Raw genomic sequence first — 72089 nt, 5'->3', positions numbered from 1 at the left:
AATATAAATAATACATTTTATATGTTAATGTAATACAAATACAGCATGAACAAAAAAATACATGCTATAGTTTCAACAGCACAAAATACTACTACAGACAGTACAGAGTATTAATACAGACAACACATTGTATATATGTTAATATAACGCAAATACAACACATGAACTAACAACACATGATATAGTCTCATGCGTCACACACAATATACATCACACGTATGACATACTTGTATACAACACACTTGTTATTATTAAAAAACAACACATTTACCAGTGAATAGTAACGTTATACTGAGCTCTGTTGACAACGTTAACCACTAGGGTGTCGCCATTGTTAACTTCAAGGGTGGGGCCAGGATACATCCCGTTCACTGTAATCGCACTCTGCGCTTTGCACAACCTCTTCACCGGCGTTGCTTGCACCTGCAGTACGTTTCACCAAAATACACTTTTATTAATCAAAAGGAACTAATTAATTAATTATTTATTTTATTACAGGAAGGCAGCAGGCAGGCGAGGCCACGTACAACAAAATCGTGGTAATGAACTTTTGCAGTTGCAGTTGCAGTTGTGAACAAAACCAGAAGAAGAAGGCTCATGCACATGCACATGTAAGTTCCCATCTGGAGCTAGCTAGCTAGCTTTAATTTTGTGTGAAAAATATCAATGGATGAAGAGCAGATCTAGTTTGATTTGGTCTTATATACATGGAAATCAGAAATGGAAAGAGGTGGTTCTGATGGTTGGCAGATTAGGTTGTGATAGTCAGATGACTATTAGGGGGAGAACTTAATTAGTTGAGGCCATAGGAGTTGTTGCACCCACTGGATGATCAAAATCAAGAAAATGTTCATCTAATGCTTAGTTAACAAGTCTGTCTGGTTGCTCTTCTTCAGTCGGGAGGGAGGGACTTATAATAATTAATTGTATTTGTGTATAGGTGTGGTTAATTCTCATTTTGGGTGAAGAATAGATATAAAAAAAAAAAAAGAACAACAATTAATAATGTGAATGTTTGATGGAAATTCAAACATATATACTGCACCGCACACATGTATATTTCTTTCTTTACAACACAAAAAAGGTTTATTATATTAAAAGTGAGATAGTATAACCACTTTGAGTCCGAATTTGAATATTAAAAATTTTGAATTATAATAGTGGTACGACAGTGATATAAATAGGTGATGACGTAGTGTTTTAAATGTAAAATTAATTTTCAATATAATATAAAAAAAAAAAATATGCGTTTGATTTGATATTTTTAAAGAAAAAAATTTAAATAAATAGTATGATTTTACCAAAATCCTTCAAGGGAAAGGGATTTAGGAGTAAAGAAAGTTTTTATTATTATTATTATTATTATTATTATTTATGATTTTGAGATAAAATAATTATTGGCATGATGTTTTGTATTAAAAAAATTAGTATTATTATATATAATAGTTTATAAAGAAGAATAAGTATTACTCCCTCCGTCCCACATAATTTGTCCCTATTTTCTATTTTCGTCAGTGCCACGTAACTTGCCATTTCTATTTTTGAAAATATAATTATGCATTTTAATCGCATTTTAAATTTTATAATTTTTTTAATTTTAATTAAACTATTTAATTATCTTAATCTTAATCTATAATTATTTTTACTAAATAATAATTATTTTTACTAATATACTTCTTAATTACTTATTAATTATACTTTACCTAAATTCTCGTGTCTACAGCAATACATCCATATTACATGAGACGAAAGGAGTATATTCTATCAATATATATGCATATATATTTTAGAAATTTCTTTATGCTGATGCTCTAATGCTTATGTTGGCATTATGGAGTGAATGTATTCATATTTAGCTCATGATATTTTCGCCTCAATACAAATATCTTATTCTCTCCGTTCCAAAAGTAACTATGTATTTGTTTTTTTCACGTAGTTTTAAAAATATTAGTATGAATAAAGTAGAAATTATTAAAATAACCTTATTAGTACGTGTAATATAAAGGTAATGACATTTGTGTAATGTATTGTAAATTATAAGGGTATTTGTAATGTTAGGTACACACAGTACAGTTACTAAAAAAAATAAATATTTTGTTAGGAAACGAATTAAAATAAAAAAATAGATACTTTTTGATATGGGAGGGAGAGAGTATTATAATTTAAGTAATGAAAATGTAAAATACTATACGCTCTTGTACAATGAGTTGAGGCCACTGAAGGAAGGCGTAAACTACTACACCACTAATAATACTTTAATGTTTAAAAAAAAAAAAAAAAGTCTTCCATTTAATGTGTAAAATATTATAGCGTTAGATAAAAGACCACACGTCGCTCAAATCATAGCAACTACCTTGAAAAAAGTGTTACAAATATATATAGGAAAAATATATACATATATATATATATTTAATTTTCAGCTAGAACTATTGAAATTAATGAATAATATTATTTTATTAAATCTAATCATATATTTAATGTGTATTATTATAAGGGCTTGGGCTTAATAATAACGTAACAAGATGGATTATGTACTGAAAATTTTATTTCAACACATTGCTGAATTCTTATAAATCTTGCAATGATATGGTTAATCAATCATGCCATAACATTGTGTCATGTCATTAGATATCTAATATAAGCATTCAATCATCTAATCCATACTCATAACATAATTAAGTAATATTAATTACTTTCTTATAAATGAGATTAAATTATTATAAAGTAGTATCTATATTAAAATATTATTTTGTTTTTCATTTGTTACCATTTCTAATTAATCGTCTTTACGCGTTAAACAGACGATGTATTTTATGCCCGAATATGTAAAACAAGAAAATGGCGCACTTGATTTTCGAAGATAGGGGCATCCCGGATTCTTAAAGATAAAGGTTTTCTCAATTTGTTAGAGTTAAGGGCGTCTCGTAATTTAGAAAGTAAGGATGTCCAGACATATCGGATGTATTTTAGACTGATACATCAAGTATAGTATAAACTGGACGTCAGACTCAAAATTAATAAATATGGCAAGTCAAAAGAAATTTGGATGTACCGGGACTAAGATTGACATATACGTATGCGTGTCAAAAAGGAGGCTTAACAATCAGATTTCATGTCGGACTAGACCAGCCGTCGGATTTGCTCAATTGATGGTCTCACGAGTTTGTTTAACAAAATAGTATCTCACAAGTTTAACAAATTATACCCCACAAGTTAAACGATCGTACCTCTCAAATATACAAGACCGTGACTCTCAAGTTTATTAAATTGTGTCTCACAAGTTTACAGGTACGCACCTCACAAGTTTATTTAATTGACAGTCTTTCAAGCTTATCCTAATGGTTTGTCGAATAGATTAATCGAGATTTTAGTTTTCGGCGGCAGATAGTATGGTATAATCTTGATTTTTAGATAGAATATTTGGATTTAAAAATCTTGATTATTATTAATAAATCTTGGATTTGGTTGACAAGATATCAAAATTTATTACCTGATTAAAGATAATCTAAATAGGGTATTTGGATAAAAATTAAAAAAATTAGATGTATTACAAGCTAGAAAATAAATAAATTAATGAGTTTTAATTCCTGTAAATTTTTATTTCTATATCGAATGGTTATATCCTTTCATGTTGTTAGTAGATTAGAAATATTATGTCCATTTGCAGCCACCATTTAGATTCTATAAATACGTTTGATGTAATCGTTATAAATATAGATTCCAACATCTCAATCAAATTTATGATTTTTTTTCTTATTTCCGCAATTTTTTTAATTTTTCCGTATTCCTTCTCCTTTTTTTCTAATTTCATACTATCAAATGTTTGGGCACTGTGTTTGTTACGAATTAAAGATTTAATTACTCTAAATCTTCCAAAACAAAACAATTGGTTATCATCCGATTAGAAAATTTCAACCTATGGTAACATTTTGGCACACCAGAGGGACAATACCTTGTGCCTCATGAAAAATCATTTTGAACTCATCAAATTGCGATCAAGAAGATTTGCACGTCGCATGTGGCTTATTCTGAAACAGTAATGTATTCAGAAGAAACCAATATTGTCCACACGACATCCTCAGGTCTTCTAACGCCCCCAGCATTCATCCCAAAATTATTCACTTTGACCCAAGTGAAAAGGTTGGCGCCATCTAATGGCTAGAAAACATCAACCTAGCCACCCATAGTAGTACAATCGTACTATTGTATACAAACACCGGCAACAAGTGTCTGTACTATTGTATATAGACACCGCAACACTACCCACACTTATGGTGTGCTTCAAAACATGGCACAAGCCCAGAGCTATAATACTCTAGCGCCCATAGGCAATGGCATGCCATATCCGCAGCCAACTCATCAACAACAGATCACTCCGCCATACGACAATATTCTTGGAGCTGTGTCTTACGTTTATCATTCACAAGCACCAGCGGCTCAGAGACCTAATGCAACTCTGGAGCCACCACAGAAAAAGTAACAACCTGTGGTACAACCTACACAAGAGCATTCCGATGTGCAAATTGTGCAAGATACCGTACGCTAACACATTGGCGCCTAAGACCAAGGGCCGCACGAACTTGTATATCGGAAACCTTTTCTGGAATGGGTAGAGCTCAATTATCCAGTGTCTCAACAAGTTAGAATTTTGGAATCCCTTATGTTTTCCAGAGAAGATGGCCAGTCATCAGTTGAACACATTGTAAGATTCACGTACTTATTTGGGAATTGTCTCTAAATGAATTTTATAAGTTGCAATTATTCCATCTAACTTCGACTAGAACAGCCTTTACATGGTATTCGTCCCCCCACACTGACTCCATACAAAATTGGACTAGGATGGAGCGAGAGTTTCATGACAGATTTTATAGTCCTATACCAGAAACTATGCTCACATATCGAAAAACAAGAATTCGGTGAGTCAGCCACTTCTTTTATTGGAAAAATCTGGTGGACTAGGGCTCAGTGTCTGTAATCATCAGTGAATCTAAATTTACTAATATCGTAATTAGAAACATGCAGCCGCATCTTCAAAACCCCCTCACAGCTGATGAACAGGAAGACTTGGAACAATTAACAACCAAGGCCACACGTCTGGAGCGTCTCTTTTGTGAGAAAGAGACCAGAGGTGAACAAAAATACTAGATTGTTGTAACTAATGTAGAAGCTACGATAAATTGGCATAAATTTCCGAATATTATTGAGAAGGCTACAACATAATTGGTATCAGACAAGTTTTACACTTGTTCTAATCTTAAGCCTTCAAATGATAAAGACGTGTCTAAGATACTGAACGAGGATGGTTAATCCGATATCACTCAAGCAGATGCAATTTTTGATGAGTTACTAAAGGACCATTAAATATGGATCCTTAACGGTTAGAAATTAGCTTCTCCCTAGGAAGTCAAATGACGAATATATTAAAAATGACACAATTTATTTTCGACATGCCACTGCAAATTGTTTCCACTTCAGGATGATCATACATAAATACATAAAAAATAAACATCTCAAACTTTTTGGTACGAAAGTAGATAATGAATCTTTCTCTAAGGTTCAAATCGTCACTATAATGGTACAATCGATCTCTCCAAAAAAAGCACCACATCGGGACGATATACTACCTCAAAAATGGTCTTCGTTCTGTCATGCAAGAGCAAAGAAAAAATTGAAAACACCGATGATTTAAATTTACCACAAGGCCAACAAGACAAACTTTATGACAGACGCACAAAAGCACCTTAGCAGTTGGACATCTCCCTAAAAAATATAAAAAATTTCATCAAATGATTTTACTCCATACACTGACCAACCAGTGGTTTCAAGAATCAAAAGCCCGTGTGTTGGTCGATAACACTATGACCAAATGTTTAGCTTGGCACGATGACCTAACACCCAATTGAATGCATCGAACGGATGATATCCAAGGACACAAGAATATAGGTGCACAATCTAAGTTTGGAAATATCATAAATAGTCTACCAAGTTAGAGATTAGATCATTATGCTCATTATATCCATTCACTGCCCTTCAACACTTAATATTTTGGGACGGAAATAAGATGGTAGGAATAGATCGGACATCTTTCTGACACAATACCAAACTGTATGATTTGACACTATGCTTAAAGAACATAGAACCAATTATGAACACAATCTTTATGAAAATTAAGCTTACGGATTCATATCGGTTTACATTTCAAGGATTTTGGATGATATGCACAGCCCCAGATGGGGTTGACTTCAATAACTAAAATCTACATGTCGTATCAATCAAAAATTTGTATAAACGGTTAGGGAATTCTTTTAAGTTTGTATCCTTAGCCGAGACTTGGATTGCTACGTACCAAACCGAGGCCACGACCGAGCAATGGCTTGACGATTATCCCATTGTCAAATCATACCATGTAATGGAGTTTGAAACAAATCTTTTACGACTCTGGGATCAAATAGCTTCAATAGGTTCAACCATTTGACAAGAGGAGGGCTATGTTACCAGTTAAAATTAATCGTCCCAACGCATTAAGCAGTTGAGGCGCTTTGCGATCAAATGTGAGAAAATATTAAAATGGCGCCCTAGATTTTAAAGATAGGGGCGCTCATGATTCTTAAAGATAAAGGTTGTCTCAAATTTTTAGAGCTAAGGGCGTCCCAGAGTTTTAGAAGTAAAGGCTGCCCGGACATGTCGGATGTATTTTAAACTGATACATCAAGTATAATTTAGACTGAACGTCAAGCTCCAAATTAATAAATATAGCAAGTTGAAAGGAATTTGGACATATCGGGATAAAAATTGACATATACTTATGCATATCAAAATGGGGAGATTAGACGATCAGATTTCGTGTCAGACTAGACCGGCCACCTGATTTGCTCGATTAATGGTCTTACGAGTTTGTTTAACAAAGCCCTACCTTACAAATTTAACAACTGTACCTCACAAGTTTAAAAAAGGAGTACCTCACAAGTTTACAAGTCTGCGCCTCTCAACTTTACAAGTCCGCACCTCTCAAATTTATAAAACTGTGTTTCACAAGTTTACAAGTGTACACCTTACAAGTTTATTTGACTGATAGCCTCTCAAGCTTATCCAATGATTTCTCGAATAGATTAATCTTGGATTTTTTATTTTTAAGTTACGAATAATACGACTGGACCTTGATTTATATATACAATATTTAGATTTAAGTATATTGATTATTCATAATAAATCATAGATTTGGTTGACAAGATATAAAAATATATTGCCAAGATTAAAGATTATCTAAACTGGGTATTTTGATAAAAATTCAAAATGAGATATATTTTCAATTAGAAAATAAATTAATTAATTAGTTTTAATTCCCATAAATTTTAATTTCTATATTGAAGGGTTTTATCTCATAATAATGTTAGTAGATCATTAGAAATGTTGTGTCCGTTTGCAGCGAACACCATTTAGATTCTATAAATTGGTCCGATGTAATCATTGTAAAGACATATTCAAATATTTCAATCAAATTTATTATTTCTTTTTATTTCCGCAAGTTATTTAATTTCTCCGTATTCCTTCTCCTTCTTCTCTAATCTCTTACTATCATATGTTCGGGTACTGCATTTTGTATGAGTTAAAGATTTAATTATTCTAAATTATCCAAAAAGAAGAGTTTGATTATCATCCGATTGGAAAATTTTAACCCACGGTAACAATATTATATATGTAGACAAAATTTGTACAAATTATATTTGATTTGAATTTAAAGCGGGTCCTATTCTCTAAATGGGTCCTTTGATTCTCCTTTCGGGTCGATTTATTTTCCAACTTGGTTTTCGATGGCTTTTTTGATCCGAAGAGGTTTGGTCTTCAGTTTGACTTTTCCGGCTTTTGGAGAGCTTTGGTCTCCGTGCGGACGATTTGATCGTCGGCTTTGGATTTGATGTCTTTTTTAGACGATCCGAGGCTTTGATCTTTGATTTGGCTTTGCCGTCTTTTGGAGGACTTTTTGGTCTCCATGTAGGCGATTTGATCACCGGCTTTGGATTTATGTCTTCTTTAGACGATCCGAGGCTTTGATCTTTGATTTGGCTTTGCCGCCTTTTGGAGGACTTTGGTCTCCGTGTTGGCGATTTGATCATCGGCTTTAGATTTGTTGTCTTCTTTAGACGATCCGCGGCTTTGACCTTTGCTTTGGCTTTGCCGCTTTTGGAGGACTTTGGTCTCCGCGTGAACAATTTGATCATCTGTTTTGGATTTGTTGTCTTCTTTGGATGATCCGCAGCTTTGATCTTTGCTTTGCCTTTTCCGCCGTTCGGAGGGCTTTGGTCTCCATGTGGGCGATTTGATCATCGGCTTTGGATTTGATGTCTTTTTTAGACGATCCGAGGCTTTGATCTTTGATTTAGCTTTGCCGCCTTTTGGAGGACTTTGGTCTCCGTGTGGACGATTCGATCGTCGGCTTTGGGCTTGATGTCTTATTTAGACGGTCCGAGGCTTTGATCTTTAATTTGACTTTGCCGCCTTTTGGAGAGCTTCGGTCTTCGTGTGGACGATTTGATCCTAAGCTTTGGATTTGATGTCCTCTTTAAACGATCCGCAACTTTGATCTTTGAGAAGGTGGATTTGGTGCTCCATAACGCTTTTGGTGGCATGTCCCTTTGACTTTTGGATCGAAGAGGGCCGAGTTGATGCTTTGGTGAAGAACGCGATGAACACCTCAAAGCTTTGGGATGAACTTTGGATGCTCTTCCTTGGCTTTGATGGACTCTTCAATAGCTTTTGGAGCTTTGATCCTTGAAGAGGTGGATTTGGTGCTCCATGACGCTTTTGGTGGCATGTCCCTTTGACTTTTGGATCAAAGAGGGCCGAGTTGATGCTTTGGTGAAGAATGTGCTGAACATCTTGAAGTTTTGAGAGGAACTTTGAAGACATTCCCTTGGCTTTGACGAATTCCTCAACGGCTTTGAGAGCTTTGATCCTTCCTCCGGTTTGGACATACGATGAAGAACGCTAAGTTCATCGATTCGTCAACCACTATTGGAGCATTTGTCCAAATTAGTGACTTTCGACGAAGAACGCTTCGAAGGACACGAAGAACATGAAGAACAATACAGAGAGAGTCTAGAGACTTATCCCTTTGCTTGAATCCTCGATGAAACTTCGGTGTCTAATGAATTGGCCAAGGCTCCTATTTATAGGGGAGGGTGGCCTTGGCTTCCCTTTCGGATGGTGCCACGTGGATGGAAAGATTATAAAATCTTTCCTTTTCCATCAGATGTCGTTTTCCATTCTTGACGGATTTGATTGTGCACCTTCCTTTCTCGCCAAAATCTTCATATCATTGTCCTTTTTTGGAAGATATTAATTTATATACTTCCTTTATTGACAAGATTAATTTATTTTGCTGCCAAATTTATTATGGTTCTATTTATACACGTAATATTTGTACGATATCTTCCATTTTAAGCAAATTTTTGCATTAATGGTTGATATTTATTGTACAAAAATTAACATATGTGCATAATTAAATATCATATATTTATATCATTGGAATTTTATTTTCTTCCAAAATACAGGATATTTAATTGATTTTAGACATATATTTTTAGTGTCTACAATATATAAGTCTTGTAAGGTTTTGGTTTTGAATAATAAAATTTTGAATTGCAATAAATATCTTGCACCTATAGTCAATTATTACTCTTATTTTCCGGTTGTCACTCTGGAAAAATATATCCAACAAGTGCCACTTTTTCGCGATTTCCGTTCTCTGACCGTGCATCAAGTTCGCGACAGATACAATCTCTCTAAAACGCCTAAAAAAAAATGAAATATGTCTGTAGACTCGGAATTTGGAAAATTCGCACGGTTTATGCGAAATGACCAAACAAACCAAGCAACGATATTTTTTTGTTCAACCAATGTGATTTAGGGCCCAAATAACCCTTAACAATAAAAAAATTGTACACCCAATTTTAGACTCAAAATTACACGAAACCCGCATGATTAATTTGAAACAACCAAATGAACCAACCAATGATATTGTTTTGTCCATTCGAGTTCATTTAGGACCCCCCAAAAACCCTAAATACTAAAAAAAAAAAGAATATATATATATATAAACTCATTTTTAAAATATGAATTAAACGGAATTTTTACAGCTTATCCGAAACGACAAACAAAATATAATTCTATTTTTAGATTCGCAATTAGATGAAAATTGTACCATTCATTTGAAACAACCAAATGTACCAACCAGCAATTATTTTTTTTGTCAATCAGATATCATTTTTTGTCTAAAAACTCTAAACGCTAAAAATGGAGTAATTTGAGATTGTTAGATTACTAATTAAGTAAAAAATTATTAATTAGATATTAATGATCGATAAAATATTCTTTTTACATTAAAATATTAGACAAAATATTAGATTGTCCTTATTCTAATTAAGTTTAAATTAGATATTAATGATAGATAAAATATTATTTTTATATTATTAATTATATTTTAGTATTATTTAATATCACATGCAAGAGAATCATTGATTATAGTATCGTTATACCGAAATTTATTTAATCTCGGGTTATAGTAATGTATAGTAAACACATAATTAAATTATATAAAATAATATTATTCATCATAATAATGCAAAGTAAAGATATCCTAAAAGTAATCGTGCACTTATACCAAAATAGTTTTTAACTTTTATATAAATTAAAAACGTATTATTACACGTACAATTAATTTATATATAAGTACAAATGACAAAGTTGTCAAAGTTAACTTACATGTTTTCATTAACCAGGAAAATATGTATTATTTTTCAAATCTACTACAAAACTCTTAGGGTGTGTTTGTTTGAGGGATTGAATTTTAAATACAACTATTCAAATTCAAAATTTTTATTATTCAAATTTCAATTCAAAATCTAAACCCCAAACAAACACACCCAAAACTCATTTAGATTAGGACAAAGGAAGTATTATCTTTTTGAAATCTAAATTGTTAACAATGTGGTTTTTTTGATATTTTGGTTTTGAATAACAAAAAATTTTAATTTGAAAAATTATTTGATTTGATATAAATAAAAATTAATTTTATATTTTCAACATAAATTTATTTTTAATATAATATTAAAAAGATAAAAATTTGATCAATATGATACTTTGAAAAGAAAAAATAAAATAATAAAGAATAGTAAAAAACTTAAAAAATTCTCTACATCCATAAATTATACATACTAAAAATAATTGTGAATCCACGTAATTCTGGAAAGGTTTATAATGGAGATTTATTTGGGTTGGATTTGAAATGGGGTGATTTTGTAAAGTTCCGTTTCTTTCGGGTTTATAGGTAATAATTAAAAAATATAATGGAATGAATAAATAATTTATTGATGCGATATGTATTAATAAATTAATAAATATTTAATATGAAAATAAATATAAAAATGTATATATATGATATATAAAATATAAAATATAAAATTGAAGTGATATATAATTTTAAATAAATTGTTAAATTATATTTCTTCCATCATTCAAATGTCTGGTTTTTTTACATAGACCAATTTTAAAAAAAAAATAGATAAAAGTATAAGTTTTAGTTTTTTATAAAACAGAATAAATTTTAATGATAATTAAAAAAATGTAAAAATAAATTTAAATGAGTACTTCCTCTATTCTGGAACGTTTTGACGTGTTTGGTTAATGCTATGTTATTTTAAAAAATATAATTTAATAATTTAATCATAGTAGACTATGATATTTTATTATTTTTATATGAGTAATGGTGTTAATATGTTTTAAATTAAACTTAATATATATGATTAAAAAATAGAATATATATTTAAATATTGTAAATGTTATATTTTAATAAAATATATACACTATGTATATTATTTTGTAGAAAATAAAATTTTATATGATAAAATTGAATAAAAAATATTTGTATCTATATATAATTATCATAAATTAATTTTATAAAACAAATCATGAATTTTAAATATAAATAAAAATATTTGTTTATAAAAAAAATATAAATAAAGAGATTTTGAGCAAATGATACATGTAATATATTAAAAGTTTAATTAAATCAATCAAGGAGATGGATAAAAATAAAAGAATTTTTAATAGATCATTCTACACTTAGATATTACAAATTTAATTAAATTAATTTATATTTATTAATAATATTTAACATTGATAAATTTATTAAAAATAATGTAACGGTTATAGGACAAATTAAAACAGAAAATGTAATCATTGTTATAATTGTTTGAGAAGTAATTGAATGTTTATATTTTTTCCGGAGAAAAAGTGTTTATTTAGTTTTGATATAAAAAGCTAAGAATAATGTAATTGTATGGGAAAAAAGAAAAATATTATTTCTTAATTTTATTATTATTATTTTTTTCTAAGGTGTGTTTGTTTGGGGCTTTGGATTTTGAGTTCAAATTTGAATAGAAAAAATTTTGAATTTAAATAGTTGTATGGTGTGATATTTTGAATGTAAAATTGATTTTTAATATAATATAAAAAAATAAAAAATAGATGTTTAATTTAATATTTTTACGGAAAAAAAAAATGGGATAAATAATATATTTAAAATCTAATCCCCAAACAAACACATCCTTAGAAAAAGAAGATCAAATAAGGCAAAATGAATACTATTCTTTTGAATCCATAGATTCTGATAGATTTTTTTATAATAAATTTAATTAGCAGATATTTATTTTATGTATCTAAATCTTATTTTATGTAAATATTATATTTAACATTTATTTTGCTCCTACCTGCTGTGTCCAAATTTTCATTCCCTTTGTTCCCAGGGTCAGCAAAATATCTAAAATCCGAAAATTCAATCCGAACTAAATTGAAATTTAAAATTTGGTTCAGATATTCGGATTGGATCGGATTGAATTTTTAACAAATTTCGAATTTTCAGATCGGATCAGTATACTTAAAATCCGAACTAATCCGAAATCCAAAATATAACATTTTAATATATTTTTTTTATTATACATATTTAATATTTTATTAGAAAATATTATATTTTAATATAAAAACTCAAATTTATTACTTATATTTTAATATATTTAATTTTTATATATTATATATTTAATATTATAAAATAATAATAAAATATAAAAGAAATTTAAAAATTAAAAAAATAATAATAATAAAAATACTTAGATTTTCGGATTTTTTCGGTTTGGTTCGGATTTTTTAGTTCGGATTATGGATTTCGGTTATTTTGGTTCGGTTCAGATTGGTTTTTTCAAAAATTTCGGATTTTCGGATCAGATCCGAACCGAAAATCCGAATGATCACCCCTACTTATTCCACTTATTCTGTCTTTTTCTTTTTTTTTTAAGTATTATACACTTTAATTTTATTTAAAAAATTTAATTTAAATATTTTTTAATTTTAGTTATACTAATTATTTATTTTAATCTTAATTTAATATTATTTTTATTAAATAATAAATATTTTTACTAATATATTCTTAATTATTTACTAATTATACTTCTCCTAAATTATCGTGTCTACAGTAAATGAGACGGATGAAGTATTGTTTTTCTTCTATTTTCTTTAGTTTAAACTTCTTTTATGTGAATTGTCCCTATTTGATCGTTGTCTTTTGATGTTTAATCCTAGTGATGATCGAACGCCCAAAGTTGTCACAGATAATTGGATTCCATCGACCAAAATTCCCATTTCCGCTCACTATACAAAGTATGTGCGGATGACTTTGAGATTTTATCAAATAGAATTCTCATTAATCCACAACTTGTAGCTCTTCAATTGTACAAATTCATGACATTTTGTTATCAACGATATGGCTAATGATCATGGTTCCATCCGAACGACGAGGACGTTTGCCATTGTTTTGCTCATTGTATTTTTGTTCCCATTTTTTATCACTCAATTCATTCCCATTTACATAATCAGAAAGGATTTAGATTTTATTCATAATTAAAGTGATTTACTTATGTGAGAGTATTTTATGAAAATTTAAAAATTGGATTATTATTCATAATTAAAATAGAGACATGTATATAGGTATCATAAAACAGACCAGATATATTCAAATAATAACAAACTAATATAACAGATAAAACCAAATATAAAACAACCAACTCTAATTTAAAACTTAATAAATAAAATATCTCAATATTCCCTTCAAACTCAAGTGATATTGTATAAACAATTTGAGTTTGCAAAAAGAGGTCGAAGATGACGCGGCCACAATTGTCTATCATGTCATAATTAGATTCAATGTCTCAATTGAATTAGAGTAAAAAACGGGATTCTCACTGGACTCTAAAACTAATCGGAATTGGAAAAAATAGGATTCTCATTGTCATTGGAAGCATCGCTTTGTACTAAACCATGCAAAATGATTAAATACCGAACTCGATGCAAAATTGAAAACTAAACTTGACGAACGACCAATTGCTGATGAATCTCAAAATTTGAAGACCTTCGTCATTGACATCATAACATAAACAAAAAATATCAAAATTAGAAACCTCGTGGTACATTCTAGGTGAATTTAACCAAAGAAGTGTAAGTTTTTAGGTTGTATCTATTCCATGTGAGTTCTTAGGTTGTATCTAGGGATGACATACCGTACCGTATCAAAAATACCGGTCAATACCGATATCGTACCGAATTTTTCGGTATGACGAAAATACATACTGGTATTGTACCGAAAGTTTCAATATACTGAATTTCAGTATACCAAAATTTTTGGTACGGTACCGGTATATACCGTTTATATCGAAAATTTCAATTTCGGTACGATACTGGTATATATATACAACTTATACTGAAAATTTTGATTTGGGTAGATACCGGTATATATATACAACTTATACCGAAAGTTTCAATATACTGAATTTCAGTATACCAAAATTTTTGGTACGGTACCGGTATATACCGTTTATATCGAAAATTTCAATTTCGGTACGATACTGGTATATATATACAACTTATACCGAAAATTTTGATTTGGGTAGATACCAGTATATATACAACTTATACCGAAAATTTTGATTTGGGTAGATACCGGTATATATATACAACTTATACCAAAAATTTTGATTTCGGTAGATACCGGTATATACCGATTATACCAAAAGTATAATTTTAAATTTCAAAATAATTAAAAAAACTAATAAATATCACTATTCTCCACCACAAAAATATTATGAAAAAATCAATAAATTTTCAATAGTTTACATATTTTTTGTTATGATTTAAAAAAAATATTAATAATTATTATTTATATTAATAATTAAATTATTTAATAAAAATAATATCGGTACAGTATTATACCGAAATACCGAACTTTCCGAAAATTCATACCGATACCGTACCGAAAACTTCGGTACGATATCCATACCGTACCAAAATTTTCGGTATACCGAAATTTTCGATATTTTCGATACGATACGGTATGATAAGTCGGTATGTTCGGTAAATTTCTCCATCCCTAGTTGTATCTATTACAAGAGAAAAGTAGGAAAACTAAAAAATTGTATTATTATTCATAATCTAAACAATAACCTATACATATATAACATGAAACAAACTCAATAAACTCAAATAATAACAAACTAGTCGCATAAAGTATGACCGTTATCTGTGTAGGAATAGATTTGTAATCGTGAAGTCATGGGTTCAAACTCCGAAGTCGTCAGATTTATCTGTCACACATGGTTCGCATAGTGTGACTTGCTTTGTCAACCTAGTTTGCAGGGTTGCAGGGTATTAGGTTCAGCCGGAGGTTTACCCAGAGCGCACTCGACAAGTAGCCGGGTTAACAAACAGCAACAACAACAAATTAACTTAACGGATGAAACCAAATTTAAAACAACTAAACCTAATCTAAAACTTAATATCTAATCATTCCATTTTTTTTTTTACACTACGACGCGTTTAGTTACTCATATTGTATAAAAAATCAATATTTTGTGCATGGGCATCTGTTATTCAACGTTAATTTGGAAAGTCTTTTATTTAATTAATTTGGTGAGAATATATATTACAGTTGTTGTGGTGTTGATAATAATAATAATAATAATAATAATAATAATAATAATAATAATAATAATGTATTGATGAAACAACAGCAATTCAGTTAGAGTTAAGACAATGTCGTAACTACACTTAAACTCATGAGTTTGGTACATAATAATAATAATAATAATAATAATAATAATAATAATAATAATAATAATAATATTAAACGCCTAATTGATGAAAACAGTAAAAGTAGGTAGACAGTTATCTCCAACCAACATGAATGCAGGCAGGCATTGTGGATTCATCATTAATTCGTTTTCCCAAATTAAAGTCAAATTTTACGAACGACAAGGTGAAAAAGGAAAAGACGACAGAAAAGTGATAGTTGAACAAGAAAAATAGAATTATTAATTATGTAATTAAGGACGATATTCAGACAGACTTTGCATGAAACTTTGACATGTATAGTAGTTAGAATCTGTCTGAAAATTGACACCACAACGATATTATTATGATTATTATTATCCATCTGCTTGTTTGTTTCTTTAACTTATTCGTGTAGTAGAGGGTTGTATTTTGATTTGTTGGATATCAATGGTTGGATATCAATGGTTTGTTTGGAGGAGTTTGTGTTTTTTTGATTTGGCTTCTGAAATTTTGATTTGAATTTAATATTAAAATAAAATATGATGAAATATTTATGAAATGAAAAAATGTATATATCTTGAACATGTCTAATAATGTTGCTAAATTGAGAGCACTTAAGTTAGACTTTTCGGAGGACATATTGGTCCTATTGGTCTTGCTTTCACTTCCATCTCCAGCTCATTAGGCTCGTCCTGAGGAGAAGACTTGCTTCTATTGTAAGAAGACTGGACATGAGAAAAAGAATTGTGCTAAGTATCACAAATGACTTGTGATGAAAGATATAATTTCAGTACATAAACATACCTAGGAGTGGATTTTGGTGTAACAACTCACATCAGTGTGTCTATGCAATTATTTCTATTGTCGAAAATCAATTAATGGTGAGAGATACGCCTATATGGGTGACGGCAAGAAAGTTAAAGTTGAAGTCATTGACAATTTGAGATTATTATTAATTACTAGTTATCATTTGAATTTGGATGATATATTTTTTTGGTACCATCTTTAGTCGAAATTTAATTTCAATTTCAGTTTTAAAAAAATTTCCACATGCTATTTTGATTAATATTTGTAATGCTCACAACCATGAAAAAAATTTCCACATGCTATTTATTATATTAAAATAATATAAATAAGATATTGAAAGATATCTTATATATTGAAAATATATATCTCAAGTCATTCTTACGTCTAAAATCATGGATATGGATTTATTTCGCATTTGATAATTTCAATGCTTTTGATACCGAGAATACATCTGACCTAATGAATGCCACCATTTTTTGCGCGCAACAATGATACTCAAAATTAAATACTTAAAATAATTAAGTTAAAATTTAAAAATGATAATGTATACAAAATATTAAATGTAGTAATCATTACCAATTACGAAGATCGTTGCTAAATCTTGTTGATGTGTTCACATTAGGGGTGGCAAATGAATCAGGTCGGGTCAGATTCAGGTTCGGGTCAGATATAAACAGATTTAAAAACTACTGATTTGAACCTGACCCATTTAATTAAATGAGTTGATGTGTTCAACCTTAACATGACCTTATATTAATCGGGTTAACCCGAATCTAATCTGCACAACATGTTTAAATTTAAAAATTCTAAATTTTATGTTAAAATCACAATTTTTACTAACAAAAATTTTCAAATGTATAATATATGATCAAATATATATTGAAAAAAAATATATTCATATTATGAAACCAATTTCCGAAAATCTAATTAACAAACACCGTACAAAATACTAAAACTAGAAATATTTGTCTCATATTATAAAGTCATAAGGTAACAACAAACCATCAATACAAAATTTTCTACTGTCATCCCCAATTAACAAACACAATTCAGGATCCACCACTATCCACCTTAATCACCATTACATCGCTTTAGCATTGGAACTCATTAATTTTCCACATAAATAATCCAATTGATGATTCATTTTTCCTATTAGACACATATAGATACAAACACAAATAATTAAACTTATATTGATAGAACAAAAAATATTTTTAATTAATTGGTAATATATAAATTTATTATCTTCTCCAAATGTCCAATCTCTCAGGCAAATAATTGTCTCAACAGTAGACGGTTTCAACGAACTTCTAAAACAATCAAGGACCCTCCCACCAATGCTAAATGCCGATTCCGAAGCCACAGTTGATATTGGAATCGCTTATACATCCTTAGCCATTTGAGAAAGGATAGGATAACGAATTGCATTAGAATTCCAATTTTTCAAAATATCAACGTCATTTGTGCGAGGTACTAATGGCTATTCATAATAAAGTTCCAAATCAGATTTTCCATTTTCACCAATATGAGAATTTGAGAACCTGTCAAAATCCTGAAAATATAATTTAAAATAAAATAATAATTAAAAAATATTTCTTTCATATAAAAAATAAAAGAAATATAATACAATAAAAAAATTTATTATATAATTTTACCGTCATAAACTCATCACAGGATGCGTCAGAAGCACTTCTGTCTTAATTGCCCTCATTTTTTAACAGTTCTTGTGATGCAGATAAAAATTGTAGTGCATAAGAATCATACAATCGCTTCATTTTCTCTTTATGATTAAAAAACTCAAAGTCATAGTCTTCACCAATCCCATAAATTTTTCTCAAACTCCATTAAACAAATTGCAACTTGAAATGAAGATCCAAAATCACAGCAATAGTTATAATTGTGCTAAATTGAGACCAATATTTGTCAAATTTCTTGAACATTCTACTTGACATTGTCTTCGTGAAAGTATCCAAGCTGTCCATTTCATCTTTCAAGAGTAATCGAACCCTCAATATATTAGGAGAATACAAAAAAACTGACTTTGATTCAGGATTCAAATAATCAAAAATTTGTCTAAATCCTTCATATTCAACAAATTGAAATTGAAGATCGTGCTTAACAATGGCAAGGGCTAATAGTTCACGAAAAACATCAATACTGAATTTTGGTAATCTGTTTCTAAACTTGAAAAAGATGTTGACAAAATCATTTGTCCAACATCTTTATAGGTACTCTTCAGACAAACTTTAAGATGACGACTAAAGCTTCATGTGCCCATTGTACTTGACCCATTAAAAAGTTTGCCGCATTTCTTTCATTTATATACCAACTTTCCATTTTCATCAGGTTCACCAAGAAAATCGAAATTCGCCCAAACTTCAGAAGTAAGTCTAAGAACCCGTTTTTTATTTCTAGGAATAACAGGTTTATAATTTTTTTTGATACCTATGATTGTTCCTGACTTTTGTTATTGTTATCCCCTTCCTCTTCAGAAGAATCTAAGTGAACATAATCAACACAATCTTGATGCATCATTGCTGTTTATATACAATTTAAATAAAAATAAAAATAAATTTAAATAATTGAGTTGGAGTGGTAAAAATTAAAATATATATTTAAATTTAAAGAAATATTCATTAACGGGTTAAACGGGTTATTTTTTTGTTGAAAATTTTAACCCAAATCTGACCCATAAGACTGAAAATTAAAATGATGATCCCCGAATCACTGACTTTGCTGTCGTTTGAAGATGATTGAAGATGCCTTTCCAGAATAAATCCAAATCCTTAAATATTCCTTCAAGAAAACGTTCAGAACCGTCGCCAGCAACCGCCGTCAACCGCCCACAACGAAACGTTTTGAAACGTCGTCTGGGCGGTTATGGCAACCGTTCACAAGGTCCTCCTCTGTCGACACGTGTCTTACACCGTCTCGCTAAACGCTTCTACCAATTCCAGAACTCAACTGGCCCGACCGACCATTCCAGAGACTAATTGGTCGCTAGACCAAACGACTTATTGGTCGCCCCATCAAGCGACCAACATCTGATCTCTCCAGACGATTCAATTGTCGCCCCAACCAAGCGACTGAACTACTGTTCACTTAATTAGGCGACTAATTAACAGACCTTCGCTTGGTCCAAACTTCGTATTGGCCGACTCAACCGATGGCGGACCAACCGACTGCGAACCAACCGACTGCAAACCATCCCATCCGACTGCAGACCTTCCGACCTGCCTATCCGACCGCGGACCTTCCGACCTGCCTATTCGACCGAGGATCAACCGACCTGCTTATCCGACTGCGGACCAACCGACCGTGGATCAACCGACCTGAGTGCATATTTTTTCCTTTTCCGCCAGACTTCGTGTCCTAACTTCCTCTAAGATCCTACTATTATTATTATTATTATTATTATTATTATTATTATTATTATTATTATTATTATTATTATTATTATTTGTGCGTAACAGTAATATTTTTTCAACCATAGCCTTTAACATTTCACCCTCATCGATGAAAAATTTTGTACAACCATGCGAATTATATTCAAACTTATACATATAAAAATAAATAAATATAATCTTTTTGTTAGCTATATATAAGAAAAATAAAGTAATATGTATATATATATATATAAATAACAATGTACCTCGTATCAAGAAAATTTATCTCACTAGTTTGAAAATTATTTTCTAATAAATACAAGTTATCTACATGAACAATTAATCCAAAGATATCTACACAAAAAATAAATCATATCAAATAATATGATAAATTATATAACACTCCCTTGTATTTTAGTAAAAATGTACAAAATACTATGTATTTATTAATTGTGTGAAACCCCTTTATGTTAATTTAAAGTTTGCACAAAACATCTTCCTTGTCCAAAGATGATGTTTGGATCTAAATAAATACTTAAATTGCGCAAGTTTTATATAAATAAAAGACGTAAGATATCTTCAATATATTTTTGAATAAAATAAAAAATAAATAATTGATCAATCATTTATTTTTATAATTTTTTTTTAAAAAATCAGACAGTAATTTGTCTAAAAAACACTATAAAATGAAGGATTAAATAACCATTTATTTATTTATTTAATTCAAAATAATTATGTAAGATATAATATCTCTATTATTTGTATAAACCTTGTATTATTTGGTTCTTATTTACAATTAAGTGTCAGTCTTGGACGAAAATGGTGTTTCGTACAAATTTTACATTAACACAAGGGAGTTTCACGCAATAAATAAAATACGAGATGTTTTATGAATTTTCACTAAAACACAAAGGGATGCTATATAATTTACCCTAAATAATTAAATAAAGATAAAGATATATTAGATACACATTATACCATATATGTATATGTACATGAATATGAACATACCAATAAGTTGATCTTTCTTATTGACATAGCCATTCAATTCATTTAAAAACACAATATTGTAGAAATTTCTTGGAAAATCTTCATCGCAACTTTGTAATTCTTTAATGATATTATTTTGGCGCAATATTAACTGATAACGATAAGACATATTTTATATTTTTTGTCAGCTATTATCATTTGTACATTATGAATGTTATAAACAATTCATTCCATGAGAGATGAACTTATGTGTGGTAAATTAATTCCCGGTACTATGCATTGTATTGCAAATCCCTATCCAATAAAAAAAAAAAAAAAAAAAAAAAAAACTCTTTAAAGAATAACATTAACCAAATATTATAAAACATAATGAATATACGTACTTATATAATTGTCAAAGAACATCTTCAAAACTCTGATTTTGAATTTTGGATTTCGCACATCCAATAATCTTAAGTAATCAAACTTTATCATTTGCATTTGAACATTTTGAAGTTAAAGTTCTTAAGTCTGAATAAGCTGCATATGCATCACAAATAAATTCATATCATTATGACTAATGTTAGAACTCAACTTATAATGACAATATACAATTAAATAATAAGCATAATAAAATAATATATAAAAAATTTGAAATTGACTACCTGATGAAAAAATAAATACTCCTTTCGTCCCTTAAATAAGTATTCATTTATTTTTTATACGTAGTTTAAGGTATATTAATATTATATTGATATATAGAAAGAATAATATAGAAATGAAAAAAAATAACCTTATTAGTATGGTGTGATATCAAGGTAATAACATTTGTGTAATATATTGTAAATTGTATGGGTATTTGTAATGTTAGGTAGATAATACAATTACTAAAAAAGGAAATGAATATTTTGTTATGGGACGGACCAAAATGAAAAAATAGATAATTTGTTATGGGATGGAGGGAGTATAAGTTTTAAATAGAATTAAGTACTTTTAGATATACTATAATTCTAGTACAATTTGAAGGGGTGTCGCTTTTGTTACGAATGTCAATTTTGAAACCTGGTGGATTTGTCAATCTTGATAAAGCAACATACAATATACAATGAGAAAAAACTGGATTTGGCAAATATAATCCAACTCTATTTAATGTATGACTCTGGCTCTTGTTGATTGTTATTGCAAATGCCAATTTAATTGGAAATTGTCTCCTTTTTATCTGGACATATGTTTTTTTATTGATTTTTGGTCAATATGATCTCTGGTATTAAGAAATCTTCACCAATATGAGAACCACTGATAATCCGTACTTCAAGAACGTTATCAACTTCAAAATAGTCAATCGTGTTCCATGACAAAGACCTATCTTTAAGTTCTAAGAAATGATTCCGACATTCAAAAAAAATTATACTATTTAGCAACTCAAGGGGGTTGATATGATGATTAGACTCTTGGGGTTTCCTCGGTGCTACAGTGTTAGCACTATAATAGCGTCGAATATCTCTGGATAACATGGATAACATTTTGGATTTAATTTGATCAACATTTTTATTTTTCAGAGCCAAAATGGTCTTGCAAATAAGTTGAATCCTTATATCTCTCATTTAATTGTGGATATTTTTGACAAAAAATTGTGTTATTTTTAATAAACACAAAATTTGTACAAATTATATTCAATTTAGATTTAAAGCGGGTCCTATTATCTAAATTAGTCATTTGATTCTCTTTCCGGGTTGATTTATTTTTCAACTTGGATTTGAATGGCTTCTTTGATCTGAAGGGATTTGGTCTTCGGTTTGGCTTTATGGGACTTTGGAGGGGTTTGGTCTTCATGCGGGTGATTTTGATCCTCAGCTTTGACTTTGGGTTTGATGTATCATTTGGACGATCCGAATGAATTTGATCTTCGGTTGGCTTTGCCAGACTTTGGAGGGCTTTGGTCTCCGTGTGAGCGAATTTAATTATCAGCTTTGAATTTGATGTCTTTTTGGACGATCTGAAGGAATTTGGTCTTCGGTTGGCTTTACCGACTTTTGGAGAGCTTTGGTCTTTATGCGAGTGATTTTGATCATCAGCTTTGACTTTGGATTTGATGTCTCATTTGGACAATCCGAAGGAATTTGGTCTTCGGTTTGGCTTTTCGGACTTTGGAGGGCTTTGGTCTCCGTGTGGGCAATTTGATTGTCATTTTTTGATTGATGTCTTCTTTGGACTATCCGAAGGAATTTTATCTTCGGTTTGGCTTTGCCGGCTTTTGGAGAGCTTTGGTATCCGTGTGGACGATTTGATCGTCCGCTTTGGATTTAATGTCTTCGTTGAACGATCCGAAACTTTGATCTTTGGTTTCGCTTTGCCAGCTTTTGGAAGGCTTTGGTCTCCGTGTGGGCGTTTTGACCGTCGGCTTTGGATTGATGTCTTTTTTGGACGATCCGAAGCTTTGATTTTTTGTTTGATTTTTCCGAATTTTGGAGGGCTTTGGTTTTCGTGTGAGAGATTTTAGTCGAATTTGGATTTGATGTCTTCTTTGGACGATCCAAGGTTTTGATCTTTGAGAAAGTAGATTTGGTGCTTCATAACGTTTTTTTGTGACGTGTCCCTTTAACTTTTGAATCAAAGAGAGCCTCTTGAAGTTTTGGAAGGAACTTTGGAGACTTTTCCTTGACTTTGACGAATTCCTCAACGGCTTTGAGAGCTTTAGTCCTTCCTCCGGTTTCGGCATCCGACGAATAACGTTAACTTCATCGATTCATCAACCAATATTGAATCATTTGTCCAAATCATTGACTTTTCGACGAAAAACGCTTCGAATGACACGAAAAACATGAAGAATAATATAGAGAGACTTACCCTTGCACGAGTTTTCAAATGAATTTCGGTGTGTCAAATGAATTGACCATGACCCCTATTTATAGGGGAAGGGTGACCTCGGTTTCCTTTTGAATAATGTCACGTGACGCGTCATGATAGACCAATAGAAAGATTTTATAATCTTTCATTTCTCGATGTCGTTTTTCATTTTTGAATGATTTGATTGTATTTTTTTTTTCTCGCAAAAATTTTTATATTATTTTTTTTCGAAAGATATTAATTTAAATATTTTTTTATTTACAAAATAAATTTATTTTACTGTCAAATTTATTATATAAACTGATAAAAAAATAAAAAATAAGAAACCAAAATTACTTTTGAAAAACTCCTCGAAAAGGACCTTAATTGCTATATAGGCTTAGGTTAGCTCAGCAAAGAGAACGCCCAACCCATCCACACGCGATCGAAACCCGCAGCCGCAGCTCAGAACGCATGAAAAATATTCTATACAAATAATAATAATAATAATAATAATAATAATAATAATGAATCAAGTGCAGTGTGGAGTGGAGTGAGCAAAAGCTGAATTTCCACGCCCAAATTGAAAGAAAGCCTCGCTCCTCCTCCTCCAAATCGGCTATGGCGTCACCGCCGACGATCCCTATTTCCTCCCCCCAATCGGAGCCCATCGCTACTCCAGCGTTCCGAGCCTTCCTCTCTCGCCTCAACACCACCGTCCGCCACGGATTCGCCCAGCGCCGCCCCTGGTGGGAGCTCCTGGACCGCTCCGCCTTCTCCCGCCCCGATTCGCTCTCCGACGCCGTCTCTCGCATCCGCAGAAACTTCTCCTACTTCCGCGTCAACTACATCTCACTTCTCGCACTCTCGCTTGCCCTCTCGCTCATCTCCCACCCTTTCTCCCTCATTATTCTTCTCTCTCTCCTCGCCGCCTGGCTCTTCCTCTACTCGTTCCGTCCGTCGGATCAGCCGCTTGTGGTCGGGGGGCGTACGTTCTCGGATCGTGAGGTGTTGGGGATTCTCGTTGTATCGACTATTGTTGTGGTTTTCCTCACCAGTGTCGGTTCGCTGCTCATCTCCGCCGTCCTCGTCGGACTTGCCGTGGTGTGCGCACACGGCGCTTTCCGCGTGCCTGAGGATTTGTTTTTGGACGAACAGGAGTCGAATAACGCTGGATTCCTTTCGTTCATAGGCGGCGCCGCCACTTCCGCCGCAGCCGCAGCTGCTCCTGCCGTTGCTTCGCGTGTCTGATTTGGATCTGCTCTCGACTCTAACGGTGCGATTTTCATTTGCATACAGTATTCCAATTTTTTACTTGCTTGACCGAAATATATATAGAGAGGAATTGCTTTGTTTCTATGATTTGGTGATATATTATGTCTTCTCTATTTTGGTTAGGAAGAACTTGATCGATTTGCAGATCTGTTGTAATTCTTGCTTGCTATAAGAGATCCGATTCTATGCTTAATCTCAGATCTAGCGGTTGATTTCCTTACGGAATTCCCTCTCTATGCCAAACTATAGAATTTTGTTCAAAGATATCATCAAACATGTTTATATATATTTTTTGGAATAATTCACACTAGATTCATTCTTTGATCACTGGCTTTGTTTTGCTACATCTGCTTGTTTCTGCGCACTCGCACTTACTAAGGGTGTGTTTGTTTGTGGGTATGGATTTTGAGTTCGGATTTCAATCCAATAAATTTTGAATTTGAATAGTTGTATGATGTGATATAAATATGAATTGACGTGATATTTTAAATATAAAATTAATTTTTAGTATAATATAAAAAATAAAAATAGGTGTTTGATTTAATATTTTTTGGGAAAAAAAATAGGATGAACAGTATATTGAAAATCAATCCCCCAAACAAACACACCCTTAAGTATATTTAAACTCAATAAATTAATAAATTTTTTAATAGAGACTTAATCGACTGATATTTCAAATAGTTATATTTAATTTACAATTGGATTTTTAATTATCGGTGTAAAGTATGCATGCTACTCATTTGAGATCTATCATAAATGATAAGCTTAAGCATCCATCACATTCCTAGTTTGAATAAAATGGTTGACCTCAATCAAACTTCCAAGTTTGGTCTCTCCTTTTTCCTTTCCCCGCAACATTATTATTTAATTACAATTAAATTTAGAAATTTTTAGTTAATACTCTCTTCGTTTCGCTAAGTTTTTTATTATACTTTTGCATTTTGATTAAAATAAATTAATATTTTATAAATATATGATATAATAAAATAGTATTATATTTATTTTGCCCTTTATATTAAAGTACAGGTAATTATAAAAAAAATTAAAAATATGAGTATTTTGGTATTTAAGTGATAGTTATTTTTTTTTTTTTTTTAAAAAAAAAGAATGAGAAGCTTTGATTTGTATATGCTAGAAAATAGGAAATTTGCTCACGGATGAAGTAATTGTTTGTTAGAAGGTTTGTACTTCTAAATAATAAAATTTTAAATTTGAGTAGTTATTTATTATATAAATAAATATTAGTAGTATTATATTTTGAATGAAAATTTAATTTTTATTATAATATAAAACTAATTCCTTTGTTTTGTAAAATTAGTTTACTTGGATACAACATGGATATTTAAAACAATAAATAAATATTTTATTTTAAAAATTGATGAAGATAAAGAACTAGTTAGGGTGTGTTTGTTTGGAGGATTGTATTAGATTTTTATTATTCATTTTTTTTTTCAAAAAATATCAAATTAAATATTTATTTTTTATTTTTTATATTATACTAAAAATTAAATTTACATTCAAAACATCATATCAACACCTATTTATACCACATCATACAACTATTCAAATTCAAAATTTTACTATTCAAATCCCAACTCAAAATTCAAACTCCAAAACAAACACACCCTTAGAGTAATTTTGGAACTTCCGTAAGAAATTAAAATAAATGGAAAAATTTTTAAAAAAATAGTTTTATATGTGATAAATAAGCTTTGAATGAAAAATAATAATTAAATATTATCAATAGACTTTGCTAACGAGATAAATTTAAATAAAAAATAGAAATATAATGCTCCTATGAGTCATGTATTTATTTGGATTTTAAATGTGAATTTTAATATATTAATATTTTATAAATAATAATATAATAAAAAGATGAAAAGGTAATTTTGTCTTTAAATTTATTTATTTTTTAATGATTTTGTTTGTAATATTGTGTAAAAAATAAAGAGTAATTTTCGATTAAATTAAATAATATTTTTACTAAATTGGATAAATAAAAATGACAAAATAGTTGCATGTTAATCCGTTCCAAAAGATTTGTTTTATTTTTTTATTTTCGTCGGTTTCAAAACAATTGTCTTATTTTTTTTATTTAATAGCCGTGGTCCCCACTTTATTTATAATAAAATTATTTCTACTTTTCCATATTACCCTTAATTATTACTCTAACGTACTCTTTAAAATCATTAAAAAATAAGGATATTTTAGTCATTTACATTCTATTTTATACCCATTATACGTAATATTAAAAATATTCTTATATTTTTATACAAATATCTTTTATTAGTATTATAAAACACTAATAAATATTTTTGCACATTTTTTTATATTTTGGTAAAATAATTAATAAGCAAAGATTAACACCCAAAAATAAATGGGACATTTAGACTGTTTTTTCACAAAATAATAAAACAAAATACAATTTAAATACGTCTAAAGAATGGTCTGGTGACGCAGGGGTTGGACCTGTGACCGTGAAGTCATGGGTTCACCTGCTACACATGGTTCGTCCAGTGTGACTTTTTCATCCCAATACGCGCTTTCAGGCAGCGGCTGCGGGTTCACACGCCATCCAAAAAAAATATATATACACAATTTAAATAAAAACTTAAATCAAATATTCAATTTCAAATTAATTTCTAACTGCAACCAATTCGTGACAAATCTAGAAACTCCATTTGGCTATTCTGCAACGCAACGGGGTATCTGTTTTTGCTGATAATATTTTTGCCCAAATCCGAATTCAAGATAATAATAACATTAAAGAGAAGTGAATCATTGGTTATGTCCACTGGGAAAATTACAAGGCAAAAAACAACATGAAGTTCAACCTTGAGAAGAATTAAGTACAAAGGCAAAAGACAAGAAAATAAAAAATCTAGATGAACATTAATATATGTACGTTTAGAATTCATTTATTCACAAATCCACTCACTGGTTTCTTCCACAACTGCCTTCCAAACACTTGCCATCTTCTCTGCATATCCAGCCTGGTGATTATATCATCTATCTTATTAATAATTGATACATCATGTTGAATTGCCATAATCCATTAAAAATACACACACAGATAATGTGAGACTGTACATGGCAACCTTGTCTAATCTCTCTTCCTACATTCCATCTCTGAAAAATGTTATGACTGACTGAATTCTACATTCATCTTCCGTTTGCATCCTATTTGCACTCCAAGACACAACATTCTCTCCACTCAAAACACATTGAAATGATGTTTTCGTAGGGGTGAGCAAAATATCCGATCCGAACTAAACCAAAATTTAAAATTTGGTTCGGACTTTTCAGATTTTCGGATCGGTTCGGATTACAAATTTTAGAAATTTCCAATTTTCGAATCGGATTGGTATACTAAAAATCTGATCCAATCCGAAATCCGAATTATAATTTATTATATTTTATATTATTTATTTAATATTTTATTATAAATATAAAAATAAAATTACTAATTACATATTAATATACTTCATTATTATTTATTAAAATATTATTTCAAAATATTATGTATAAAAATCTGATTTTGTTTTTTTTTAAATATTATTTTTTTAAAAAAAAAAAGAGTTCTTTTTTTTCGAATTTTTCAGTTTGATTCGGATTTTTTCATCCAGATTTTGAAGTTTAAATTTTTTAAGGATTGGTTCGGATTTTCTAATTTGGATTTCGAATTTTCGGATTTCGGTCAATTCAGTTCGGCTCGGATTACCTTTTTCAAAAATTTCGGATTTTCGGATCAGTTCGGATTTGACGAAATCCGAACTGAAAAGCCGAATTCTCACCGCTACTGTAGAGAGTATAGAAGTAAAATTTTAGTTTCATAACTGTGGAGCCTGTATAAAAATCGTCTTGTAAGTAAATTTTTTGTCACAATTGGTTATCTAACACTGGAGATACGCATATGGCACCCGCCTAACATGCTGAAGTACACGTGTCTGTCGGGTAAGCGCCACATGACGTGCACGTGAAAATTTCTTTTTATTTTTTATTTTTTTTAAATAAATTTTTTAAAGGACACATGTGCTCCCAAATGCCTAGCGGATGCCACGCGAGCGAAGGACTAATTGTGCCAAAAGAATTCACTTATAAGTCGATTTTTATCCAGACTCCAGTTACGGAACTAAAATAGTAAAAAAAAATAAGTTAGGGACTAAAAAACAATTTTCTTTTTAAGAAAATTGATTGCGTACGGGTAGTTTTTCACTTGTTCTTCATAGCTTACCAAAAAGTGAAAATGGAAAGCATGCAATTGGAAACTAAATGATCACACTATGCAAAGAATGAAGCTTCAATTGATCCACCAAAACAGAAAGGATATGATAGAAAGACATACCTGATTAACAACAAATCCTTTGAGCATACTCACAAAATCATCATGCTTCTCTTTGTCTATTCTCTCTAGCTCCTTTCTATTGTTATCCTGCAAACAACAGGAAACCGCTCATTTAACATAAACCTGTGAAGAAACAATGTACAATTAATGCAATCTTACAGCAGTTTGTTTGTCTCAATGCATTTGAACTTTAAGATAATAACTAATATGGCTGTATTGGTATACTGATCAATATAGTGCCAAATGTTACAAAGAGTCGAGTTTGGTCAACTCCACCATATGAAGCCAAGAAATGCAGACGAATGTAAATAAATCATAACAATGTAAGAAGTGTCGTATGGGATGTCATCATATTTTAATTATAAAGGCAAGGTTATATGAATCTCTGAGATTTTACATCTTTAGCAAGTCTTAGAAAAGAGGATAACGACCTCGTGTCTGAAAATATATAATGAAGTTAAAGCAGTTGAAAAATCAATAAAAACTTACCAAAGAACTTAGCAAGGAACTAAAAAATGTTGTGAAAAAAGAGAAGTTGTACCATATACTAAGTTGACATATAATAAACAGCATTTGATGAAGCCAATCAATAATGCCATTCGATTCTTCTCAACAGATTCACCATGTTTAATATTTACTGGACAAAGTGATACAGAGAAATCTAGGAATACAACTGTCATCCCGGTACAAAATCATGCAATATAACATCTGGTTCTCCGTTTTCATAGTTATGGAAAAAGAAAATGACCGATACTAGTTACAAGGTTGCATATAGTAGAGTACCGGGGTTGAGGCTCAAATAAACCAAGATCCAATTTCGAGTCATTTCTTGGTGAACAACTCTAATAGCCATTACAGTTCATTTCGGAAAGAGTGAAGAAACTCTACTAAGAATAGTGTGAAAAGCCCTTCTCAAATCTCTCATCTCCTGGTCCTAGCAAGCATCGGAACTAGACAACCATGAACTATACACGAAGCCATAGTTGGAAAGTCTGGACCTAGGGCGACCGGGGGTTAATACCGGTAGAGGCGCTTGAGAAGGTGGACAATCCTTAAAAATCATAGCACTTCAAGATTAAATTCCTATTTCACTGGATAATTTAATTTCTGAATTATGTTTACAATGAATGAGAGAACTTGTTCCCATCCCATCTATCAAATCTATTAGTAAATTCATGATTAAACAAGCGCCCTAGCGACAGGTTATGCTATAATCAAGGCAATAAATTTCCATCAAACTTTATTTCATAAACTGAGGTCATCCTAGAATTCCCCTTGCAACCTCAGATGCTAAACACAGTTTTTGGTATGCCAAGTGTATTAATTTGTTTCCATAATTATATCAAATTAATGATCATTTAAGACTTCAATTTATAAGAGTATGATTTTCCTAATAAAACAATCATAGATCAATTACTTCATTAACTTACTATAATCATTATGCAGTAGATTAATTTGTGCTGACAAGAAACTAGACTTCAACAGTTTCATATAGTTGCAGGTATAGTTCGATCTAGATATAATGGGAAGGTAAAGTTAGGTAGCCTAACGAGTTTGGTGGGCAAAAATGGTATGTAAGAGTCATGACATAATATGATAAATTGTAAGTGATGTACGTACTCACTATATCTTTCTTCCTTTCAATTAATAGTTAGTAATTGTAGAGCCTACCTTGATTCGCTATAACTTTCTCCTCCCTTTCAGTTAATAATTAATAATTGTAGAGTCTACCTTGATTCGCTCATATTCTCGAAGTGCAGAATTTTTAGCATCCTCAGTCGCCCGTACGCTTTCTTGCAGCTCTTCAATTTTCTTAATTCTCCATCCATCACCACCAAATATCTTCGACGAGGCGGCCTCAAGCTTTTCAATCCTAGAATTTAATGACGCTAAGTCTGATAAAAGTGTTTGAACAGTTAGCAAAGCACTTGATCGCTCTGAAAATGCATTGTTGGCAGCTAGCATCACTCCCAGATATTCATGAAGCTTATCCTGCATTAAATAAAGATTCAGATAGAAAGGCATGTTTATAACACAGCCGTTCTTTTCTTTTCTTTTCTTTTCTGGAACCATCATCAAAATAGGGAAAGAAGATTATTGCAACAGAAAGCAGCAACAGAAATTACAAAACTGAAAGCATACAAGGATCCCATACATATCAACAGAGATCATGCCCATATTAACTGAAGTTTTAACGCTCAAAGAGGGATCCAAGGTTTACCAAATGTTTGACAGTTTGTGCATTTAACTCTCGAAATAATCTGCTTGCTTTTACAGCAGCTGTTGCAACATTTTTCATATCCGCAGCACGTGCTCTTTGGGAGTCATAGATTGCTACCTCTGTTTCAAACTTGGTTAATTTAACAAATGCCAGCCCCAGTTGCCCCATTGTCTCCCCAATGTCTTGCTGGGATTTGACAAGTAATTCTGCCTGAAAATAAAGTAGAGATAATATGTTTACAATTTCCCCAGCCAAGGTTTCAAATCTAATTTCTAGAAGAGGTACACATATTTGCCATAAAATATGTTAAAGCAAGAACGAGTTATCCCATGGAATAAATCGATAATAATTCCAATCAGCTCATGCATTCTCCCTGAGTATGACGGAAAATACCCTAAAAACTGTTCAATTTTAACTACCCAAGCCATCACAACAAGAAAACATCATAGGTAGCACTTAGCAGTGCACCAGATTGTGCTTGTTACAGTAAAAACTTATCGTATTTGCATTTGTGACCGCAGTTGTAACATTCCAGCAAATAAAGCTAATATAAGTGCGCCATCCCTTCTACCAAAATTTTCAGAAAGCATACATATGTGAAAATTTGCAATATAAAAGCCTCGAAGAATTTCTAGAGCTACAATTCCAGTGGATCATTCATCATTCATTACAATCGAAACTATGGTAAATCTTGCAAACGAAATTTGACAATAAAGATGAGACAAGAATCACCACCTGCTGTGACACATTGCTGAGCTGCTGCTCAAACTCCTGCAATTTTTCTTTCCTAGCCACAAACTCCCTATCCTCCTCAACAAGTGGTGGCTTTGTACCTCCCCAGTCATTTGTCACCGACTGCTTCAACTCCCTAAAAATCCTGAAGAAATCTCTCCCAGTTTTGGCGGCCTGCGTCCCATCACTCATACCCGCTGCTGCTGCTCCACCATCAACACTCCCCAGGGATGGGGACGAGCCAACCTGCTGATCTACCATCCTTGGAGCAACATCCGTTGTTCCAGAATCCTCCAAGAACACCCGTAGTTCCGAACTCCTCCTTATCACTGGATGGGCAGCCAATCGTCGCAAATATTTCTCCAATGCAGAACGCCTTTGCTCCACAAATTCGATTTGCTGCATCACCTGACTCTCGACAACACTCTTATCTGGCCTCATTGGTATGAAGAAACCGCGGTAGCTCTCAGCTAATCTCTCGGACAAAGCTACCACATCTTTAAACCTTCTCCTAACATTGAATTCTGTTCCACTGAACTCAGGAAAATTCGTAAAAGTTGTAATCAGGTAAGAGAAGTAATAGCCTCCACCTGGCACAAGGGAACCTGCTACATCCTGCTCCTTCCTCGGATCCGAAACGGAAATCCGGAGATAATCGGATGAAAACGATTGCGAAGCCGATGGGGAGTGATCGAGGCTGCGGACATTGCCGGAATCCAAGTCGAAGGATTGGAAAACTGCCTCCGCATAAGAGGGGGGCTCGAGGAATGAATTGAGGGAGGTGTGGGTAGGGTCTACAGTTTGCTTCGGCGGAGGAGAGTGCAGTGGGTGGTTATCATTCGCGTGGATCTCCGCGAACGGTGGAGATGAGTAGAGAGGATCTTCCAAAGACTTTGAACCGTTGGACGGTGGCGAAGGATGATGGTCTGACAGAACTAGGGAAGCCATCTGCTCCTTCGATGCGTAGAGATGGGCTTCTTCCAAGCCCTGCTCATAACCCATCATTCTTATTCTTCTTCCTTCACGTCCACTAACAGGTACCTCCTCCTAATCTCCAATTTGGAGAGATTTCTAGGATTTCAGAAATAGGACAAACTTTCGAAATTAAATTCTCCAAAATTCAATTGAATTTGGAGGAGGAAGAAACAGTAGGGATGGAATCGGAAGGTGGAAACAACACGGTGGTGGTCGGAGGGCGGGGCGGCGGTGCCGAAGAAGAAGAAGAAGGTTTCGGGGATTAGACGGCAAGACTTGTGCAGCTGAGAAAAGATCCTGGTATATTGTAGCCACGTGACAAACACGTGCAGGAAAAGTAGTACACTCCAACTTGCCCAGGTTACAGGCCCGTCCCTGACCGGGCTTATGTACAGGTATGTTAGCCCAGTTTGAATTGGGCTATAAGGTTGGTTCAATTGATTTAAAAAAATTAAGTAGAATTCAAAAACAAAAATTAGAAATATAAGTAAAAAAATTAATTTATTTGATTTATATTTGAATGGATTTTCTAAAATAATATTTCTTTATAAATATATATATATATATATTTCAGTGTAATAAAATTTAAAGTACTCATGAATTATTAAATTTATCAAAAAAATATAAATACAATTTTTTACTTAGTGCAAAAAAATACACGTTTTAGAAACATATCATATATTTTTGGACTTTTTCACTATTATTATCAACTAGTATCAACTATCCAAAAGTAACCTCTAATCGAACCTAATACCCTGCAAATTAAGCCCGAAAAGACAAATTACATCAAGCGAACTATGTGCGACATGAGACCTGGAGGCGTCGGGGTTTAAATCCATGGCTTCAGGCCACAATTCACTCCATACACCAACTAGGTCATCCTTGCGAGATTTGAATATTATTATTTTGGTTGTGATCCAACATGGATGGATCTTTTGGATTGCTTAGTCAAATCAGATTCTTATAAGACTCCTTAGCCGAAGGCTTCCAACGGTACGTTTGGCAATTAGCTATTAGCTAGTTTGACTAGTTGATTTAATTAGCTGTTTGTATAAATGTTTAGTAAAACAATATTTTGACATTAGTTGTTTATACGTAGAATAATAATTAAAGACATTGATATGTTATTTTTTAAAATATTTAATTTTGTTCATTTTAGTTTGAATTTATAAAAAATTTTGTTATTAATTATTAAAAATTATAAAATATTATTATTAAAAAATAATAATTTTTGTATTGAAATTGTGTAAAATATAAAATAATAAATATTTCATATATATATTATTATGTCAATTATTGTTTAATATAAAAATAATATAATAAAAAATATATAAATAAATTAATAATATTTGTCTTTTTTATTTGCTTTAATTTTAATAAATTTATATATTTTACAAATAAAATGATTCAGAAATAATAATTAATTATTATTATTATTTTAAATTTTTAAAAATAAAATTATAATTTAATAAATTAAGTATATTAAAAATAATTAATAAATATTGCAATAAAAAATATATTTATATGTATAAAATAAATAAATAATTTTAAAAAATAAATAAGGAATAACAAAAATTGAAGTGAAAAAATTCTTTCAAAAAATTAATTTAAAAAATACATAAATCAACTTTTTGATTAGTCAAATAACTAAAGGCTTATGAATAAGCTAAACCTCTTACACCCCAAATCTATTGGACGGTCTTAGGCGGATGATATCAAATTTTATATTAATATGCCCATGTCCTAGGTTGTATTTGGTACAGAGAAACGAGGGTAGAGAAATAGAAATAGTATCATTTTTTTTGTTTGTTTCAGTCAAATAAATAAAACTTGAGAAATAAATCATTTTCATTTCTCTTCGTATAACGGAGAGAAATGATGTTGCAGTATATTGGTTTTTTAATTTTTAAAATTTTTTTGTACTATTTAATTTTTATAATTATTTTAAAATTATATTATTTTAATTTTACAAAAAACAAACTTAATTTATTTTTAAAGTATTTAATTTTTACGATATTTTAAAAAATTTTACTAAAATATAATTTTAAAAAACATTGTATATAATTTATATTTTTTTAAAAAAAAATTACAAAAAATATTTTTCATGAATTCTCATTCGTTAAAACTCTCTTTTTATCGGGTTAATTATTTATTTTTGTTTGATCATTCATATGTCTGCATTTTTTTAAAATTTTTCAAATAAATTGTTTGTTTTTTAAACAAGAGAATTAATTCTCATTCTCTACTTAATTTTATTTTTCTTTAATTCTATTATCTATTCTCATTTCTCTACAATTCCATTCTCAATACCAAAGCGCCCCTAAATGTATAACCATGTAAAAAACCTTGTGGATAAACAAATCAAATTTTCGTGCATTTGGAAAAATCTCACAACAGTTGTGGTTCTATTGTGCTTCCGTGGGGCCCACGCGTGATGTAAACAGGCCCATTGTAAAATGTCGGCCCTACTCATTGTGGTGGGTGGTCTATCCGGTCTTGGGGTCCACATCGCCGAGTTTGTTTTCATAAAAATTTTTGGTGAGTTTTGAAATATTGAAAATTAAAAATAAAAATAAAAATAAAAAATTAATATTTGATTTGGTATTTTATGAGAAAAAAAATATATTGGATGTAATTTTTTTTAAGAATAAATAATTTCAAATAAGTGAAAATGTATCGGGTAAAAAAAAAAAACTAAAACCGTTGAACATGCTGTAAATACAATTTCCATAAAAATCAAAATTACAAGGTACAACACATCAATGCATTGTAACTTGTACCATTGATATATCCCACTTCAAGTCAAAATGCATATACCTGTTTTCCAATCCACGTCAGAAACACGTCAAGAGCAATATCGAAATTCAGCAGCCACTCAAATAATCCATGGCTGCCGATGTGTATTGGTATCGCGATTGCTTTTGGATCTATCTAGCTCACTGCTACAAGAGGACAAAATGTCGCAGCAGCAGTTGGAATTCTGCTCGCGGCGGTAAGAAGTTGCAATGGAGCCGTGCAGTTTGGCTGTTCAGTCTGCGGGGGTGTGTTCGATCCCCCGTAGTTATGGACATGGCGGCACTGGCAGCCATTGCCGCAGTCGTTTTGCGGTTGCTTGCCGCCGGGAGGATTCCGGGGAGTATCGTCAATTGAAGCGGAGGTACGTCCTTATTACACCCTTTCTGGCAGGAGGAGTTTACGCGCTTCGCTCAGCGCTGGCGAAGGCGGAGGAGATGCCGGCCGGAGTTGGGGAAGGGGAAGTTCGGAGTCCGCAGGTGAACTCTCCGGATGAGGCGGTTTTGGAGGCGGAGGATGAGATGATTAATTCGAGAATTTATGACGCGACGGCGATTGGGGAACCGATGGCTTTAGGGAAGGAGAATAGGAAGAAGGTGTGGGAGAAGATGATGGATGCGCGGGTTGTGTATTTGGGGGAGGCGGAGCTAGTTCCGGTACAGGATGACAGAGAATTAGAGCTTGAGATTGTGAAGAATTTGAGGAAGAGATGTGTGGAAGTTGAGCGGCCTCTTTCCTTGGCACTGGAAGCTTTTCCTTGTAATCTACAAGAACAGCTCAATCAGTATATGGATAACAGGTAGTATGCTTTCTCAATCTGTAATCTAATTTCTATTAGTTTCATGTCATGTTTAATACCTATCGATTCCCTTGAAGATTGGTAGCTTTTGTGCTTGAAGTCTAGCGGGATAAAACTGCTGTAAATGTGATATATATATATATATATCAGTAACTACAGAAAGTACATAGCCCCGTCTGTAGAATTTTTCGAATTTTTCATGTTACTCAATTGCAGTATCTACTGCTTGCTTAATATCAGATGTTATGTCCAAGGCTTTGGGTTTAAGGTTGAAATCTTATTTGAACTGGATTATATGTTGTCTTAATATTTGAAGACTTGGAATGCTACTACCAGCTGCTGTAGTTTTTCGAATGCTTGGATTTGATTTCATTGGGGAAAGTACACATGTTTTAGTTGGAATGCATTGCCCTATTGTGTACTGTTTCTGAGATAATTTTCATTGTTACACCCCCGCACCCCTCCCTGTGGCATTTTGGATGTCTTATATTGAAGTTGGCAGGATTGATGGATCAACCCTAAAATCATATGTTACACATTGGTCACCTCAACGTTGGCAAGAGTATGAACCTCTGTTGACGTATTGCCATGATAATGGTGTTCGATTGATTGCATGTGGTGTGCCACTTGAGGTATTGTCGCTTTTTCTATGTTATAATAGTAATCAGAGAATAAATTTTTCTTACTTTAGGAAGAATTTTAAAAGGAGGATGGTAAATTCTACTCCCATGTGTTAGCCTTAAACATACAAATAAACTAAAATTCTATAAAAGAAAGGATTTTTATTATTTTATCTAGAGAAAACTTCTGATGCAAATGGGAGCTTATGAGCATTCTTCCTTGGACATGATATAAAATTGTATTCGTTGCATGTACCAATATCCATTTCTCAAGCTATAGTTCTTTATCGCATGTATAATGGCATTTATGCCCTAAGTTACTAGTGTAAAGCTATTTTACAGAATAATCTCGGCTTTATTCCACATGCTGAAAAAACAAATCATATCTCTTCCTTTAGAGTAACACTGGCTTCTTTTTTCTCCTTGGATCAAATATGTTCTTGTAACTGATGTTATCCTGATTTTATTGTTTACAGATTCTACGAACAGTTCAAGCACTAGGTGTTCGTGGCCTTTCTAAAGTTGATCGTATAAAATATGCTCCTCCTGCCGGATCGGGCTTCATCTCAGAATTCTCTTCTATCACTAGGAGACCCGCTGAAGCATTGAATTTTCCTAATCAATCCACTCCTTACGGCCCAAGATCATATCTTTCCATACAAGCAAGAGCTGTTGAGGACTACACAATGTCTGAGATCATCTTACAAAGTATAACAGATGTTGGACCCACAGGCATGCTAGTAGTTGTGGCAGGTGCTGGCCATGTTGCATATGGGCCAAGAGGATCTGGGATACCGGCAAGGATTGCGAGGAAAATAAAGAAGAGAAATCAGTTGGTCATATTACTTGATCCTGAAAGACAACACATTCGAAGGGAAGGTGAAGTGCCTGTAGCAGATTTCCTGTGGTATTCAGCAGCCAGACCTTGCAGTAGAAATTGCTTTGACCGTGCTGAAATTTCTAGAGTTATGAATGCAGCAGGAAGGAGGAGAGATGCCTTACCACAGGTTTGTTTCTAAAACAGTTATTTATGTCAAAACTCAGTAATTTTTTTCTAATAAAATAAGGACACAGACACAACATTGGGCATATTTTTAAATATATGAAAAACTATATGTAAATCCGGTAATCTATTTTGCATGCAGGATCCACTTTTTTCACATTCTCTGAATTTGTGGGCGTAAGCGTTAATTGTGATCATTGAAAAGAATATGGGTTCCTGAATTGTTACTTTCAATTGTTTGTCTAATATGCCATCGTAAGAAATTAAATCGATGAGAATGAAATGTGAGAGTACGTGAGAGATTAACCATTTTTCGTATTTGATCCAATTTATATACTTGCATCAGTTTCTGGGGAGAATAAAGCTTTTTTCTAACTTCCTGACACTGTTAATTATTAAAACAAAGTAAAAAAGGTAAGTCATATACTGCACTGTTATGTTTAAATCCTACTAGTTGTGTTAGTAGGTCTTCCTTCATAGCCATCATCAATATCTAAAATTGTATCCCATGTGTGTGTGGTCAACCATATAGAGTTCGCCATTATGTTCAATCAAGACGCTTGTGTAAGAATACTATTGAGGCAAACTTTTCTCCCTTGTCAGGATATTCAGAAAGGTTTAGATCTTGGGGTGGTATCACCGGAAGTGCTTCAGAACTTTTTTGACCTGGAGCAATACCCTCTTATTGCTGAATTGACAAATCGTTTTCAGGTTAGAAAACTTTAGCTGATCTGTGGCTAGTAACTCAGATCAGATTTTCTGCATTGGTGAGTCTAAAGTGTTGCAAGTAAGAATTATACTTGGTTGTTTCATCTTAATGAACAGGGTTTCAGAGAGAGGCTACTGGCAGATCCAAAGTTTCTATACAGATTAGCCATAGAAGAAACTGTATCAATCACGACAACGCTCCTAGCACAATATGAGAGGCGCAAAGAGAATTTTTTTGAGGAAATTGATTATGTGTTAACAGATACGATAAGGGCAGCAGTTGTTGATTTTTTCACTGTGTGGCTTCCAGCTCCGACAATGTCATTCCTCACGAGTGTTGATGGGATCAGTCAGCCTGGCAGCATGGAAGGATTGAAAGGTCTTCTGGTGTCTATCCCACATAATGCATTTCAAAAAAATCTTGCTGGGAATTACTGGACCCTAAATCAAAGAATTGCCGCAGTAGTTATTGGTGGTTTTAAACTGGCTGGTGTTGGAATTATTTCAAGCATTGGCACAGTAGCTTCCTCCAATGGGATATTTGCTGTACGAAAGATGCTTAATCCAAACATTGCTAATAAGCAACAGAATAAGCGGTCACCTTTGCTGAAATCGGCACTTGTGTATGCGGCCTACCTTGCAACATCATCTAATCTTCGTTACCAGGTTAATAAGCTTTCTCTACAATAACTCTGCTTGTACTATATATATATATATATATATATTAGGTTGAAATTTTTTATTAATAAAATGAATAAAATTTTCTTGCCTTTATGTCAATTACAAGTTGCAACATCCAATGCTCTTTCATAACCTTCATTGTGAAAGATCTGAGGAAAAGCAAATGGTTCTAGACGATGGGGATTGTCTTCATCCAGTTTGCAGTTTATGTTATCTGAGTATATGATCAACTTCTCTGTTCTTACAGGTTATTTCAGGAATAGTGGAGCATAGAATTTCAGAGCCATTTGCTGACCAAACATTAATTGTAAACTTGATATCGTTTGTGGCCCGGACAATCAACTGTTACTGGGGAGCCCAGGTTAGTATTATTGAGAAATCACTTCTTCTCAGCATTTGAACAGACAAAATTCTCAACTAATTTGGTTGAATGTTTGTAAGCCAATTAATCGTACCAAGTTACAATAATCATAAATTAATATCTTTGCCAGTTTAGTACCATGCAAATTTTGATTCCCATGTAGCTGTTGCTTCGCTTCCTTAGCTCCAATAATATCCCTGATGCTAAATCCCTCATTTTCTGCAGCAATGGGTTGATCTGGCACGATACACTGGATTGCAAGCTCGCAGGATGGAAAATGTCCAAATACAGGCTATGGATTCATCTGGTTCTGCTGCAATAGAATGCAAAGTTTTGGAAGATACCAAAATGGAAGAAACCAGCAACCATTAGGTCAGACTTTCAGACATGCCTGCACAATTGTTTTATTCCTTCTCAAAATTTTTGCAAAGCAACATGTTACATAGGATTTGTAAACAGAAAAAACCAGAGAATGTGATCGCCATATTCAAAATGGCGACACATAATGTACCCGGAAAGTTTCTTCGCCTTTTCACTTATTAATCTGTCTACATAAATTCTTGGTCCATATTTTAATTATTCATGCAATACAATCTAAGAAATTTATCGCAGACTATTTGTCACTTGTACATTGATTTGGATTGTCTTCTGTCTCCTCGTTCATCTTCTTAACCAGCTGTTGCTTTACTGTGCCAAATGCATGCTCCACGATTCTCAGCTAGTTTTCATTCACATATTACATCTGTCAATAACATAGAATGAAATATGATATGTGTAGAATAGAAGCATGTAGCCCCTTAGTACCTGTTCTTGGGCGAACCTGTTGTGGATGAACAAGCCACTGAATAGATCAAAGCTATCCCTAGATGTGCTCTCTTTCTGCATTTGATCCCATGCTAATTTATTAGTATTTTAAGGTAGGGGCGTCAATTTGTGTTTTCGGGTCGTGTTTGTGTCGGATTGAGTCATGGGAGTAACAAAAAAACGGTCAACCCGAACTTGACCTGAACCTGAAATTTGACCTGAAACCCTAGACTCGAACACGACACGAATTCTTACGGGTTGGGTTCAGGTTGACCTGAATTAGTTTCAGGTCCTGAAATTCGAACAAATCCGACACAAAACAGACCCAAAAACTTTTAAAAAAAAAATTAAATCAACCTAAAAAAATTCATTTTTATTTTTATTTTTTATATTATTTTAAATATAAAATAATATAAATGTTATAAATTAAAATAATAATAATAAATAATTTCAGGTCAATCCGAAACCCGAAACCTGACCTGATTTTTATATTTCGGATTTCAGGTCAACCCGAAACACGATCCGAACACATACACGAATTTTTTTCGTTTCGGATTCGGGTCGACCTGATTGTTTACAAACCCGAAAAAACACAAATCCGAACCTGAAAAATTTCAGGTCGAACGGGTTTAATTTTTTGGATCGGGTTTGATTTTGACACCTCTATTTTAAAGTTGCTAGAATTTCATTAACCATAGTTTATCAGAAGTAGAATTCGCTCACAGTCAAAGAACTTACCACTTGTACAAGTTTCTGAAATCCCTTTGTATCTAGGGGTGTCGGTTCTATTCCCATTTCTGCTAAGATCCTGTTCTTCAACAATGTGGTGTATATCATTTTTTCTGCTCAGATTTTCTCAAACATAATAGAGCTTGTTGATAAAGCTAAGGCTTAAAGACTGTTTAAACAAAGAGATTTTGGGAGATTTTGAGTTTTGACTAATCTGGAATAATAAGTAGTATTAATAAGTAGCATTAGATGTTATATTTTATTAGAGAAAAAGTATATTTGATTTTATATTTTTTTTAAAAATAATATTATGTCCGAAAATATTATTTTTTTTTAACTTTAGTTTGTCTAAAGTATCAATTCTTTATTATGATAATATAATCGCACACTAATACTAAAATAATTTTAATTTATAGATATATTATAAATATATCATTACATAATTTAAATATACACCAAAATCATCTTATACACTTTAAATATACTTTCTCCTTATATGAATTTTAATGAATATAATATCAGTATTAGTTAATTATAATATATAGTTAATTATAATATAAAGTAAGACTATTTTGAAAATTATATGGGCAAATTAATGAAGTGAAATTTTTTTTTAGATTGTAAATAATAGTGGTATATTTGTAAATAAGTGTAAAATTGAAATATATAAATTAAGAAGTGTGCAAAAGTTATATCTTATTAACTAAAAAATATATATTCTTTTGTAAAAAAAAAAATAAACAAACAAACATTGATTTGATGAACCGAAAGATTATTATTTTTTAATTTACTATAAAAAAAAAATTAAAATGGTATATTAGAGTGAGATGAAAGAAGTATTAAATATCTAATAATTACATTTTGATTATTGTGCCAATTTGACTCAATCAACATATTTTTATAAATAAAATAACATATATCCGACAACACATCTTAATATAATATATAATACATATTTTAATAGCACATTATATAATTATATATAACACAATATTTTATAATTTCAATATAATCAACAGATTATACTAACATAATGCAATATATAACTCACACCATAAATGTTATACAATATATAGCACAACACATACTTCTATACATAACACTGTTATCTATCTGTTGTTTTAATGAATTGCTAATTCCTTCAATTTAGTGTGATAACTTGATCAAATCAAAATGTCACCTTAATTCTTATATCAATTTTCGAAATTTAAAATCCTGTATAGATAAGAGAGTTTTGAAATTTGAGATCAGCAGAAGTTAGTGTATGATTCAATTTTTCTATAAAAAAAATATATATTTGATAAAATATTTTTAAAAAATAAATAATGCCAAAATTTTTAGAGATCCAATCCTTAACCAAATTATAACACACGCATTTGTTTTCTTATGCTATCACAAGTCGGATGCAGTTTTGCGGTGCCTCACCTACACCGGACACCATCTCATCCCGTCTCTAACGGTCATATTTACCTTTTGCGTCATTCTATTTAATATTAAAAATATTATTATATTTGTACAAATTTTTTTACAAATATCTTTATAATAGTATTACAACACACTAATTTAAATACTTTTGCAATTTTTTTTTTAATTTATACTATATTTAAAAATTAATAGTAAAGAGTAAACAAAGTGTCTCTTTAAAGGAATATACCTGCCAATGGCATGGGTGACGAACTGAGTCCTAGCAGCTAAATAATCATGCTCTCTGCAAGTCATCTCCAACATTTTGCAACCCTCAGATGCAAAAATGTGCAGGAAAGAAGAGCAAGTAGCTTCATCTGTGACCCTAACTTTTTCATACATCAAACTCAGATCTTTCCACCCATCTTTCCCACTCTCTGGCCCAAACATTGGGTGTGTGCACACCACATCTGACTCACCAGGCACCACCTGTGTATGTGTATGTGTGTGTCACATGGCATCAAATTCAATTGATATATATATATATATATACATACTTTGAGCATCACATCTCTGGGATGCTCTTTCACAGAGAGCACATCAACGAACAGTGTTGGAAGTTCCAAGCAATTCAATGGCAGTGAATTCATCACTTGTGAGAAGGACAGGATCGATGTGCACACCACTATTACATCGTTCTTGGATTCAAGAAAACCAGTCATGTCTCTGCCCATTCATTCATTCGCTCCTGTTTAGATTTCCGGTATGCAGCAATTATTTATCAGGGATTGATCGAACCGTCGATAGATGTTTACCTATAAAATGAGATCCCCAATTGCGTGCAGATATCACTGTAATCAGATCGTGAGGTTGCCCTAATTTCGTGCCCTTGTTTGATCATGGTTTTCACCAGGAATTGGGCGAAGGGCCCAAACCCTATTATGCCTATTTTTAGCAGTGAAGAAGAAGAAGACGATGAAGAAGCAGCCATGGATGGAGTTGCTGAATCTTGTAATTGATTTCTTGATATGTTGGAAATGGGAAGGGGCAAGTCAAGGCCCGCACGGCATATGATCAGGTTTACATAAGATATATTTTAATCTTTTTTTTTTTTTTAAAAAGGAAAGTTGTAGAAACGTCGGTGAACACGTCACAATCTATACATCTATGGCAATTCAACCTTCCTCGTTTGCTTTCAATTTCATGGCGAAAGTAAGACATGGAAGACACAGACAAACAGAGCCATGTTAGTTCATGTCGACAAACTGTTCGATCAAATGCATGAAAGAAGGCAGCAATATAATCCATGTCTAATCCTCCTCAAAATCAAGATCAAGATCAATCACCACAGGTCTCATCATCCTATCCCTCACTTTGTCCTCCAACAGTCTCTGCTGCTGCACCACCAGGACCGACGCAGTAATCGCCATGTCCGGCGACGACAGTATGTCTCCGACGATACCTAATTCCGGACACTCGCTCCACGGCATCAACCTGGTTAGTATCTCAGAAGCTGGGTGATTCTTCCCTACTATCACCAAATCAAACATGTTGTTCAAAGTTCTCAGGGATGCTGCCAGGCCTACCCCATCCTTCACCACCTGCTCTTGGTATGTTATGTTCGAGTTTTCCTTGTTGGCCTCGCACACTTGATCGATTGTCGTGTTGTCTTGCTTCCTTTCTCTTGCAGAGTCGTGGCCGTAGAGGAGGAACCGGAAGATGGTTAGCATGACATTCTTGCGCCCCGCCATTCGAGCTGCATACCAGAGCGACTCCGCATCATCAGGACCGCTGATGAAGATGACAGCCACGCGGTAAGTGGACTGGTTGCTGAAAATGGAGAGCCATCCGTTGAGGATCCCTCGGTCGACAAGAATTCCAACCGAGCACGGGGCCTTGTCCAAGACTTTGACATTCATGTTTTGTGCAGCCTTGTTCGTTCCCCCGACGCTGCCGTCGATTTCCCAGCGCTTGTGGAATGGCAGGATGATGATCGTCGCGTTCTGGTCCAACGCCAGCCGACAGACGTCCTCGTGGACGCTCTCCAGGTGCGCCATGGCGCTGAACGACTGGATAGTGGTGCACGCTTCCTGCCGGAGGACGTACTGGTGCAGCGCGTTGATTAAATGACCGGATTTGGATTTTCCCGGCTGCACTTCCCGCGTCGATTGATGAGCAACGAGCATCCTCGTCGCTCGGTCTCCTAGCTCCTCCAGCACGAGTGCTACGACAGCGATTGGCGAGACTTCTGTGGCGTTGGAAGCCTCGAGTAGATCAATTATTGATGTCACATTGTCTTGGCTTTCGATGCAGACCAATATACGGAGCTCAGAATCGTCCTTGGAATTCTGGATCATCCTTCGATTGATAGGTACGCATCTATCGTTGGAAGGATCATATAGGCATCGGATCAAAGGGGTTATAACTGCTGTGACGGCTACAACTGATATAACACAAAGCGCGAACCCCTTATCGGTAATCTTCTGTCTTGAAATGTGCATTGAAGCAAGTTAGTATAAGTGCAATCCGTTTTCGATAAAGAGATTCGAACTATTTTACCTCTTCATCGCGGCACAGGTTGTAGATGAGAAGCTCGAACACCCCTTTCGCGTTGAGAATGAGCCCGATGACAAGGGAGTCGTGGAAGCTTATGTTAACGAAGCGACCTGCAAGAACTACGGCAACAACCCTGATTAAGGAAGACGTGAAGACGAGACTCGCCACGACAAATAGAGACCAGAAATCGATCTTGAGTATGTTGGTTTTCAAGCCGCTGGTGGTGAGGTATATCGGATACAGAAACTTCCCGATCGGTATGTCGAGTTTTGAGATGATCGGCGCGCCCAAAGGCTGGCCATCCGGCACGAGGAAGCCGAGGAGTAACGGGCCGAGCGTGAAGTGCTGTCCGAGAAGCTCCGTAATGAATCCCATGGTAAGAATACTAGCGAAACAGAGGAACGTATACTGCTCGGCTAACGGTTTCCCTGTCTGTAGTCTTGTCACTGACTTGCGGATGAACGGGCGGACGACGCACACCAAACCCACGACGAACACCACCACGGACACGATCGCCATTCCCGCTTTCTGCGGATCGGCGGCTGATTGGAGGACAGTGTAGACGATAATGAGCAGACTGATGCTGAGGATCTCGTTAAAGAGCGCTATCGATGTCGCGATGCGGCCTAAATTGCTGCTGACGATGTTGAGCTCGATGAGCAGGCACGAAATATTTGAGAACGCCGACAGGCATTGAGGCGCCGCGATGAATGGAAGCGCTGCGGCGAGGGAATCGTCCATGCTAACGTATTTGACGAAGGCGTTTGCGACTAGAAGTGAGAATATTGCCGTAATGAATGTCGAGGAGATTCCTATGACGACGGCTTGTCTCCCCGGCCGCAACATCAGTTTGGTGTCGGCTCTCACGCCTATGGCGAAGAGGAAGAACATAATCCCCAACGATCCTAGAGTCTGCAGCAACATCTTGCTTCTTGCCGGGAATAGGCTCGAGCCCATGATCGCGGGACTCCCTAACAGAGAAGGTCCCAGAAGTATTCCTCCCTATCATATTATTACAGGTCAAAATATTACATCAAATACTAAGGGCATGTCCAATCCAGCATCATTAATGGCGCTGATGGGTTGAAGATGTGTGTTTGGTACAAAGCATAAAATCGGAGAGAAATAAGAGTAGAGAATAAAACTGCAGATAAAATAAATTGAGTAAAGAATAAGAATTAATTATTTTTGTCACAGAGAATTCTCATGAGAAATATTATAAAAATGCAGCTTTATGAATAAATCAAACTAGAATAAATAATTAATATAAAAGAGAGTTTTAAGAAGTAAGAATTCATTAAAAAATATTTTTGACGAATTTTTTGTAAAAAATTATAAATTACATACGAGTTTTGTAAAATTATATGCTAATACATTTGTTTTAAAAATAGTAAAAATTAAATTCTTAAATAATAAATTTAATGTGATTTTTTAAAATTGATACAATATAATTTTTAAAAATTATAAAAATTAAATAGTACAAAATAATAATAATAATAATAATAATAATAATAATGCAAATATTCATTTGTCTCTATTTCTCCTGATGTGAGAGAGAAATAAAATCAGAGAAATAAAAATAATTTATTTCTCAACTATCATTTCCCTAACTCAAACAAACAAAAAAAAATAAAAAATGTAAATATTTTTATTTCTCTCGTGTCATTTCTTATACCGAACATCCCATCATTGTTTACTATTTTCAAAATTTTCTGGCTTACAACGATTTGTGCAACGAGGACGGACTGTCCGAGCGGCTGGAGGAATGCGTCGATCAAGGAAGAAACTAATGAGATGGCTGAAAGCTGGAGATAAATGAGCGGAACTGTATAATTGAAGGGGTTCTCGTGCATCCACATTCCGAAGGTTGCCGCGTTGTCTCTGTATTGGCACGTGATGTATCTATTCCCGTTCGATACTTCGTCCAACACGGACGACAACGACGACGGGAACGAAGACGTAGCCATAGTCTTATTTAATTAGATTTGGCTAAACGATGATATGGTATGATACGATACAATACGATACGAAATAACAGCACAAAGACAAAGATATATTCATTTTCTTGCAAACCCAGAGAGATATTTTTTTTTTTTTTTTGTGTCTGTGTATAAGTCATCTATCAATTTTGCTGCAGGGCACAGCAATTATTTGGGAGGCTTTCCTTAGTTGTGGTGGCGCCACCAAACAATTCACGAAGATATATAGCTAAATTTAGAAACTTTCTTTTCTTGTCCTAAATTTAGTTAGTTGGCTGGCAAGACAATACACATTACAATTTTACAATGAAGTATATAGTCACAAGAAAAGAATATATTGATCGAATATGCACAAATCTATAATTGTTGGGCCTGAAAATGTGACAAAAGTTCAGCCTGGCAAGAAGCAGCATGAGCTGGGAAAGGAGCTTGGTAGCTGCAAAAAAGTCTTGTGATAAGAAGATAGCTGCAGAAAATTGCAAATGAAGAGAGGGAGCTCGGGGGTTACTCAAGGAAGATTAACGAGGGATAATTTAAGGTAAAAGTTACTTCCATTCAATAATAAGGAATTAAGAAATTCAATGCCTAAGGAGAGTTTTAGCGGTTTTAGGAGTTATAAGGAGAGTTTTAAGCCTTTTTTCTTGTAATTTTACTCGGTGGATTTTCAGTCGATCCTAAATTTCGCAGACACGACCTAAGAGTTTTCTGGAGTGCTTTAGGGAACTCTCTACAGAACTCAGACCAGCTTCATCAAGCCATCGAGAGACTCGTAAATTAGAATTTCTGTATACAACAATAATCTTTTTTTCCAAATTATTATGCTCAACGGGGATTGAACGTCAATTCTTTAGGATGTGAATGGGTAGCTCAACTATTTAAGCTACAATCCTTTTAAAGTAGGGAGAAAATATAATTTTGTAAGGCATAAATAGATTGAGTCGTGTAAGGTTACTTTTCTTATACGATATTATGATCTTATTAACGCATTGAGTTCATGAAATTTGTACCGTAAAACAACACTTGATATTTATGAGAAAATTTGAACACGTAAAATGTTAGATTTTCTCTTACTACGAGTATTAATACTTGTTTATAGACTTAGAAGTGTGTTTTTTTAAAAAATGTGAATTGAAATTTGAATAAAAAAATATTTTATTTTTTAATTCAAAGATGTACCTCAAATTTTCAACTGAATAAAAAATATGCTATCCCTTCATTCAAGATATCAATTCAAATTTAAATAAATTTGAATTTAGAGGATTTTATCCCTAATTTATTTAATATATTTCAGGATTTGAAAAATATACTCACCAAATTAAATTTAAGAGTTACTAATGTATTTTAGAAATATTAAATTTTTAATATTGTTACATTATAGTAAAAAACCATTTCCTTATTATCATGACTAAAGAAATATAATATTGCTAACAATTCTCGGGAAGTTCGTTCATGAGTTTTGATGGCCAAGAGCAAAAGTAAAAAATGAGCCCCTATTAATTTTTTTATATTATTTATATAAAATTAATTTTTTTAATAATTTATTTTATTATTATTATTATTTTTAGTTTATTTGATTCTATTATCCATAAAAATATACTCCCTCCCTATGTCCTTTTTGTAAAGGGCTTTGGTGTTTATAATATTATGTTATTTAGTAAAAATGTGTAAGAAATTTGATATTTTTTTTCCTTTGAATTTTTGTATAAAATAATTTGTGTAATTGTATATTTGTAATTTAGATAAAAATTAAAAGTATTTTGGTAAAAATATGACGGAAGGAGTACTATTTTCTTTCATAAAATATCTTATTAAAATATGTTTAAATAAAAAAATAAATTCCAATCCATTCAAACAAATTTACACATATTTTAATAATGTACACAGAAGCTTCGTTTGCTCAATAATTTACACTTGACTTTATAAACCATGTATTCCAATCCATTCACGAACATATCGAAATACAAGTGCAAATTGTCTTTTGAAGTGGAAAAACATTATTTTCATACAAGTAATTCCTTTAGCGTCGCTCATGCATCACGATCTTTCAAATGAGTTATGAAGAGATCATATATCAAGTCTCAACCTAATTTTCTTGCAAGTTTGAATGCATACCTTAGTATGTAAATGCATGCATTTTAATCTACTACACGTAAGATTTTCACATTAAATTCAGCTCATAGTGTTGTAATAGGAGAGAATTTGATATCTTACATATGAAGTGGATTTAGATGGACTTTAATCATATCCCAATTGATGAGTCACCATCCATCTCTGGGCTACAATAATTCCATTATTTTTATTAAGTTCTTGTATCATACTATATATCAAAGTCATATGTCGAGATTTGCTATTAATAATTTTTTTTTATAAGTTTTAGACATAGTAGTCTTACTTTAAAGTGAACCAAAATGGGTGATATTGGTTTTAGCTGGCCGTATTTAATGCGATAAATTCATATTCCACCGTTGAACTAGTTATACATACTTGTTTCTTGGAAGTCCAAAAAATGACACCTCCCCTAAAAAAACATCCAACCTGTGGTTGAAGAAGAATCTTCGATATGATTTATCTAACTAATATCCGAATATCCTTCAAATACCTAAGGAAATCCTATGTGTGATAAATCATAGTCTATAGTTGATTTCAAGTACTTAAATATCTTTTTATGTATACGCCAATAGTAAGTACTAGGTTTACTAGTGAACGTATTCAACCTTCTGATTGGATGCAATATCTGGTCTTATGCTTGTCATAACATACATCAAGCATCTAATGGTTACTTGCATACTCAAGTTGTGAGGTTGGTTCTTCCATATAAGGAACAAGCTTTAAACTTGGATCAAATGGTGTATTAACCGAGGAAATTTTTATATATTAAACCTTTTGAGAATATTTTCTATATAGTGTGATTGTGTAAGCACAATTTTTTTTAGGTTCTCTCTTGATTTTAATTCCAAGACTAACATCCCTATCATCTATATCTTTCATAGAAAAAAATTGGAGGATAGAAATATTTTTTGTTTCCTCCACTAGAGTGTTATATGTTCCAAATATTCACAGAACATCGATATAAACACGAATAATCATTCCATTGCTGGTGTGATCAAATCTACTGTACATGTATTTTTCTGCTTGATTCAAAATAATTTCATTAGACAACACAACCTTATCACAATTTTGATGTCATTGTTTGAGTGTTTGTCTCAAATTATAAAATGTTGTAATAAGCTTGCAAACCAAATGTTCATTTCCTGAGTAACAAAACCTGCTGATTACTTCATGTATACCTCTTCTCCTAAATCATTATTTAGGAATGGAGTTTTAACATTCATTTGACGAATAATTGTATGTTGATACCAAATCAATCAATAATCTAATGATGGTCCTACAAGCTATAGGTACATAGGTATCGAAGTAGCTGATTCTTTTTTTTTTTTTTTTGCCTAAAGTTTTGGATAACAACTCGAGCTTTAAACTTATCAATTATTCTATTTGTTTTTATTTTCTTCTTGAAAAGTCATCTACAACCTAAAGGCTATGACCTTAAGGTAGATCTATTAAAATCCATGTATTATTCTCCATAATGGAGCTTCGCTATAGCTCCTTCCAAAGGAAAGTCTCCCTCGATTTCATAACTTCATGAAAGATTCTTGGTCATCCAAATGGTAAAAATAAGAGTATTGTGAATCAATCTTCTCACATGAACCTTCTACTAAGTAGATTTGGAAGTTAGGACCAAAAAACTTGAGTATTTTAGCTTTTTCTGTTTCTATGCAGCTAAATGGGTTGAGTATTGTTTACACTAAATCGATTTTTCTTTAAACTTTCATCTAATATGATATTAGACGAGGATGTACATCATCCTTGACATTATCATCCCTAAAGGACCTCATATCATTAGAAGGTTTAGAAATTAAAGTGAAACGCCCTTCATCAAAGATTGGATCACAAGAATCAAAGATCGAGTGTAACACGTAGTCCTTTGGTTCAATAATATAGAATATGTTAGCTTTGGAATACTCAACATATCCTATGAAAATACAATCAATCCTTTTTTCATCTAATGTCTTCCTTTTTAGGTTCAGGAATCCTAAAGACCGTTCGACATCCCCATACTCGTAAGTATGACATGTTAGGCTTGTTATGAACCATAGCTCATAATGAGTTAACTTTTTCCATTTATTAGGAATTCTATTCAATAGGTAACAATTTGTTAACATGTCTTTTTCCTAAAATCATTCACTTAATCCCGAAAAGGCTATCGTGGAATTCACTATTTTGTTTAATGTTTGATTCTTCATTTTAGCTATCCCAGTTTATTGTGGGGTATATGCAACCATATTATTTTGAATAATTTCAACATATTGGAAGAATAGTGGATCTTAAAACTCACCAACTCTATCTGTACACAATTTTTTATTGCATTACCATCTTGCGATTAAACATTATTTTTATAGATTTGGAACTTATCTATGATTTTATTCTTAGCGTGCAACGAGTACATGTAGGAAAACGTAGTTGCATCATCTATGAAATTCACAAACCTATTTTCATTTTGTTGCCCAAAGATAGTGTCGAGTGAAATCACTATGACTCAATTCAAGCACGGTTGATTCTCTAAGGACTTCTTTAAAAGGTTGCCTTGTAATTTTTGTCAATGCACAAGTTTGACATTTACTTGGCTCTATGTTGAATGTAGTAATTAATTCCATTTACACTATATCACACATACTTTTGTAATGTATATTCCCTAAATGTGCATGCCATAACTCAGAGTTGGTGTTTGATTTTGAAATCAAACAAGTCAAATTTAAAGTTAAAGATATCCAAATCCTACAAATGTTCTATGTTTCGACAAAAAAACTTGTTTGATTCAAACAAGTCAAATTTAAAGTGAAAGATATCCAAATCCTACAAATATTCCATTTTTCAAAAAAAAAAGAAAAAACTTTATTCAATTCAAACATGAGTTTATGGCCTAATTTACTCAATACAAGACCCGACACTAAGTTAATAGGTAACTTAGGTATATACAATACATTAGACAAGGTAATTTTATTCATAAAACTAAATTCTAGTTTCACTTTTCCACGTCCTTCTATGGGAGCATAGTGATCATCCCATGTGTATAGCATCAATCCTTCATTCAAAGAATAAAATATTTTTTTAATCAGCAATGATGTTTTTTGTTATTATTATTGGAAAGATCAAAGGACATATTAATACAAAATATATGAGTATTTACAACTACACCAGGCATACCCAGGAAAATCAAAGAGATCAAGCAGCTACAAGTTGTAAGAAACAAGCCAAAAAAAAAAAAACAATCAGCTACTAGTCTGGTCAAAGATGGACTCGAAAGACAAAATAAAAAAGAGACAGGCCAAGAAAAAATGAGCATCAGATGGATTGGTCATCCGAAGAGGTTGGGGCAGCCTCTCATACGTGATCCTCAATGATTCTTGTTGTTGTTCAGCTCTATTGTGGAGTATAAGATACAACAAAAGCACTATTTAATTTTACCAATAAAAATCCGTTGGTCAAAGATAATAAATCATGGCTGCAAAGGCGAGTCGCCGCAACATCTTGAGAGAATAATTTGAAGTCAAACTGGAATTTACCCAAACAACAACGTTGTGGAGATAATTTATAGAGTCCGGAGCATCGATCTATTTTTAAATTTTCATCTAGACCTGCATAGAGAAAGCACAATTAAAAAATAAAAAAAAAAAGGTGTTTTTTGCAAACATGAGTAGTGCATGGGATTCAACCTGTTATACAAATTCATCATCCTATGCAAAAAGTGTTTTAGTAATAAAAACAATAAATTCTAATTGAATTTTTTTTTTAAGACTTTACCTTATTATTGGGAAAGGTTATTCAAACATTTTCGTCCACTGCTAGTGCTTGCGCCGTGGTTGTTCTTGCCAATACGGAATTCGCACTTAAAGTGGTTTGATTTTTCACAAATTCATCAAGCTAATTTGAGTTTTTTGCTGAAGTTTTTGTCATTTTTTTATTGCCTTTCTTGACCTTAATTTTTTTTTTCTTTGTTTATTTCCTCCATCATATTCAGGAAGGAACTAGCTCCAACCTTGTTCTTTCCATTTTCTTAAGTTCTCAATGATTCCTTGATACAAAGATGATACTTAATGATATAATTTGCCATAATTGTACGGTTAGGGTATTACTCCCATATTTGCTCATTAATGGGACTAAAGTGATAAATGAGATTATGCAAAGGAAAAAAAATAAAAAATTCTCCTACAATATTAATAAACAATACATATGAGTAACCAAAAACCCTAATACAATTCAACTAATTAAATTATGTATGAACAACGATAAAAATCATGTAAAACTTATCACTTGACATGCCTAAGTTCCTGCATCATTTGATTGTACACACCTTTGATAAGATCGAGAGTAGGAATTTATAGTCAAGTTATCATACTATGCAGTTGCATGTATTTTATGTCCACAGTCAACCTATTAATTTTATTTTATTGAGTCGTCCATAAATTTATTTTCTAATTTAGAAAGTGTTCTTATAATTTAGCTAAAAATACAACATGTTTCGCTCAACCCATCTAATCCAAACTTGATTCCGAACCCGACCTGATCCTAACCCGAATCGAAATGAGCCGACCTTATTCATTTTAGGTTAAATCTCACCCAATCCTATCTAACCTAGTCTTCCTCTATTTTTGTTTGATGAGTGTAAGTCTCTCATTTTCTGTTCAGATTATTTGGTTGTGCCAATGGAATTTCGATAAGGCCTTGGTTTGTTTCCTTCTCTTTTGCTTCAAGTTATCCTTCACTCCTATCCTTAAATCGTTGTTCTCTTCCTTTTGGGTTGTACGTTGTATGAAACCAACTCATATCTCCTTTTGTAGTATTTCCTCGTCTAGAAGATGTAGAGTTTGACGAAAGAGTGGTTGTGATTTGAATCTACCTGATTGTTTGATATTTTCTTTTTACTCTTTTATTTTTCTTTAAATTTTGATTCTATTATAATTCTTGATTTTTATCCACAAAAAATCCGGTGTTTCATGTTTGCTCTAAGCACATAGAGCTTCGTCATTACTTCATTCGGGAACTTTTCGGTAAGGAGAAGATAGCCATGAATTTTATTCGGACAGATGATCAACTGGCTGATTCTCTTACAAAGGTAGTGGCATTGGAGAAATTCGAAAAGCTCTAAGATGTGATTGAAAATTACAAATTAAAGAGGAGTGTTGGAATTATTAATTTAGTATTTTCAATCAATGCATACATGTATCGAATAATGCATCAATATAAAGATGTACATATATCTATTAAAATTATGCATGAATATAGTTAAAATATCATACATGCATCTAATTAATCATAGATGCATCTAGACTACTTTTGTACCTATAAATATGCATCTATGTTTGTCATTTGACATCAAGCAGCACAAAAATAATATATATATATATATATATCTTTCAAAGCACTATTTCCTAGCCCTATTTGATTTGTTGTCTTCTTTTTCCTAAGGTTGTGTTCGGTTCACGAATTTTCTTCGATTTATTTATGCTATAGAGATACTATGCATTTTGGGGTTTAAATATCCTACTTCAAATCCTACTCTAATTTCTTTCACCTTACACCTGCACCAATGCTTTGTCGGACAGAGGTGTCTCGTCGCCCAAGAAGAATTAGAGATAAAATAATTGAAACTGTTTCTTCAATTTAAAAATATTAATTTTTTTTATTATTTTTCTATGAAATAAATCTGTTCCCACACTATTAATAAAATATTTATTTTCAAAATTATAAAATACAATTTAATATTAACCCATCAAATCAATATTTATATTTAACTGCTAAACTAATTTAATAATATTAAATATTTTATTATTTCAAAATATCACATCAAAATTTCAATTCAATGGATAAAATAATAATATTTTTCAATATAATCATTACAAAATTCAAACTTCTAAACAAACATATCTTAAAAATTTATGCTTCAAAATCCTCAAAAATTCAAATCCAAAATCAAAATCCCCGAACAAACACACCCTAACACAAGATTCATATACAGGGTAAGTATGATGCTAAGTTAACTGCAAAGAAGAAGAAGATATACTAGTTGTACATATAGATTAATTTAATTCTCATCTAATTCTATTGGGTAAATAGATATAGGCATCGATGGGTAATCCCCTCTCAATTTGTAGAGAAGATGGAGTTGAATCTGTAAATAATTAAGCTTATACTTATATATAATACTGACGAGGTTTAGTTGGAAAGTGTAGATCCATTGCATAGTCGTCCCAAATGAATGAATTAAGTGGTAGCTTGTTTTCCAATCTTGTGGAGGGCTTTGATAACCTCTTCTGTGGTGATGTTTCCCGTCACGGTCACCTTGTTCGATTGCGTGTCCACGTCGTATGTCTCTATGTCTGATCGATGGATCGATCAATAGAGTCGTCCAGTCCACACAAATTAACAAACAGGCATCGTGTTAATAAAATTATGTTAGTTATTCGAAGGATCTAGCTGGTTTGTAGCAGCTTTATATATATATATATATATATTTTTTTTTTATTTAACGTACCTTCGATTTTCTTGATGGCCTTCAAGATTTTCTTGATGCACTCTTCGCAGTGGAGCCCTACCTTCAGCTCCACAACCTGCATACATAAATACATACATTTATATATGCATAATCAAGCATATATATGTTTTCTTGGCAGAAAATTGAAACTTACATACATTATTAGCCATTGAGGGGGGGGGGGGGTTGGGTTTGGTTGGGGATTGCGGAGTTGGGACAAACCACCAGCTCAAGAATTATATTCTGGTTGAGTATGTGAGTCAGTAAAATAGCATGTTTATGTATGGGCTTGCTTGCTTGCTTGCTTTAATTGTGTTATTCCTTTTGTGTTTGGGTGTGTTTCTTTAGGAGGGTTTGGGTTTAATTTTTATCTAAATTTTGAGGTGGGTTTGAATTGATGTATTCCTTTTGTGATAAGGTTTAGGTTGAATTTGCAAAATTTTGATGTATATTGATTTGATAATATGAATATAATAATATAAATGTGTATTATTCTGTACAATTTAATTATAAATTTATATAATATCTATATATATATTTCTAAATTTTTATTTATGTATATTATAAAAAAATTTATTGTTTACAAAATAACATATACTCCCTCCGTCTCATTGAAAGGTTACTATTTTATATTTCGTCCAGTCCAAAATAAGTTATCATTTCCTAATTTAGTAACTGTACTATCTATCTAACGTAGTAAATACCATTTCAACTTACAATATATTACACAAATATCGTTACTTTTATATTAGACTATATTTTTGTCTTTATCATTACAATTCAATATAATATTAATATTAAAAAATCTACGTAAAAAAACAAATGATACCCTTCCAATGGGACAGATGAAGTATATTGTATATATTTTATTAAATTATACAGATTATAAAAATTTTAATTTACATTTATAATATAAATTTTAAAAAAATTGAAAAAATTATAAAACAAAAAAGTATGTCAGCGCGTGCCGCCCCTGTTTGCACAGTGAATCAACTCAAACCTGGGCCCGAGCAACACACCATTTATTATATGTCTATTGATTCTTTCTTTCTTTTTTTTTTTTTTAAAAAAAAATACTATATATGTATGTGTATGTGTGTGAACATATTACTTCCTCCGTTCTATCTATCATGTTCACAACGCTTTTTCTGTCTGTCTCACATTTTTATTTTTATTTTTTGAAAATATTTTGTTATCTTAATTTAATTTATAATTATTTATATTATAAAATAATTATTTTTACTAATATATTTTTAATTATCTATTAATTATATTTATTCTAAACTCTCGTGTTTTCCATACATTCAATGTGAAATGTAGGAAGTACGGTAGGTAATGTTGATGAGGAAGATGGAGGGGTGGGGTGGGGTGGGGTGGGTATCTGATTCTTTTCTTGGTTGATTGAGGACACTCATTCTTCAAGTTTGGGTTGTGGGAAAAGCAGCTTTAAGTCACTTTCTAGACGACACAACTTCCTCCCAGTTGTACGCTTTATTGCTGCTATCCAGCTGAGATATCGATGTTAGGGTTCCTTCGATTAAGGATGTTAATTATTTAGGAAGCATTTAGTTGGCAATAAATATTTTTATATGAATTTCTGAAAAATTTGAATATAATTATTTTTAGAAAAAGTATGTTTGTCCATTCTTTTTTTTTTATATATAATTTTTATAATATATTGTATAATATTATTTTACAAAAATCAATATTTAACATAAAATATTATTTTTATACTACAAATACGATTCTCATACTTCATATTAAAAAAAAAATCTTTAAATCAAAATACTAAACAAACAAACCCGTTTGTTTGACTACATAAATTTTAAAAATAATACTCTCTTCATCCAAATCATACCTATTTGTTTGATTTTTGTATATGAATTTAAACATATTAGTATCTTATTGATATGTAGATGTAAAATTTTTTTACCTTTGACACTAGTAGTGTTGAAAGAATAATAATAAAAAATAGAAGTATTTTGACATTTAGATGAGAGATATTTCGACGGCACTTAAAGTGGTGATGAAGCCAAATTAACACCATGCCAATTTGATCGACTTAACAAATCGTAATGAAGTAATTAATAATTCGTTACAAAGCAAATATCATAACATATTAACTTGAAATAATTAGTATTTCATCACCAAACAAATAACATACCTTATGTTGTTATATATTATTATATTAATATTTGTTACTTTTTTTATAAATATTTGTTGATTAAGTTAAATTGCTATTGTGAAATCAGAATATATTTTGTTGCAATATAATTATATAATATATTATTAAAATATATGATATGTATTATATTAATATGTTTTATTTTCTTTGTATATATTTGTTGATTAAATCAAATTATTATCATGTATTTTTACTAAAAAAAAAATAATAAATAAATAAAAACATTTGATTTGGACAGAAGAAAATAACAAAATAGATACATATGACTTTGAGTAATATTTTAGTGTTAAAGTGAAGTATTTAAAAATTAAAGTAGGGGAATTACCAAAAAGTTATTAAAATTTTGATACAATGTGATAAAGAAAATAGAAAGAAAATAGTAAAAACTTGGTTATTATTTATTTGAATATGATAATAAAATTTTGAATGGCTAGTAATCACTCTGTCTTGGGTAATTTGTTTATTTTAATTTAGGCACGAAGTTTTAGATATTATTAATTATTAAATAATTAAGAAATATATTTCTAAAAATATACTACAAAAAAATTTTGTTTTACCTCGAAAAATTGGTTCGGAAAATGAACGGTTTTCGAACCTATTTCTTATTAACTTCGTAAGTAATTTTTTTTTTTTGCACATTTAGTCTGCCGGAGATGCCTATGTATTATACCAGGGGACACGTGTTCATCGAGTCACCCTCATCTAGCGGGCACGTGAATAATTTTTATTTTGTATTTTATTTTTAAAAATAAAAAATAAAAAAAAAACTTTAATTTTTAAAAAAAATAAAATTTAAAATTTAAGAAAAATACAAAATTTAAATTTAAATTTTTTATTTTATTTAATATTTTTTTTATTTTAAATTTTAGTTTTAAAATTTAATTTAATGTTTTTAAATTTTAAATTTTACCAACCGTCACTTGCGGATATGTGTCATCCAATATGACACACACGTGCCACAAAGGTATTTTTGGGGCGAAAAACTTAATATACCCAAAAAAAAAAAAAAAAAAAAAAAAAAAAAAGAGAGGTTACTTACATGACTATGTAAAAATTGAGACTGATAAAAATATTTGACTAAAAATACAGTTTATTTTTAAATTTATACTTCATCCGTATCAATACAATAGTCTTGTTTATCATTTTTGTCCATTCAAAAACAATAGTTTTATTTTCATAAATAACTATATCACCATAAAATTACCCTACTTTTTCATTTTTATTACACAATTGCCACTACTTTTTACACTAATACAATTATAAGGACAAAAAAGTCTTTTATTTATACTTTTTATCCACTGCCAATCTAATATTAATATTTTTTAAATTTCGTGTATAATTCAGTTAAAACTATATTTATGGGACGGATGGATGGAGTATGTATTTATAAACAATTGAAGTGAGATTAAAAATATTTATAATTTGTTTGATATGCTTGCAATAAATGTTTAACTTATTCCGTAAAAATCATCGAGCATTAACCATGAAATAAAAATAAAAAATAAAAGACAATTAATTTAGTTTGAGTTGGTCGGATAGTTCGAATTGGTGATTACAGTTTCAAACTGCCATTGGATCTTTTGAATCACGATTTTGGTTCCGATTTGACAATTTCAATTACAGTTTTAAACTATTGATTTATATTTGTTATTTTTAACATTTCTTATTTTCTTTTTTATTTTTTAAATTTTAATTTTTATTCAAAAACTGTTAATTTTAATTTTGATTTTATTTATATATATATCTATTATTTATTGTGCAAAAATATTATAAATAATAATAATTTATTATATTGTCAAGGTATAAAAAGATAATTAATATAATAAATTTAATAAATAGTTAAATTAAATTTTGAACTAAAAATTAATTAATTAATTAATTAATAATATAATTTAAATCAAATATAATTATAAAATTTTAAACATAAATATACAAAAATAGTATTAGTATTATATATATATTTTGAAAAATATGATTATATATTTTAATAATATTTTAAATATTATAATTTATAAATTTTTAAATTTTAATTAAACTATTTTGTTATTTTAACATTAATTTATTATTATTTTTATTATATAATAATTAATTTTATTTAAATAATTCTAATTACTTACTAATTATAATTTACTTAAATTTTCGTATTTATAATAAAATAGATAAAAAATTGAGACGAAAAGAGTATTATTTATTCATACCATTGATAATTATTTATTTTTTAATATTAATATTATTTTTAATTTTATAAAAATTTAAGTAATATATAAGGTTTGTTTAGTTATAATTTGAAATTGATTTTTTTTTTTACTTTTGTAAAAATTTTTTTGTATTATTTATTGTTATTTTATGAATCCCAACTAAAATAATTATATATATATTTTTAAAAAATACAATTTTCAAATAATTTTTAATTAATTTTTAAATTAAAGGAAAACTAAAAAAAAAATAGCAAAATTAGATTGGAGATGGTCTGTGTTCAACATGTCACAGGGGCACATTTCTGCCCTTGATTCTCGGCCATAGTCCGTCCCATGTGTGCGAGTCCCTACTCTGTACGGCTAATAACTGGCATATGTCTTTGTATAAGTACGTGTCCCGCCTCATTTATCCCGCATTATTGGGTATACTCAGGCTTGTTGCGCACAAGAGACGGCTGGCTTGGGCCTGGACGCCCGGTGTATCAACTTTCGGCACGTTACAAATGGTATCAGAGCCGACCTTGACGGTAGTGACGAACAAAGTGGACGGGTGAGCAGCTCTTCGAGAAGGAGTATCTGATGGCACGACATGAAGAGTATATCTAAGCGAGACTGGACATTCGAGAGGGGAGTGCTCCTTGAGAAGGAGTATGCTTGACCATGCCGGTACGCCAAAGGTGAGTGAGCTTTGTTCGTGAGTGCGGAACCACATTAAGGACGATTCTCGGGGAAAAATGCAATAGCCGCAACATGGGCGTCCCGGATAATGTTGGAGACGAGCGGCGGAGTGGGTAAGTTGTGGGTCGGCTATACGAAACTTCACTGGCGTTTGGTGACCACAAAAGTGGTACGCGCGAAAGGATCAATAGAGTGATGCCTGGAGGCATGCCGAGCGTGCAAGAAACAACGTCGGTGTACACAAGTGGCGTCGGACGAAGACGTTTGCGACTTGGAGTGGGGGAGAATGTCACGGACTGACATTTCTTGCCCCAGATTCTCGGCTATAGTCCGTCCCATGTGTGCGAGCCCCTATTCTGTACGGCTAATAACTGGCATATGTCTCGATACAGGTACACGTCCCGCCTCATTTATCCCGCATTATTCGGTATACTCAGACTTATTGCGCACAAGGGACGGCTGGCTTGGGCCTTCGGGTCTGGGCACTGGAGCCCGACACGTTACACACAAGCTCGTTTACATATATATATATATATTTAAAAATAAATAAACAGTGCTGAATTGCCTGATCGAACCGACAGTTTGAGAAAAAGAGGAACCCGAACCGGTATTTGATGGCCCGAACCGCCGGGTTGAAACCGGCGGGGCATGTTTATAACTAGACTTGCTCAAACGGTTCAAACCGCCGATTACGATTTGTCAAAATATCAAACCGAGACCAAACTTTCCGAATAACGGTTTCGATTACGATTTGACGATTTCGATTACGATTTATAAATAGACGGTTTTGATTTAAAAACAGCTGGTTACGGTTTGAACCGCCGGTTTATATACATTCATTTTTTATATATATATTTTTATATTTTCTATTTTTTTATATTTAAATTTTATTTGAAATAATTAAATTCGATTTTAATTTTATTTATATATATTTATTATGTAAAAATTGTATATATAGATAATTAATTAGATTATTACAATATAAAAACAATTAAAATAATAAATTTAGTTAATAATTAAATTAAATTTTAAATTAAAAATAATTCATAAAAATATTGATGTAAATTATAATGAATAATAAAATACAGTAATTTAAATTAAATATAATTATATAATAAAAAAAACTAATATTATAATATTATCATTTTTTAATATATTAATAATCATTTATATTATTATTATTATTTTTATTTTTATAAAAATTTACTAATTTATTAAAAGAATTAATTTTAAATATATCATCATTATTATTATTATACAATACACATAATTTTAAATTTTAACCTAATCAATATTTACACATCACAACTACAGCCGCCGCCGCACGGGTAGGTTTTCTCTTTCTTCTTCTCCTACTTCTTTCCTCCTCTCCTCTTTTTTCTCTTCTTCTTCTCCTCCTCCTTTCCTTCTCCCTCCTTCTCCTCCTCTTCTTCTTCTGCGGCTCTGCGCCTGCGCAGGAGAGATTTTTTTTTTTTTTTTTTAAAAAAAAGGTAAACCGCCGGTTCAAACCGTAAACCGGAGGTTTGAACCGGCGGTTCACGGTTCGAAAAAATCACAAGCCGAAACCGAACCGTCAGAATGACGGTTTCGGTTCGGTTTGGCCGCGGTTTCGGTTTGAACCGTAACCGACGGTTCGAAAACCGGAGAACCGGCGGTTCGAACCGTCGGTTCGAAACCGAATGGGCAAGTCTGTTCTCTGGTTTAATCAGAAATCCAAAAAAGTCAAATAAAACCCGAGCGGGAACTTTTCACCTCTTCCTTTCTCTCTCTGTGCGCAACGGGAAAAAAAGAACATTCATGGCGAGAGTGAAACAACGGGCGCAGAAAGGTTCTCGCAGAAAATCCACCGGTGAGCTTCGTCCTGATGTTTGAAATTGTTCTTCAATGTCTCTTTGGCGGAACCCTAATTTTTTGTTTGATCTTGTTGTGTGATGCGTACAGGAGCCGGACCTTCATCTTCAACTCCTGTGGTAACTAATTATAGCTGGACTTTATTTCTTTGTTTCATTTTGTTGTGAAATTTCACTGTTTGTCGAAATGTTCTTGAAATGCAAAGCTTTTGAATTTGTTTGGCAGTCGTCGGCAAGGAGAAGAAGTCTCTCCGGTGGTGCTGCTGCTACACCAAGTGAGTTTACTTTAGATTTAATTATTTTTAGGCACTTTGGTTAGATGTATACAAAATGAGTTACCCCGAAAGTAAAACGCATAGAAGTTTAACACCATTGCTTGCTTGGGTCAAGTTTCATGGAAATCTAAACTTGTTATTTGAGTTTAGTTAGGTTTGTGGAAAGCAATTGAAATAAATTGAAATGAAAAAATTGTTGAGGGTTTTAGCTTTAGAATATATAAAATGTAATCTCTTATTGATAAATAAGATCTCAAACTTCAGAGGTCAGGAGAAACAAGTTTCAAATTCCTTTTTACATTAATGAATGTTAAATCCTTAAAAAGACTAAAACAAGAAGCATAAGTTGTAGATTTAATTCTATTCAATTCAAATTCATCCAACCAAACGAATAATCATTTTTGACTTGTCTGGTGTGTCTCCTAATAGTATTACTAGTGATTGCAGTGTAATTCAACGAAATTTGATTGATTGGGTGATGTTAAATATGTACTTTGTCAGATAGGGGGGAGGGGCAAGGTAAGACAAAGCGTCGGAATCGGCCTGGGACAGTGGCTTTACGTGAGATTAGGAAATATCAGAAGTCTTGGAACCTTCTAATTCCTGCCGCTCCCTTTATTAGAGTGGTATGTTCTCACACCAGCATATCATCCTAACATAATCATGTTGTGCAGATTTTAAATGATGTGTGAATATAACATGCCTATTTTGTGTGAATGTATGTTTAAGATTGATTGGAGGGGTTTTTATGTTTCGGTATTTGTTTAAATAGCCGGTCATTGGTGCTCATAACTTACCAGTTGGTGACTGAACTTGAATTGTTCTGGAACTATAAAATTCATACGAAGTGATTCACCTTTTTGCTGTGGTGAAACTTTTTGTATCCCTAACTTTGTGGCTTCACAAAATAGTTCTCTTTCGGGAACATATTTGGTTGAAGCATATGAATGTATAACTTGCTAACATTTGGACTATAAGGAATTTGTCGACTAGAAATGGGAGTGATTTATCAATGACATACCTAAAGCATGTAACGTGTGTCGGGGTGAAGCAAATCAATGAAAATTTCCCACAATGGGAATGAGAAGTGATTGGAAAAGATACCTGCACTTGTTGGTGGAGAGATTATGTACTATCAGAGGGTTTGGCCAAAAGTATGACAATGCATAGATGCTGATATTGCGTAATGTTTGATTTCCCTATCTTGGCTTATGAAACTTAAACGAAAATTATTTAGCATTTTTACTGCAAGTCTTTTCTGGTACTAAAACAACTGAGCTGATTAGAGTAGCATGTGACTATGTTGTATCATTTGAGGTGCAAAATATATGGTGTTGTGAATATGACTACACAGAGGGTAATGCTCGGATAATTAGGCTTTTTTTTTTTCTTTCTTTCTTTTTTTTTTAAAAAAAAATATTTATATAAGAAATTATTTTGATGTGGCTATATTTGGTGTATTTGATTAGGGGCTTTAGTTTGATTTGGGAGGGCTAATTTTACTCTAAATACATTTTCATTGTTAAGCTTTTATTGAAAAATATTTCAATATTTTCTCTCCAACAATCTGTACTTAGCTTTATTTTAATGCAACAATAAATACTAAGTTGAATGGCAGGTTAAAGAGATTAGCTTCTCATTTGCTCCAAGCATCGGACGATGGCAAGCAGAAGCTTTGGTTGTACTTCAGGAGGTATGCAGATCTTGGAACAGTATATTTGTTTGTTTCTTAAATTTCTAGCAACAACTACCGTTTGAAACTTTATGAAGTAATAAAATTTTTTGTATATTGTTCCATCTATGACCATTCTTGTTGCATCGGCTTTTCCCAGCTTCTATATGCTCGGATACCTACTCAAACTTGACTCAAAATCCATTTTTTCATTGGCATCATGCCAGTCTGCTGCTGCATAAAGAAAATGTGCTATGAATTTTTATTACTATATTAATTTTTAAGTTCTGAATCATTTGTATTTTTGAGTTCCTAGAATATCTTTTCACACAATATTGAATTCTTCCATTCCAAAATGAATATAGTTCTATTGTTCTAACACCTCCATGCTGTCCATTTCAACTACTGTTCTAGGCTGCTGAGGATTACATAGTTCAGTTGTTTGAAGAGGCAGTGCTATGTGCGGTTCATGCAAAGCGGGTGACCGTTAGTAAGTTGTTCACCATGTTACCTCTAGTCAGCCATCATCATACCTCATCAATTCATATAATTTAAAAACTTTGATAGATTCAGAGATTGATAATTTTGTAGCAGTCACTCTATCAATTCTTGCATTCAGCGGCAGTTTGTGATTCTGTCATATTAGTTCGTCCACAAAATCACAGAATCATTTGTCACTCCATCTACAATTCATCTTTGAACCTCACAAGTAGTTACCTGATTGATGGGAAATGCACAAATTCTTGTTTTCCCCAAGATAATTATAATTAAAATTCACACCAGCTCTTCATGTATCTTGTTTAACCTACCTCTTCTCATTTATTAAATTGGTTTGTTTCTGTTTTATCCATTTGTTCAGTGAAGAAGGATTTTGAGCTGGCACGTCGAATTGGAGGCAAAGGGCGGCCCTGGTGATATAACCGCAAACCCGAATTTGTCACCATTATTACATTGTAAGCACCTCTTAGCAGCTCTATTGATTTAAACAATGATTAAGGATTCTTGAAGTTGTTAGGCGAATTGTTTTAGAAGGTAGATGTGTAACAAAACCCGAACATCGCTGTAATTGGCGCCTGTATGCTGCAAAGTGCACTTAACTGTGTCACACAAACAGCCCTGTTGTTATATATATTTGTGTAACTTCCGTGAATGTGCGGGTGCCAGGTTATCCGATATTTGAATAGTAATTAAATAAATTTAAATGGATTGAATAGAGTACTTATGTCAAATGCACGTTGTTTTTCGGAATCTCCAAGGTGTGCACGCTGGAAGGACTGCTATTTTTTAGGCCAGTTTTATCCCCGATTCGCGCAGCTTTGCTTGACTTGCTGACCAGAGTGTCACAACTTGTGAGTGTCTCCTTCGCTGTAAATGGTTGTCGGGGTTGAATCGATGTGATGCAGAGCCGGGAGGCAGATTGTGGTTTGCCTGCGTATTTGTCGATTGCTTTTATATGATTTATATTTTATTGGTATTTTTTTGGAGTGACATGGCGGATAGGTATCAGGTATTGTTAAATTTCACGGCCTGGGACCTCTGTCGGCTGAGGTTTTATACATATTCTGTCGCTCAAACTTCTGGCGGGTCGGGTCGGGTCGGCTGTCACTCATGCAGATTGGTTTGTCTTTATTTGCTCGAAGTCTAATTGCTCTTTCTCTTATACTAGTATATTACTTGGTTTCTCATGTTATGGACGATGATTGAAGATCTAGGGCATGGAGGTGAGGTCTGTTGGGTTCTCATCTCCCAATCTAGCTGCAGTTTTAAACTACTACGGTGAAATTTTGGTTTGTTTGTATTTTGTCCAAAGCAAACTGCAGATTGAGTTGGGCTGGGCTGGGCTGGGTTGGGTTGATGATCAACTTTTCTTTTTAAATGTGAGTATGAATTTTAAGTTAATTATTTACGTTAATTATTTTAAGTTGGGTTGCGTTTTTTTTTTTGTTACAGCGTAGGAATTCATAGTCACTACCCGAAATGCGCATTTGATAAACTTTCGATCAAATCTAATAGCCTGCAAATTAGGTTTGATAAATAAGTCATACTAAGTGAACCATGTGTGTGGTAGATAGATCTGAAAATATGGGTTTGAACCTATGATCTCATGCCATTCTTACATACAGGTTGGGTGGGTTTTGTTAAATTGGGTTCGATGGGATGGGATTGAGGTTAATTTGTCCTTATTGGGCTAAGGTGTGGTGAGTGGGCTTTGATCTATTTTTGGGCCGGCCAGGTGGCGAATGGCCTGGATTTCTCCAGATGGGCCCGGTCTGTTTTGGGTCCTATGGTTCTGGGCCGTTTATGAATTGTTTAGACCTTGTGGTCTGTGTTTATAGGCTTTGATGCAGGCAGGTTGGTAGAGGGGTGTGGTGAATGAGTGACAGTGCTATTGCTGTATGTAAGATTCTCTTGCAAAGAGAGAGAGGTAAGATGTAGACAACACAACAATCTATGTCAAAATTACTTTCCAATGAGTTCTTAAGGAATAATGATACAATGCTGTGAGTAAGATTATTTGTTCGAATTTCGACGCTATCAATTATTTGATAATTATAATATTTTGATAATTATAATATGTGTCATTTTGTAAAGAAATTTTTTTATAATACAAATAAATAAATATATCTTTAGATATAATATAAATTTATAATCAAATCGTACAATTAATAATTTTAAAAATTAAATGTAATATATATTTATATTATTATATTTATTACCATCAAATTAATACATATCAAAATTTTAAAAATCCAAACCAAACCTACGTATTCATCTTAAAACTCAAATATTATTCAAATTAATTTTAAAACTCAAATAAAATCCAAATTCAAAAATTCAAAATTCCCAAAATCTTCCTAAAAAAACACACTCTATAGGTGTAGCTGCCGGCCGGGCCATTTATTTGAAAATTGTTCTGTATTATTGATTTAAGATTAACACTTAAGAGATGTTACTTGGTTATTGAATGATATTCTTACACCTTTGTTGAATATTGTAGAAGGTTTACCAAAAAAAAAATAAAAAAATCTTCGAGATAAACAACCTGAAATTGTGCAATGTCTTTGGGGGAAATTGAATCAGCAACAAGTTTAAATCAAGAATTTGGATTAAGTAGGCTTAAAGATACTCATTGGGGATCATATTTTAAAGCAATTGTAAAATGTGATTCATTTGTTTCCTTCGATTCCTAAATCACTTGATGCAATTGGAGAAGTTTCTGACATGAAAGACAAGAATAAAACTGAGTCACTTATATGTGTTATCGTTTGATTTCAGTTTCGTGGCGCGCTTGATGCTGTCAATATTTGGAATTACAAATGAACTAAATTTGGCATTGCAGAAAAAAGAACAAGACATTGTAAATGCGATGTCCATTATTGATATAACTAAGAAGAACCTTCAAGATTTGAGAGAGAATGAATGAGACAATTTTATAGAAAAAGTTCATCATATATGGGTAAGCATGAGGTGAAGATTCTTGATACGAAGGAATAATATGTTGTTATGGGAAGGAGATGTTATCGTGGAAATAAGTCTCCACAAGTGACAAGTCTCCATTTTCAAGTTGAAGTATTTTGAGTGCAATCGATTTACAATTGCAAGAACTTGAAAATAGATTCAATGAGGTAAGTAAAAAATTACTGATGTGTAGATTTTTTGCTTTTGATAAAAGGAGATTGGGACGGCTTGCAGAATTTTCTCCTACAGAATTTTTAGAAGCAAAATTGATAGTTTTTTAGTATTTCATTGGGTAATTTTATTACTAATATTCAATGTGATGAGATTTTGAGATTTGAAGGATCTAAATGAACTTTTTGCGAAACTTGTTGAGACAAAGAAGAATGAAACACATTCAAAGGTCTACTTGCTACTGAAATTAGTGTTGTTTTCTCCTGTAGCAATTGCAACGGTGGAAAGATCATTTTTAGCGATAACTATCATAAAAAAAAATTACGGAATAGCATGAAAGATCAATTATTGAATGATTATTTAGTTAATTTTCTAGAAAGAGATATGTTTACGAAAGTTAGTATCGATGATATTGTCAATCGATACCGAAACACGAGATCTTCTCGTGAATAGTTGTAGCTATTTTGATATATTAGTGATTATTAATTTAAAGTTCCATACTTTTTAATTTAAATTTTTGTTATTGTACTTTATTATTTTTAATTTAACTTAATTATATAAATTATCAACCCGTCAAATTCAAAATTATAGATTCACCACTATATATATACTAGTACCCGCAGCGCGCTATGCTGCGCGAGTGCGATATAATATAATGAGGTTGTATATCCAAAATCGAAGTGTTTGTATGGAAGAAAAGACAGTGTAGTTGTATATTCGATGTGAATATACGTGATAGAAAAAAAGACGGAGTAATGAAAAATCTCGATCCATTTAAATGGGTCTGAATACACGCCAAACGGCCCAAGTGTTATTAAGAAATGGGTTTTTCGGGATAAACCTATGATTAGGAGATCGGTGAATACAGAGGTCGGACAAAAGGAGGTCGGGCGAAGAAAGATGAGAGGGGAGACACGGAGGTCGGACGAAGAAAGATAAAATGGTAAACACGTTGGTCGGACAAAAGGAAGTCGAGGGAAGAGAAAGATGAGAGGGCAGACACGGAGGTCGGACAAGATAAGGTCGGGCGAAGAAAGATAAAATGACAAACACGGAGTTCGAACAAAAGAAAGTTGGGGAAAGAGAAAGATGAGAGGGCAGACACGGAGGTTGGACAAGATAAGGTCGGACGAAGAAAGATAAGATGAAAGACACGGAGGTCCGACAAAAGGAAGTCGGGGGAAGAGAGATGAGACATTCGATACGGAGGTCGGTGAAAAGGAGGTCGAGCGAAGAAAGATGAGAGAACCGATACGGAGGTCGGGCAAGAGGAAAGTGGGCTTCTATAGGGGCCCACTTGAAAGAAAGGTCTATTAATTGGTCGCTTAATTAAGCAACCTGTCAATCGCCTGATCGATTGGGCGGTCACTTGGTCAAACAGTAGTTCAGTCGCTTGAAGGGACTGCATGGTGGTCGCTTGATTGGGCGACCAATGAATCGTCTAGACGAATGGTTTTTCGGCCGTTTGAAGGGACCGGATCGTGGTCGCTCGGTTGGGCGACCAACGAATCGTCTGGACGGATAGTTATTCAGCCGTTTGAAGGGACTGAATGGTGGTCGTTTGATTGGATGACCAATGAATCGTTTGAAGGGACTGGATGGTGGTCGCTTGATTGATTGAGCGACCACCAATTCCCTCAACCACTTCATTTTTATTTCAAAATATCTATATTTATATTTTTTATTTATTTAAATTTATATATTCATATTCAAATTTGAAATATATATCATTTTGTAGACAATTATTTTTTAAATAATACAGGAAAATTTTTTAAAAAAAGTATAATAAAATATAATTTGAAATTTATTTATTAATATATTTCAAATTTTTAATAAAATTTTTAAAATTACTATATTATATGAATATGAATATATAACTTTAAATAAATAAATAATATGAATATATATTTTGAAATATAAAGAAAGTGACCCACCCTATTGGTGGGATTGAAAAAAAAAAAGAAAAATAAAGAGAATGAATTATATTAATATTTTTTTTATAACTGTGCAACCAACCAATTTTAAAAACTTTAATTTTTTTTAAATGTAAATGTTGAAGCCGATTTTCAACAATAAAAAGTAAAATCCGAAATAAAAAATTATCTTCGAATTTGATAAAATAAAATGCCTGAGATACTAACTGGTCGCTAGACCAAATGACTCATTGGTCGCCCAATCAAACGACCACTATCTGGTCCCTTCAATCGGCTGAACAACCATTCGTCCAGATGATTCATTGGTCGCCCAATCAAGCGACCACCATCTAGTCTCTTCAATCGGCTGAACAACCATTTATTCGTTCAGACGATTAATTGGTCGCCCAATCAAGCAACCACCATCAAGTCCCTTCAAATGATTCATTGGTCACCCAATCAATCAAGCGACCACCATCCGGTCCCTTCAAACGGCTGAACAACCATTCGTCCAGACGGTCAATGGGCCTGTTAATGGCAGTGAGATCCTAAATGGGTCTGAATATAAGCCAAATGGCCCAAATGTTATTAAGAAATGGGTTTTTTTTTATGGAGAAACCTGTGATTAAGATGAGATGCCCGATACGGAGGTTGGTTAAAAGGAAGACGAGCGAAGAAAGATGAGGGCCGATACGGAATCGGGCAAAAGAAAATTGGACGAAGAAAGATGAGACGACCGATACGGAGGTCGGACAAAAGGAAGTCGGGGGAATAAAGATAAGAAGACCGATACGGAGGTCGATCAAAAAGGAAGTGGGCTTCTAAAGGCTCATTTGAAGGAAAGCCAGGTAATCGGTCGCTTGATTAGGCGACCTTTTAATCATGTGAATGAATGGTCGGTCGTTTGGGCAGACGATGTTTCAGTCGTTTGAAAGGTCGGTCGGTTGGTCGCTTAATGGAGCTATTAAATGAA

The 72089-nt window shown here is 32.3% G+C and overlaps 8 protein-coding genes across 10 annotated transcripts in view; 3 read left to right on the top strand and 5 right to left on the bottom strand.

Moving 5' to 3' along the window:
* LOC127256345 (laccase-12) overlaps window positions 1-725 on the bottom strand; it is a 3430-nt gene extending 2705 nt beyond the window's left edge. The window contains exons 1-2 of the mRNA XM_051282318.1: window positions 528-725; window positions 272-423 (exon numbers count right to left, since the gene is read on the bottom strand). Of these exons, the coding sequence (XP_051138275.1) occupies window positions 272-423; window positions 528-623 (248 nt within the window). The 5' untranslated portion in view covers window positions 624-725. The remainder of the gene's footprint in view (window positions 1-271; window positions 424-527) is intronic.
* Window positions 726-24663: 23938 nt separating this feature from the next.
* On the top strand, window positions 24664-25742 carry LOC127256248 (PRA1 family protein B3). The gene has a single exon (XM_051282153.1). The coding sequence runs from the start codon at window positions 24762-24764 to the stop codon at window positions 25389-25391; it is 630 nt and encodes a 209-aa protein (XP_051138110.1). The 5' UTR covers window positions 24664-24761; the 3' UTR covers window positions 25392-25742.
* A 2416-nt stretch (window positions 25743-28158) lies between these two features.
* LOC127256247 (sorting nexin 2B-like) lies at window positions 28159-33975 on the bottom strand. Its single transcript, XM_051282152.1, has 5 exons — window positions 32717-33975; window positions 31982-32191; window positions 31492-31752; window positions 29761-29847; window positions 28159-28408 (listed from the first exon to the last, which is right to left on the bottom strand). Exons 1-5 carry the CDS (start codon window positions 33716-33718, stop codon window positions 28334-28336), a joined length of 1635 nt encoding a protein of 544 aa, XP_051138109.1. The 5' UTR covers window positions 33719-33975; the 3' UTR covers window positions 28159-28333.
* Window positions 33976-36570: 2595 nt separating this feature from the next.
* LOC127256230 (protein RETICULATA-RELATED 5, chloroplastic) lies at window positions 36571-41264 on the top strand. Its single transcript, XM_051282121.1, has 7 exons — window positions 36571-37280; window positions 37783-37912; window positions 38377-38907; window positions 39507-39614; window positions 39729-40277; window positions 40540-40653; window positions 40879-41264. Exons 1-7 carry the CDS (start codon window positions 36694-36696, stop codon window positions 41023-41025), a joined length of 2166 nt encoding a protein of 721 aa, XP_051138078.1. The 5' UTR covers window positions 36571-36693; the 3' UTR covers window positions 41026-41264.
* LOC127256231 (arogenate dehydrogenase 1, chloroplastic-like) lies at window positions 41162-44673 on the bottom strand. Its single transcript, XM_051282122.1, has 6 exons — window positions 44406-44673; window positions 44148-44316; window positions 43841-44079; window positions 42196-42265; window positions 41458-41532; window positions 41162-41371 (listed from the first exon to the last, which is right to left on the bottom strand). The coding sequence occupies exons 1-6, from the start codon at window positions 44579-44581 to the stop codon at window positions 41267-41269; spliced, it is 834 nt and encodes a 277-aa protein (XP_051138079.1). The 5' UTR covers window positions 44582-44673; the 3' UTR covers window positions 41162-41266.
* Window positions 44674-44900: 227 nt separating this feature from the next.
* On the bottom strand, window positions 44901-48113 carry LOC127256076 (cation/H(+) antiporter 15-like). The gene is made up of 3 exons (XM_051281908.1): window positions 47868-48113; window positions 46150-47148; window positions 44901-46073 (listed from the first exon to the last, which is right to left on the bottom strand). Exons 1-3 carry the CDS (start codon window positions 48111-48113, stop codon window positions 44901-44903), a joined length of 2418 nt encoding a protein of 805 aa, XP_051137865.1.
* A 7931-nt stretch (window positions 48114-56044) lies between these two features.
* LOC127256361 (copper transport protein CCH) lies at window positions 56045-57001 on the bottom strand. Of its 2 annotated transcripts, none has more exons than XM_051282338.1 (3): window positions 56870-57001; window positions 56716-56791; window positions 56045-56560 (listed from the first exon to the last, which is right to left on the bottom strand). In XM_051282338.1, the coding sequence occupies exons 1-3, from the start codon at window positions 56873-56875 to the stop codon at window positions 56445-56447; spliced, it is 198 nt and encodes a 65-aa protein (XP_051138295.1). In that variant the 5' UTR covers window positions 56876-57001; the 3' UTR covers window positions 56045-56444. The 2 variants fall into 2 exon arrangements, with proteins under 2 accessions (XP_051138295.1, XP_051138294.1); XM_051282337.1 differs by having other exon boundaries at window positions 56874-57000.
* A 6272-nt stretch (window positions 57002-63273) lies between these two features.
* LOC127256380 (histone H3-like centromeric protein CENH3) lies at window positions 63274-66769 on the top strand. Of its 2 annotated transcripts, none has more exons than XR_007839844.1 (7): window positions 63274-63625; window positions 63718-63746; window positions 63853-63901; window positions 64403-64527; window positions 65509-65594; window positions 65988-66063; window positions 66433-66769. XR_007839844.1 is itself a non-coding variant. In XM_051282357.1 (7 exons), the coding sequence occupies exons 1-7, from the start codon at window positions 63355-63357 to the stop codon at window positions 66486-66488; spliced, it is 681 nt and encodes a 226-aa protein (XP_051138314.1). In that variant the 5' UTR covers window positions 63284-63354; the 3' UTR covers window positions 66489-66765. The 2 variants fall into 2 exon arrangements, 1 of the variants encoding a protein (XP_051138314.1); XM_051282357.1 differs by having other exon boundaries at window positions 63284-63625; window positions 65520-65594; window positions 66433-66765.
* Window positions 66770-72089: the final 5320 nt, after the last annotated feature.

The sequence above is a fragment of the Andrographis paniculata genome, unplaced genomic scaffold (assembly GCF_009805555.1).
Source record: "Andrographis paniculata isolate CXL003 unplaced genomic scaffold, ASM980555v1 Contig55END, whole genome shotgun sequence".
In the NCBI taxonomy this organism is placed as follows: Eukaryota; Viridiplantae; Streptophyta; class Magnoliopsida; order Lamiales; family Acanthaceae; genus Andrographis; species Andrographis paniculata.
The sequence above is the reverse complement of the archived record's forward strand: the minus strand, read 5'-3'. Positions and strand labels throughout refer to the sequence as shown.

Bases quoted from the DNA above. Each gene is read 5' to 3' on its own strand.
- LOC127256248 (XM_051282153.1), top strand. From the start codon at position 24,762: ATGGCGTCACCGCCGACGATCCCTATTTCCTCCCCCCAATCGGAGCCC.
- LOC127256247 (XM_051282152.1), bottom strand. From the start codon at position 33,718: ATGATGGGTTATGAGCAGGGCTTGGAAGAAGCCCATCTCTACGCATCG. The intron at 29,848-31,491 runs GTAGACTCTACA...TGTTGTTTGCAG, and splicing joins GAGAATATGAGCGAATCAAG to GATAACAATAGAAAGGAGCT. The intron at 28,409-29,760 runs GTATGTCTTTCT...TATAATCACCAG, and splicing joins AAGGATTTGTTGTTAATCAG to GCTGGATATGCAGAGAAGAT.
- LOC127256230 (XM_051282121.1), top strand. From the start codon at position 36,694: ATGGAGCCGTGCAGTTTGGCTGTTCAGTCTGCGGGGGTGTGTTCGATC. The intron at 37,913-38,376 runs GTATTGTCGCTT...TATTGTTTACAG, and splicing joins CATGTGGTGTGCCACTTGAG to ATTCTACGAACAGTTCAAGC. The intron at 38,908-39,506 runs GTTTGTTTCTAA...CTCCCTTGTCAG, and splicing joins GGAGAGATGCCTTACCACAG to GATATTCAGAAAGGTTTAGA.
- LOC127256231 (XM_051282122.1), bottom strand. From the start codon at position 44,581: ATGGCTGCTTCTTCATCGTCTTCTTCTTCTTCACTGCTAAAAATAGGC. The intron at 44,317-44,405 runs GTAAACATCTAT...ATGAATGGGCAG, and splicing joins TTGGGGATCTCATTTTATAG to AGACATGACTGGTTTTCTTG. The intron at 41,533-42,195 runs GTAAGTTCTTTG...GATCAAATGCAG, and splicing joins TTCAGAAACTTGTACAAGTG to AAAGAGAGCACATCTAGGGA.
- LOC127256076 (XM_051281908.1), bottom strand. From the start codon at position 48,113: ATGGCTACGTCTTCGTTCCCGTCGTCGTTGTCGTCCGTGTTGGACGAA. The intron at 47,149-47,867 runs GTAAGCCAGAAA...ATAATATGATAG, and splicing joins TCCTCGTTGCACAAATCGTT to GGAGGAATACTTCTGGGACC. The intron at 46,074-46,149 runs GTAAAATAGTTC...ATTTCAAGACAG, and splicing joins ACCTGTGCCGCGATGAAGAG to AAGATTACCGATAAGGGGTT.
- LOC127256361 (XM_051282337.1), bottom strand. The intron at 56,561-56,715 runs GTACGTTAAATA...TCCATCGATCAG, and splicing joins GGCCATCAAGAAAATCGAAG to ACATAGAGACATACGACGTG.
- LOC127256380 (XM_051282357.1), top strand. From the start codon at position 63,355: ATGACGGTTTCGGTTCGGTTTGGCCGCGGTTTCGGTTTGAACCGTAAC. The intron at 64,528-65,519 runs GTATGTTCTCAC...GTTGAATGGCAG, and splicing joins CCGCTCCCTTTATTAGAGTG to GTTAAAGAGATTAGCTTCTC. The intron at 66,064-66,432 runs GTAAGTTGTTCA...CCATTTGTTCAG, and splicing joins TGCAAAGCGGGTGACCGTTA to TGAAGAAGGATTTTGAGCTG.